Source organism: Anopheles bellator, chromosome 2 (genome assembly GCF_943735745.2).
Source record: "Anopheles bellator chromosome 2, idAnoBellAS_SP24_06.2, whole genome shotgun sequence".
NCBI lineage: Eukaryota > Metazoa > Arthropoda > Insecta > Diptera > Culicidae > Anopheles > Anopheles bellator.
In genome coordinates this window covers 18856580-18924229 of record NC_071286.1, presented here as the reverse complement: position 1 = coordinate 18924229, position 67650 = coordinate 18856580, and the positions used below count along the sequence as shown (strand labels likewise).

Here is a 67650-nt window from a genome sequence, read left to right as displayed (position 1 = left end):
TGCTGTTCCGTCTTCGACGGTGAAGGGATGTGCCACCGGATGTGGCAAAAGGGCGGCTCATAATTATCGCTATCGTTCGGCATCATTATTCATTCGCATCGGGTTCGCGGGCGCGCGCCCCAGGACGCCGGGGATTAACAGGGCCGGCATTTAATTAAGACCAAGGAACAGCTGCGCGTGTACACGATTCAGGCGGACGTTATAGAAGGCGCACAGGCACAGGTGTCTCTCCCACATCGATCAGCCGTGTGTGAGGTCGCGATTGGCAAACGACTCGCCACGACCCTTCGACTGCTTGTAATACTCTCTCTCACGCGAATCCTTTCGAAAGGCTGCTGCCCCAACCATTGAGTGGGGAGTGGACAAAAACTAAATTACAGTGCTCGGAAAAATTTCATTTTCACAATCCGAGGAAAAAGCTACCCACACACCGCGTTCGATTTTCCTCGCGGAAAATCGGGAGAAAGGTAAAAGCACCCATTAACGTGGGGGAAAGCCCCAGCCCGGAGAGTTGCGCTGGTGCTGGTCCCTTTCCTGGAGCGGAACAATAATTTCCGTGAAAATTCACACCGCGTCAGCGCAACCCCGGGCGCGGTTCAGAGGTCAGGGCGGATGGCAGACTGGCGCTGCATTGTGTCGGGACGACTTCCCGAATGGAGGAACTTTTCCCAGTGTGTACACGTGTGCAGGGAGCAGAAGTGGGAGGTTCGGGGAGAGGTATCGACCCAAAGCCACCCACCTTTCACGAACACGCGGTTCAGGCTTGCCCACCTGGCCACCACCGGAATCGAACGTCGGGCTGGCGTGGGCTCTGGACCTTTTTGCGTCAGCGAAACCATCAGAACCGAGCGCCACCAATGTGCCAACTCATTCGAATCCAGGAGCAGCCAGGTTCGAGGGTAGCAAATGGGACACGCTTATCCTGCCGACGGTCGGGCCACGGCATCGGCAGGATCGACCCGCAGGACATACCGCTAATAGGTACGGTACGTCACCGGCGCGGTCGTCAGGCAGCGCAAGGATGTGGAATGGAGAGATTGGATAGGATCGAGATACGGCCGAGGTGCAGCTCGGCCCGGGTAGGAAACGGCTTGAGAAAACAACACACACTCACCCTTAATAAATCCGCACTCGTGCCGTATCCTGACAAGTACGTCCTTCCATCTCAATGAGCTTTTGATCCAGTTCCTCGTCGTCGTAATACGATTTTTACTTTTTCGCTCGCGTGACGTCCTCACTCGAGAGCGGTGGCAGCGGTAAGATCACGATCGCGCGTCTCACATACGCTCCCCCGCCGGGTGTCAAGTGCACACCCACACATACAGTGCGCCAAGGCGCGCGCGAGAGATGTTGTTAGCCCGCCGACGAAAGGATATCGATTGTTTACGGTGTTGCCTTGTCTACGGACCAGGGGGCCGCCGCCGCAACTGGGTGATGTAGTGATTTTTGACAAAATACGACTCCTCAAGGGATAAGGAGCAGAGAGAGAGAGAAAGAGACAGGGAAAGGGATGCAGTCGGAAGGAGCAAGGTACCTCGGTGGGCCACAGAAACAGAGAGAGTCGATTGGATTGGTTTGAAAGTTCAAAAGAACCGTCGAAGTAAAAACAATAGAACACTATCGTATCGAGTGTGTATGGGTGAGTGTCGGGTGGGAAGTGGTATTAGAACAGTGGCCGCGAGGCTAGTGGGGTCAGGTTTTCCATGGTTTTTGCTGGTTGGTGGGAATCGAATAATACTGCACACATTAGAAAATCGCTGTGTTCACTGTGTTGCTGTCCTTGTCGTCGTGTTCTTTTCTTTTTTTTTGGCAAACCCGGTTTCTGTACGGTCACTTCTCGGCCCGGCGCACGTGTTGGTCCGATTATCTATTGCTTCTCGAGTGGCGTAAGTTAAAACTGCTATAACACAATAAGCACCAGTGGAAGTGGAAGGGAAAATAAAACCAAATATTATTCGCTTGTCACGGTAACTGTTCTGTGGAACCCATCCTTTTGGGCCGTTCTTCAGATTGTCTGTATTCGAATACCATCGGATGCCCGTTCAGGCGGAATGCGCTTTTCCACCGACCATATTGTTTACCGTTTGCATTTTGCGGCCTTTTGTGTTTTGTTCTAGTTGCCTCGGGGAAAGCGGGAGCGAGATGTTCACCGCAAAACACAACGGTCCGCTGAAGCTCGTTGGACGGTAAACAGCCAGATTGGGATGCTGCTTGGGCAAGACCCACGAACAATGCCTCCACGAGGCAGCGCAGCTGTTCGCGCCCCAACAATGGCTCTCAAAGCTCGCACACACGCGCGCACAGTCGAGTAATCACGAAGCTCCGATAACGAGGCGGACCTACTTTGGCCCACAGCGCGCCAGTGGCTGGCGTTCAAGTGCGTCCCTGAGAGAGCCAGCGGCCGGGACTAATCAACACTGCACCCCGATTATTATGAATCACACCCTTCAACGGGCCCGCCTGTACTCTCCATTGTGCCGTTCCCGTGTCTGTCTCCACGGCCTAAGGACCTCCGTTCCGTGGTGCCCTGCAAGCGTTCGGAGATCTCGAACGGAGCTGGTCGGCCGAGCACCGTACGACGACGACGACGACGACGAGGACGACGGGCCTCGTCGGTTACGTAACCGTATTGACAGATATGTATCTTGTGTAAGATTTCCAATACTTTTTTGTTCTCTTTATGGACCCCCTTTTTTCCTAACTCGAGACTATTCACATTCGACCACTCTTTTCTTCGGCAGCTTTGGACGCGTTTGCAGAAAGCGAGTCCTTTAATCGATCGATGGCGGTGGCTGTGCCCACACACACACACACGCGCACACACAGAGGGGCACTCGTGACGGTGAATGGCACAGATTTTTTGGGGTGTAAAATGGGGTGTTGCGAATGTTACGGGGATTATGCAAACGCTGGTCGCTGGCTGGAAAAGCGCACCACCGCTCGGTCCCGTGTTGTGTAAGTCCTGTTGTTCGCCAGTGCTCCGGACCGGACGTTGGACTGTCCCTGTTGCAACGGCACGACACCTAGGCCTAGGTCAATCGCTAAACTCAACGCCCACGGGTCATGGGTCTTAATTGTTAATGACTTTCGCTCCGGTGTACTACCACGCACACTACGCACACGGGAGCCTGCTCGGGATGAAACCCGCGAGTGGCCAGCCTATTCGCTGACGTCGTACAGCTGTTTCCGCACACCAGCTGGCGGGGATTGGTACTGGTTGCTGGGGCCGTCCTCGCTCCGGAAGCCCTGAATGGCGCGCTTGGCGCTCTTGAACCTGCGGATCGACGCGAGGACTCGCGTGCAGTTGATTCGCGTGCGCTCGATGATTACCTTTTCCTCGTGGATTAAACTTCTTTCACTTGCTTTTCACTATAATTTGACCATTTTGTTACGTTTGTATCACATGGAGGGCACTTTCAGGGGCGTTGAAGAAGAGCAGCGACGTAGTTGGCGAGGGCAGGGCTGAGAACGGGGACCGCGTGGACGCGGGGAGGACGTGGCCGTCGGGTTCGCCAAAATACCGTCTACGGAACCGAAACCACACTCATGTACACTCCGGCGCACTCCGGTTCCGGACCCCCGACACTGCCGCTGGCTTCGAGGCTGGAGGGAGCTCTCCGGGAATGTCACGTAATCACGCCGATTTTCTAATCGCTCGTCCGTGGCTCGGCGTCAGCGAAATGTCCTGTTGCGAAATGTCTGGTGTCCGGCTGGCCAATGTCCGCCGAGTTCACACTTCGTCCGCTGGCGCTCGGACGCGCGGCACGCACTGGGACCCCCCGTCCGTGGTAGACGGCGGTCCGACGGTAACCGAAAAATGAGGAAAAACTCAAGAACGGCGCTCGTGCACGGCAGGCCGTAGAATGCATAACACTTTTTCCAAACCCTCTGCACGGGGTCTCCCCCGAGAAAGCGGAGCGGATCGATGTCGCTCGAGAAGAGCGAAAAACGTGCGAGTCGCGAGTTTTCCATTATTCAGCGAGCTTTCGGGCTCGCATGCGCAACCGAGGCGCTACCGCGTTTGACACATATCGGAAGGAATACTACCAGCAGCAGCAGCAACAGCAGCCCCAACAATAGCGATACAGGAAACAACACTGTATGCACTTTCGAGCCCGCCCCGACTGTATGTGTATGTATTGCGTGGCGCTGGCGAATCGACGGTGTCCCGAGGGTGTCCTTTCATTAAAAACCCCGCTCCTGTTCCTGCAGCGCGCGCTCGGTTAACGTGGTGGCCGTTGTAACAGAGACCATCTTCTTAACCGCCATTAGTACACTTATCTCACCCGCCTCCGGCCAGAAATGTTTGTTTTACGAGATTAATTTGCTTACACCTTACGGCCACAGCAAGGATATGACAGAAATCCTGCTGAAAGAGAGTTTCATTTCTGCAGAGCCCAACTGCCATTTTGAATCTGTCCTCCCGAAATTTGAACGGAAACATTGTTTTACCGATTAAACTAGAAGCCAGTCGAAGGCACAAAAAGTACAAATTGATTTCCTCGACTGTGCCCATGATCCAAAAGGCCGAAAGTATGGTCATCGGTCAACTTCTTAACGGTCGCAAAATTAGTATACTGTGTACTATTCTTAAACTCCTATATAATAACGACTTAAAAGCTGCGGCCTGATTGGCTCAATCACAACGTCCTGAGAACATTCTGATTGGTTCTATTCCGGTTCCCGATTTGTTTATTGTAAACCGATGGATTTCAAACAAAGAACATTTCTGAAAACGGATAAACTCATCTCAGCCTGTAACAACCTTGGGTCTCTGTCAAAGGCGATGGTATAAATAAAGACGCACCGAAAGTTAATCGTTCAGTTTTAACGCTTCAACAGAAACCGATTTCAAAAGATTATTTTTGTTTTCGCCATTGAATTGATTTGACCTAATCGCAGCCCGTTTGAACGGAGCTTCGCAGCAACCTTCGGCGGGATTCGTTGACCACCTGCGCTGGCAGCACTGGCCAAGCTCTCTCCGCTATTTCACTCTAGCGTCACATGCTCTCTTTCACGAAAGAGAGAGCGAGAGCACAGAAAAACAGAGACCGAGAGCGCAGAGAAACAGAGACCGGGAACGCAGACAAGAAAAGAAAAATAGACTCAGAAAGACATAGAAGGGGTTGCATTAAAAAAAAATTCAAGCGTCGTTTCGTTCGGCGTCTTCTTGCTGGCGAAAATTTCTGGCTCTGAGGCTTTGTAAAATCCCTGAAAATACTGACACACACACTTTAACGGCTTCAATATTTTCGGTTGTGTTTTGTGTTTCCCCTGTGTGCTCGTCCGTCCGTCCATTGTTCCGAGCGTCCCAGCGCGTCGTTCTGTGTGAGAGAGTGCGTGGTTTTTTGTTCGTCCCGTACCCCTGTTCCGGCGCCCGGCCATTAACCCGCGCCGCACACGCCGCGCTTCGTCTGGTCGCTCGCTGTTGCCCCGCACCTTCCGCTTCCATCGTTAGCCAATTCCGGGGCTTTGTTTCAGCTGCTTCTGTGATTCCTTGCCGGGAGCGACTCCTTGGTGCGAAATGTCGGCGAAGCGCAAGCCAGACGGAACGAAGAAGGCGGTGAAAAAGCGGAAAAACTCGGAATCGAACTACGATTCCGATCTGAGCGATGAGTATCCGCGGGTCGGCGGCGGCGGAGGAGAACCTTCGGCCCGCGAGGTGGTGGTCGAAGAGCTGCGCCCGATGGAAAAGCTGCCCGAGGAGTTGCTCGGTGCGTACGACAAGGGTCCCGGCAAGCTGCTCATCGCCGGCATGGTGTCCTGGGAGATGACCGGCAAGCGGGACTCGAAGGGCGTCACGAAGATACGGCCCAACCTTTTCTCCTTTCATCGGTTCACCGGCGAAACGGTAAGCAATGGCGTTCGCACGCTCGCTCGGCTGCTGTTAGTGTGCGTGCGTGTTCTTTTTTGTATACGAAGCTTGTTTTTGGGCCGCAATGACCGGGTGCCGTGTGCGCGTCCCTTTCCGTTGTGTCCGTTCTTCTCCCTGCCTTCGATCACGGATTGTTTCGCGTTAATCCCTATTCATCTTTTCTGGTGTCGCCCCTCCGTAGTACCGTTCCGCTGCGAGTTTTTGCGCTGCCGCCCATTCAGTATTGATCGACTCCAATTGGAAGGCCTGGACCTTCGGTGAGCATTAGTCGGAAGCGTGTAGTTTGATGGTGGGACAAATAACATTCTTCGTTATCCCGACAGGACGTAACCAGATGAGCCAGCTGGGCCACAATGACACGACGACGTACGAAAAACCGACCCAGGTTGCGGATCTCGCCGACTTCAACGTGATTCAAGCGGCCTGCGGTCGGAACCATACGCTCTTCCTAACCGACACCGGTACCGTGTACGCGTGCGGAGACAACAAGAGTGGCCAATGCGGGGTTGGCAATAAGAACCCCACGATCCCGTCGCCGACGCGGATCAACTACAGCGGACCGCCGATCATCAAGGTGGGATGTGGTGCCGAGTTTTCCGTCATCCTCGATATCAAGGGCAGCTTGCACACGTTCGGGTTGCCGGAGTACGGCCAGCTGGGCCACAACACCGACGGCCGGTACTTTGTCAACTCGACCAAAATGTCGTTCCACTTCGAGCTTCAGCCGCGCAAGGTACTGGTGTACATGGAGAAGAACAAGGAGGGACACGTGCTGCCGATCGAGAACGTGAACATTATCGACTTTGCCTGCGGCAACAATCACACGGTAAGGCCCGGGTTGATTCTTCCACCCCCGGAATAGAAAAGGTTCATCGAAACGGTTTCGGTTCTGTTCCCTTCGAAGGTGGCGATCGATTCGAAAAATCGTGCGTACAGTTGGGGCTTCGGAGGAATCGGCCGGCTAGGGCACGCGGAACAGAAAGACGAGATGGTACCAAGGTAGGGACCGCTAAACCTGAAATCAACGGCAGACACTCATTTGCCGCTATTTTGCAGACTGATTAAATTCTTCGACACACAAAACCGCAAGGTGATGCGTGTGTTTTGCGGCTCGTCGTACAGCTTAGCCATCACCGACATCGGCTCGCTGTATCTGTTCGGGCAGAACAAGAAAACGGGCGAAGCGAACATGTACCCGAAGCCTGTGCAGGATCTGGCCGGTTGGAACATTACGAGCATAGGCACCGGGTACACTTCGATCGTTATATCGGCCGACGACTCGCTGATCGCCTGGGGCGCCTCGCCGACCTACGGTGAGCTGGTAAGTGTGACCGAAGCGCGTAATCTAACGGGCTCCAAACACTAACCCTTCGTACTACACCATCCAGGGGCTTGGTGATCTGCAGAAGTCGTCCTCGACACCGAAGGAAGTGACGCGGATGGAGGGCATGAAGATTCCGATGGTGGCGCTCGGTTACTCGCACACGCTGTTGCTGGTCAACACGGAGCACGAGAAAACGAAGGAAAAGTACGACAACTTGCCCGAGTTCGTGGTCTAACTTTGCGCGCCAGGCAGCGGGGCGCCGGCCCCGACCGCACTCCTATCTCTCCACTCAATCATTCACAACACTCCATTCTCGGATGTGCGGCACGGAACAGCCGTCGAGCGCGCGCGGGTACTCAGTGACATTATTTTATTAGATTTAATTTTCCATCAATCAATCTTAAAATATTTGTAATATGTTTAGATTAAAAATGCATTTAAGCTTCCGGTGGGCCGCATTCACCCGCCGGAGTAGCGTTTGCGGTTTTACTACAACAAAACCCCCGACTCTGCGAGTGTCTCACACAGTCCCGAAAGAACGGTCCGCAGGTCGTTGATCCTTCGAAGAGCGCGTGCACGGGTACGTGAACATTCACCACGGAAGCTCACCACGGGTCGGTAGAAAAGCTCAACCGATGGAGCCAAAAGCACGCGACTGGTTCGCCCTGGCTGGAGACGGGCGAGAAGGCGAAAGTGGGGCCGTTTGAAATGTGAATAAAAATTGCCTCCACGCCAGCGAACGGCCGCCGATACGCATGATCCGTGGATGGATTCGTTCATCAAAGATTGCGTTGCACAGAACCGTTGACAAGTGAAGAAAAGGCAGCCAAACCGAACGCACGCCGTCACGCCGCGCCGTTAGTAGTGCCACCGTCGGCCCATTTGGTGAACGCCTGACAATGAGTTCGTGCCCGTGAACGGTTAAGCGCGGGGCCACCAACGGATCGGAAAATCAGTTTTCTTTTATTTCGGTTTCTGTTTCCACCGCGCAGCCACGGGACGCGGGTCGTGTGTCGCGAGTGTTCGGTGCTTGAGCGTGTCACACTGCACGGTTCGTTATTTTTGCTCGATTTTACATTCCACATTCACCAGCTCTGGCCACAGCCCTGGTCTACGCACTGGTCACGGGTGCTAATCTGAAGTGCGGTAGAGTCACAGATTGCTAGTCTGACGGTGCAACAGTTAAACGAGCGAATTGAAGGGGCCCCCAGCAGCAGCAGCAGCAGAGAAGGTGGCCCGCCATTCGAAAGGGATTCTTCTTGCCAAACCAATCACCACCATCAGCAGTAAACGCCGAGCATCATCACCGTGTATCGACCATGCTCCTTACCAGCGGCCATTGAGCTATCTTTTCTTCACGAGCACCCCCCCGTCGGGCGGGAGAACGTGTCCAGCAATTAGTACGTGAATATCTTGTCCCGTATCGTGGGATAGAAAAACGGATTTCCCATTTCCCTGAAGCACCCTCATTTTATCGCCGAAAACGCGGCGATGCTGCCATGCTGATGCTGTAGTAGGCCTAAAGCGACCCTGTGCCCGCTGTACCATCTTCTAATCATCCCATCAGCATCGCACTTCATAAAAATCTATAGGCCCCATCCTCCCTCCCCCACGGTCTCACCAGGGGACAAGGGGGCCCTTTTTGTGGCAGGTCCGCTTTGCACAATGCCCTAGGTGCACTGTTGATACACATCTAGATGTATCTCCGAGCGTGTATGTGAGAGCAAGGACGCGCGCGCGCACCGCCAGAGCCGAACCGAAGGAAGCAATCAGCTTGCGAAAGCTTCGTCGGTCGCGCGCTCCGCCAGCGATCCATTAGCGTTTCGACGGCAGATAGAGAGGCGCCCGCAGCAGATGATGCCCCGTTTTGGCAGCGGACGACAGCAGTAGTTCACCGAGCGGTGCTCCAGAAGCGGACCACGGAATGACGGAACGGTACGTCTGTGGCCGCCTGTTGAAGTGTCCGTGTTGAGTCGATCCGTGGTTGTGCCGTGTGCCCGCGAGTGTGTCTCGTTGGACACCTGCCAACCGTCCAGAGAAAGAAAGTGTAGTAGTACTGACCAGCGAAGTGGGAAAGTTGATGCAGTCCTTGGGCTCGAGAGGTTTCGTTTTCAGTGCCCGTCGCCTTGGCGATTGCTTTTCAAGTTCAATCCAGAGATCGAACAGTGATTCCCGCTCGGTATCTTTAGGTTTTTCGTACATTTTGCCCCAAAGTGAAGTCTTCGGACCAAGTGCCCCAGTTTGCTCGATACTGCAACAATGTGCTGTATTCCTGGTTAACCCAGTTACAAAACTCAAGGACAGTGTGTGTTGTGCGCCAGGTGTCCATGTGAGTGTGCTGGTATGCGTGCGCCAATGCGTGTGTGACCAAGAAGAGTGCGAATCCTTGTGCTGTGTGTGCGTTGAAGGTGGTACAGGGGTGTTACAGCAGGACATGGCATTGGAAGCTGGCATTGCTGCTCCTGTGGTCCACGTTACCATTAGCCCACTTCGATCTCGCTGTTCGCGAAAATGGAAAATTCAAACACACTCCCTCTCACTTACTTTTCGCGCTCTCCCCCTTCCTCTTTCTCTCTCTCTCTCTCTTTCTTTCATTCTTTCTTTCATTGGTGCGTCCTGCTTCTGCGTTTTCTCTTTCCTCGGCGATCCTTGATCCTTTCTCTTGACAACTCTTTGTTCTCTCGCTCTCTCTCTCGCTCTCGGCGAACCGAAATGAGTGAAAGCTTAGGTCATGGCGCTGCGGAGTAGGGGCTTTGAGGATTGGCACAAAATCGCAAAATCGAACATAATCACTTTTCCTTCGATTGCCATCCCAGTACGGCGTGGTGGCCGTAGAAGCGTTGGTGCTGGCATCGCCAGCGCAGATGCTGGCCATCAGCAGCAGGCTGCCATGCCGCGGGCGATATCTATAGCCTTCGTCCTTGTCCGTTGCTTCTCCTCCGGCCGAGGAGCGAGTCTTTTGAACGTCGTAAACCACATACTCTCGGCCACCGTCAGCTAGCAATCACCAGCAGCAGCATCAACGCTGTCCACGACTCTCGCGCGCGCGAACCCTTCGGATCTCCCTGAGTCCCAGCGTCCGCGCCTGGATAGGTGCCCTCGGGGTTCGGTTATAGGGCATTGGCGAGTGAATGAATGAATGAATGAAATTTTCAAAACTGGGACACTGGCGCTGAGAGTTGGCAGTGCCACCACGATTCGACAATGAAGCATGCCGAGCATGGCCACTCGGTTAGGTGGGAGAAAACACGAACATGGACAACATGTGTCGCAGCCTGATGCTGGTGTCCTTCGCGAATCGAGTTTTACTGCGGAACAAGTGTCGGTCCGAAAATCAGTTTAGAGCACTGAACTCATTTCGATTTCACAACTCAAATGTAGATGGTAGAAGTTTTACTCCTCCGCGATAGATATTTTTGCAATTTTCTGTTCGTACATTTCCGAATTTTCTATCCCTCTTCGGCAACCCGCGGCACTTTGAATGTACATTTATTGTCCCACACGATAGTTAAAAGCTTGCAAATCACTTCTTTCGCTCCTCTTTGCAGTAGAAGCAATAGAAACAACACGGTAAACCGAGATATTTCAGGCTGGGCCACGCACAGCTTCAACCCGGGACCCGATGGGAAGTAAGCTGTCCCTTTCTTCAAATTAACCCGGACAATTAACGGCCCGTTCCAACACGCGCTTACCATCGGTTTCGCGCAATCCCGTTCCTCGGTTCTGCCAAAAGGTCTCATCCAGCCACGTTGCCCAGGTCCACCGCTAGGATCCCGAAACGCGGAACGCACCAACGCGGCGCCACTAGCATCGTGCTGACCGATAGCGCCGCTCGCCAACTACTGCCATGTCCGTCTCCGCCCGCGAGCTGCATGTCCCCTTTTGGCGCCGGAATTGAACTGAGCCCGAGTTCGCGCTCCACGTTGGCACGCTCCTTACGTTGAAACGAAAATATCGCGCGGTAGAGGATAGAAACCGATGAGGCGCACCGTATACCATTGAATCCTTTTTGCTGCCAACAATCCCACCTTCCGGACGTCGCACGCTCTGCTGACCAGGAGGAAAGTGAAGCACAGGAATTGGGCCACCTTTATATTGGGCCACCGTAAGCGAGGAATTGACTGAAGCTACGGCAGGAATTGCAGGTGGTCCGGGAGGCCGTTGGCGGCGCCACGGCAGGAAACCGGCGGGCAGCTTTGCCGCTTGGCATTGGTAGCAGGCATTACTGTGTGGAGTGCACCGTGGAACTGGCGGGCACCGTGAGGACCGACGGCCACGAGGACGACGACGGGGGCCGCTGGCAAACCCGCAAACCCGCAACTGCCCACACGCACCATCCTCGGCCGCCATCTTGTCCCGCTTCGCTTCCGATGAAGGTCAAGAAAAACGCGTGAAATGTGTAATCGCTTGGCGTGGCGAAAAGATTCGTGTTGCGGCGTTGCGTTCAACGATGTATTTTGTTATGGATTTGTATCTCATCGTTTTGTGTCTTTTGGTCATTTACATTAAAGGTAAGCCGCCTCGACCGACGCGCGACAAGTGTGCGGATTTTGACGAAGGTTCTTGTTCTGCCCGGTATCCATTCCGTCCGCTTACAGATAGCCTCCAGGGACCGCACGAGAAGCGGCTGCTCAACAATCTGCTGGCCACGTACAACACCCTCGAACGACCGGTCGCCAACGAGTCTGACCCGCTGGAAGTGAAGTTTGGGCTGACGCTGCAGCAAATAATCGATGTTGTGAGTATTGCGCCTTTTTACGTGGCCCCAGTTTTTGCGGCTTAAACTTCCGTTCTGGTTTTTTGGTTTTGGTTTTTGTTTCCGTTTTTGAACTTCCTTCAACGGTTGTGAAACTTCGGTTGGTTGGTTCTTTCTTTTATCGGTTTTTGGATTTTTCCTTCGTCTCCTTGTTTTGTTTTTAATTGTTCTGTGTCCAGGCGCGACGCGAAATTGAAGGTTTTTAGATTGTTGAACGGGTCCCACTTGACCGTGCTGCGTGTGACTTTAATAAACGTACCCCATTGAAACTATTTTAGGATGAAAAAAATCAGATACTCACTACCAACGCGTGGTTGAATCTGGTAAGTGGCATGTACCCGAGCGCAGCGACTTTCTTCACACAGCATATCGTCGTTACCGTACCAGGTTTTTGGGTTGAGTCTTTGCATTGGATGATGAAGCCTGCATATATTTATGAACAGTTACGTTACTCAATCCATACGACGGATGGTTGAAAGGATGATTTCTTCGGACCTCTAACAGTGACAGTATTTCCTGGCGCTATCGCTCCTTTTCACTTTCTCTGTCGCTCTATCTTTCTGCCAACTCTCTGCAGCGCCGCTGCAAGGCAGTGATTTCTTTTCTCTCTCCGCCAAATCACGTCCTGACCCTTCAGTTGGTGTTTGGTGGTTACATTTTCAAACTGTACAACTTTTCTTAATTCTATCGACACAACCTGAACTCCCTGCCAGCCAGCAGAACACCTTAAACGAAAACCAGCTTCGCCCATGCAACAGCACACACGCATAATCACAGCGCGCAGAAATCATCTTTTCAACCAGAACGGCATTAAACAGTGGTTTACTAACTCCAATGGTTTGCGCAACGCATTTTGCTATAAAATATTTGTCGTGCCTTTTCTGGAATTTCCGATCGGTGTGTGTACTTTGTAATTTGTGGACAAAAACTACCAAAACATAACCATCAAACGAGTGCTTAAACCTAAATCCGGACCGGAACAGAGTAACCGCATTGTGCTAATCGGGCCAATTCAGCAGTCTTAAAAATGGTCTATATTTAAACTAAAATCGAAACCCAAACGTAGCACTCAACTAAACCCTAAAACTTAAACCCGACCTTTAAACTGCTATGCTAAAGAAGATATAAATACTATACACAGAGTGGTAAAGCTAAGATTCGTTAGAACACGGCATCTGTTTATGTCGCTTATAAATGGGTACATGTCATAAGTATAGATTATCGTTTGTGAAACTTATCGTATTGTTTATTTTCTAGCCGTAACATTGTTTCATTTCTTTTTCAATTAAATCATATACCATTTCTAAAATGAATATCTGCATGTTTATTAAAATTGGAAAAAAATGAAACATTTTATTGTTTTATTTTTGAAACCAGCAACGGTGCGGTTTCACCGCATTTAGAGTTTTGGGCGGTCCGCTGAAATATTATCACTTTCTTTATCTTATGAATTGTTGCCATCTGCCTCATCTGCGTTCCGCATTTTCGCTAATATATCAATCGTCTCTCGAGTGGTCGCAATTTCGGTGTGTTCCTTATTTCTGTCTGCAGCGTGTTTTCTTACCATTTCGATTTTTCGTCCCTTTACTTATCACGAATTACCCACTTTTAGTTTTCGAACGCACCAGATCTATCAGTTTCTTGCGCAAATAGATTTGTTCTTTTGATTTAATCTTTCATTTCTGCAAATTGAACGTTTGATTGTAGGACGAGAAGAATCAACTTTTAATAACAAACATATGGCTGTCGTTGGTAAGTTTCACGTCTTCACGGTAAATTTGCATGCCTTAAACATGGAATAAAACTAACTAAATCACAAACTACTCTAACTGCCACGTACATTAGTTTCGGAAGTTTAGGACTGTTGGATGCGTTGAGTTTACACCATTTGTACCGATATCACTGAAACATGTTGGGGGCGCATTATTGCAAAGTATTAAACATGCTTCTTAGGTACTGCATTGCTGCAAACCTTGTATCTTTCCTACAATATCTCCTATGACTCTATCTGCCTAACATTTCAAATATCATAGTTGAAAAGTTGTACAAACTGCTTACTCACTACCTTGGATATGATGTACGTACTGCTCGACATACTTTTCTACTATCTTACATTATCACAAGTATGCATTACACTGACCCGTACTGTGAAGGGGTTATCGGATTTCCTTTAGAAGTTTTCTCTTGTGTCTAAAGATGTCTACATTCAACGAATCAAGCCAAATAGTATCCCGAAGCGGGCTAATAGTTACATGCCATTCTACTTTAGAATGAGCTAGCTTCATGTCCGGTATGAGAAAAGAAAGATCAGCTTAGTTTCAACGTAGCGTAAAATGCAGGATTTAACACATGAACTAAAACCATGATTAAAACTGAACTAACTGGTTTGTAAAAACAAAGTGCTTCATTACAAAAATCACAATAATATTCTCTATTGCATGCCTCTTGAAAACGTTTGGAACAACATTTATATCTTCTGTGTTCGTGTCCCTTAAATTTGCTCATTTTTTGTGATTATTTTAATTGGTACGTTCCGTGTTGCATTGCTTTACGCGTAGTGGTATCAATCTTTAGGAATGCTTCAGAACTATTTACATTTCTCAGATTTCAGGCTTACAAATAAACGGGGTTCCTTGGCAGCTGGTCGAATCCTGCTTGTTCTGTCTGTGACCTTCAGCATCATGTACCCATATACGCCATCTGTATCGCATGCTTGATTTGCTAAAAATACTAAAACGCTGTAGCGCTTGTCGTAAATGTTCATAAATATGATTATCGCAACGGCTTCATATCATAAGTAGTACCAACAGTCTCATATGCAATCTCACTGGTGGGGTGTATGGTTTATAGCGCGACTATAAGGCGCCGTGCGGTCCCAAAATAGCATTGATTCAATTATTGCAATGCATTATAGGAATGGAACGATTACAACTTGCGCTGGAACGATTCCGAATACGGTGGCGTGAGGGATTTGAGAATTACCCCGAACAAACTCTGGAAACCGGATGTGCTGATGTACAACAGGTGCGGATCTGTGTGCTAGAGAGGCGCAGCTCGCCCGGCGCCGCCCGTTCTGGTCAGAGGTTCCAACTATTTTCGTTTCTCTATTGATTCTCCGCACAGTGCTGATGAAGGATTCGATGGAACATATCATACGAACATAGTTGTGAAAAACAATGGAAGCTGCTTGTATGTTCCTCCCGGCATTTTCAAGAGCACTTGTAAAATCGACATCACCTGGTTCCCGTTCGACGATCAGCACTGCGAGATGAAGTTCGGCAGTTGGACATACGATGGCAATCAGGTTCGTTTTTCTCTACGTCCGGTTTCCACGCTTGGTGCCAAGTCGGCATTCATCTAAGAATATTGATTATTTTCCCTTTTTTTGTTTCAGCTGGATCTTGTACTAAATTCTGAAGATGGAGGAGATCTATCGGATTTCATTACGAACGGTGAATGGTATCTTATAGGTGCGAATCTAAAAACCTGACAGGTACTTTCAGTGCGCGTTTTGCTAATCGTCGTTCGATCCACAGGAATGCCTGGAAAGAAAAATACAATAACATATCAGTGTTGCCCTGAGCCGTACGTTGACATTACGTTCACCATACAGATACGAAGAAGAACGCTTTATTACTTCTTCAACTTGATAGTTCCATGCGTCTTGATTTCATCGATGGCCCTACTGGGATTCACGCTTCCACCGGATTCTGGCGAAAAGTTGACTCTGGGTAAGCATTGCATCTGTGTGGGAAAAGCCCTTTTCTTCGTAATTTTGCCAACAGTCTCTAGGGTGCCGATGGGGTATCGTCGAAACTAGTACCACAATACCACAAGCACATCGTCGTATGTTCATCTCATTATGCAGTTGTGAAAATAACCGTTACACCGCCATAAAATACATCAACCCATTCTTAGATAATTTTAAAGAAAACGGCTTCCACACAGTACCTCCGGAAGACGCAGCATAATTAAGCATTCCCACAAACTTGCCTGATTGTACCAAATTCATCATCAGTAAGCCCGGGTCAACGTGAGCGGCAGCGGAAAAGAAATTACTCGTTAAATGCAATTTCCTACAGATACTTCGCCGCACCACTTGCCTTTGCCAAGTTTAACTAAACATAAACTCTCATTTCAGGTGTAACTATACTGCTATCACTCACTGTATTCCTTAATTTAGTCGCGGAGACGTTACCTCAAGTATCTGATGCAATTCCGTTACTAGGTTAGACAATTGAAATGTTAGGCATTTATGCGTTTCTTTCTTTCAACCTCAATCATTTTCGGTGAATGATTAGCTGTTGTCCCGATATCTGTAACTGTGTAACTGTGTGTGAATGCTTGGCTTGCTCACTTTGGTTGATATCGGTTTTTCGATCTCCGTTTCGTTGATGTTTGGCTTAGTGAAGATCGAACGTTCACTAGAGACGCAACTAGCGCGCGTTGGGTAGCTTTGGCCCACTCAAGGCAGGCCGTACCGTAGCTGCAGCCGCAGCAACACGAGTGCAAAAGGCACCAAAAAGGAATCAATTTTCGAAGCAATTCCAGCAAGCTATCGCAAGTGGGATTGAGTAACGAAACGGTGTGGTTTCTGACAATGTGCCGAATTCATTCACGCGACCGTCTGCGCACCAACATCCTCGCATATCGTGCTAATGCATAGCGGCGTGTTAGAAGTATTGCCCTTAGCATCAACCCATTCGATAGTGTTTCGTTTTCAATTCAAAACAATCCACGCTGGACAGCTATGTTACCTTTTTCCTTAATGTCATTTGAACTTTGCGCTTAGTGTTTTCTTCTTCGCATGCGTAGATTTTCTTGCCTTTGTTAGTTTTGGTTTGCGTACATCTTCTCTATACCTTCTTTGTGATGATGTTTGTACCCGTTTAATATCAAACTTGTCAATGATTTTCTTCTTTTTTAATTTAACAACCCCTATAATTCTCCTTTCACCATCCGGAAGCTCTTTGGCCATTCAAGAGTGGTTCTTGGCTTTCATTTATATCAACTCGACGAACTCGCACACACCAAGCCCATTGTTTTTCATTATTATTATTATTATTATTGAAACATTTAAAACATCTTTCTGGCATGGCATAAATACTATTTATTCTTCAACTTTTTCTCTTTCTGACTCTTTTCGATATACTTTGCATACTGTTTTTCGCTAAATATGTGATGAATAATCTTTATAAACAAGAATTGAATGTAAAATCGCTCACACGGGTGAAAATAATAACTATTCCAAATGAGAAGCAAATTAATAATACAATTAATGAGAAGCAACCAATCTATAAATACAGAAGCAAAAGATTAAAGCAAACGGCCACGTTTGACGTCGTGGCGAACTCATTTGCCTGTTATCATTTGACTTCATGTAGTACACTGATAGTATGCTTTATCCTTTACCTTTCACATTTCAAATGACATTCAACAAAGGAGAATTCCATTCCAAATTCAACTAGTCAGGGTGTCCTAGCAGTAGTAGTACATTCTGCTGGAACAACAGTATTAGGATCGAAGAGTGTTAGATAGGAAATAGTGAGTACATCGCGAGTAAACAAGTGTGGCAAGAGCTTTCGACAAAAGCATATAGAAGGTTACCGCGCTGCTGATGTTGTTACTGATTGATTGTAACGGTTTCGGATCACCGGTGTTAGTGCAAAAACTGTTCCTTAATCCTTTCTACGATGAACGGCGCAAAGGAGTTACCGAAACCCGACCTGTCCATAGAGACAGAGGGATGTGTCAATGGTTGTTGATTATGTTTTTCTTGTTATTTTTTACAGGACTTACTATACTGGTATCACAAACTGTGTTTTCATTATTAGTGGGACATGTAATTACGAAAACGAGCGAAGCAGTCCCTTTGCTAGGTATAGCCAAGCTTGTAGTACAAAACTATAAGAACTCGATTAATGTTAACCAGCTATAAAACTATGAACTCCAAACGAAACTCACTAAACCGTCCGTTGAATGGGGCATCCTCATTCACGCTAACGATAACGCGAGCTAAAGCGGTTCGACCTAAACTGAAACTGTCGAATTATACATATGCTAAACGAAACTCTAATCTAATCTCGTAGCTTGCGGTACTAAACCAATACGCAAACAGGGCGCGGTACAGCAATCCAAAATTTTAAAACACAAGTAAACTACCAGATTCTCAACTCCTCTCCCAAAACTCCACTCCCAATCATTGCACAGCACCAACACTGTGGTGCTGTAAAAATGTCTCCAAGATTTACTACTTGCATGGTTTTACTTTTGCTTTGCTCCTCTGGTCACCGTATTTCGTTGAAGTTAGATTGTAATACCTAAAGTGTACTAGTGTTAGGAGTATGGAAACAAAACACTGCACAACACATTGTAAAGCTATCCTCCTAGGTTGTTGGCTCGAAACTTTGTCACCGACAAAAACTGTACCACTCGTTTCTCTGTGTATAACTAGTATGTTTCAAACATCGTCTTGCATACCTCTTTGCTTGTTGATTGTAAAAGTAATTGTATATTACTTATTTCATCCATTGCGCACACGCTTGCACCGAGTTTTGCTACTCCCCTGAGAGAATCATCATTGATCTCTCACTGTCGGTGAACCTTTGGATGGAACACTCTTTTGACTCTCTGTCAATGAAGATGTAGAAACCAGCGAAGCATTTTGAATTTTGAAGTAGCATGAATGGACCTTTTTTCCAATATTCTGAAGAACGGTCAGTAGAACGGTTTAGAAGTCAGTTTGTTGCGTTTCATTGATTTCGTTTGTGCAATGGAACGCGCGAAGTTGAACCAGGTTAAGTACTGGCAAGCGTATGTAACGAACTCGTAACACTTACTACTAGTGCTTTTGTGCTTTATTGTTTCTAGCTCTAGTATTACTAATGGTTTTTCTTTCCTATTTGTACAACCCGAAACATTGTATTAATCGTTTTGTATGCAACGTGAGTTAGCGTGCATGTGGCAAAGGTTTGCAACGACGTCGTTAACCGGCAGGGGAACCCTATCCTATACGTCTCCAACAATTCATAGAAACGCTTCATGTTCCGCTAATGATGAAAACACAAATTGAATTGATTTTTTTCACACCCGTACAGAGTTTTTCAAACAGTTCTTTTGATCGTTACAACACTGCAGATGACGTTACTATTTTCATGCGTTGAGAAGATTGGTCTGACCAGGGCTATGGAACAAAGTTCAGATGAAATCTGAACATCATCGCAGGTCTCTAGTTTTCTGACTTTTCACCATTTGTTTTCACATTAACGGCAAATGATGAAATTTATGACGGTTACAGCACCAAGTTACAGTAAGAACTAGCAACAAATAAAATGATCGAAACGCGGAAAAGAACCAACCAAATTTTGTTGTTTCGAAAACATCTGCTTTTACACGTTTGAAAGCTCAAATAAATTTAAGTTTCATCTAGTTTTAAACCACACACTGCATGTCGCTCGATTGTGTTATGGCATTGGCATGTTGTTGCTCTAGTCAGTTAGCTTTCTGTTTAGCATCATAGACTGTTTCCCTTCCGTTTCATTCGCTGCTTAATTTTTGTGTGTGAATAGATTTATGCTTTCTCATAAGCCAAACTGCGAGTCAAGTGCCGGCGCGTCCTGGCTAACACATATCGTCTTTCGATCTGGTCCGTTGTTACAGGAACGTACTTCAACTGCATTATGTTTATGGTTGCTTCGTCCGTGGTCCTGACGGTTGTCGTACTGAACTACCATCACCGGACGGCTGACATCCACGAGATGCCTCCATGGGTGAGTAGTCATAAGTGAAGGGATTCCATCGAGTCATCGCCCGCCTAACCATCGTTTGCGCAGATCAAATCCGTCTTTCTGCAGTGGCTACCGTGGATATTGCGAATGGGGCGGCCAGGTCGAAAAATCACCCGTAAAACCATCATCCTGAGCAACCGTATGAAGGAGCTGGAGCTGAAGGAACGGTCGTCAAAATCACTGTTGGCCAACGTGCTCGACATCGATGACGATTTCCGGCACCCGTGCTCGGGTATATCCGGTTCCACTACCGCCATCGGGGGTTCAGTGTAAGTAGCTGCGGTGCTCGGTGAGCCACCTTGTCCCGATCTCACGGTTCACTGCGTCGTTCCATACAGCTTTACGCGTCTTACAACGGTCGAAGAGCAGAACACCAGCACCGGATGTTCGCATAAGGACCTACATCACATACTGAAGGAGCTGCAGTTCATCACCAACCGTATGCGAAAGGCGGACGAGGAGGCGGAACTGATCAGTGACTGGAAGTTCGCCGCGATGGTTGTTGACAGGTAAGTGTGTGGGCACGTGGCGTGCCAGTCCGCTGCAAGTGCACCACTGAGTTGAATTGATTTTCTGGTTCCGTAATGCTGCCGCTCCGCCGGCGATGTTTTACCGTTCCTTTTTCTCCGTCCACTCCACAGATTTTGCCTTTTCGTGTTTACATTATTCACAATAATTGCGACAGTCACTGTGCTTCTATCTGCTCCTCACATAATAGTGCAATAAATTGGAGACAGCTTACACTAAACCAGCTACCTACGATCGGGCACCGTAGCGCGCTGTAGCGTTGAGTTTCGTACAGACAGGCAAAACATACCAAAAAGTATATATATATACATAGGAGCATATATATACACACACAAACACACGTATATATGTATGTATATACATACATACATGTATATACATATATACATATACAGATATATAGTATATATATATATTTTATAAATAAGTAGCATCGTAAGCAAATAGTCGCAGTGATTCTAGATAAACCAAACGATGGAAGATTTTAAACGAATCCAATTACCAAATCAAGCCGAACTGCCGATTCCATGTTCATATTCGTTCGCCGATGCGCGGAGGATCGGCGCTCCCGAGATGGTGTAGCAGGCTGAGAGAACCACCAACAACTGAGGTTGCGCCACCCAGGAGCCAAGGAATGCGGTGGCTGGCATCCGAACCACGTGCCAATCCGCGAACGTAATTCCGCGTGGAATTGAAGCCGCAGTTCCTATCGATCCGATTACCGAATTTGCCTGCGTTGTGGTTAAGTTTCGTTTTTCTCTTTGGAACTCCGTTCACCGTCGGTCGCGAACGATCGAAGCGGCGAACTTGGTGAATTTCACGGAAGTGCATGATCAATACCCGCAATAATGCGTACGTGACAGCTGGAGCAGCGTTCGGTTGCTCGTGTCGTGAATCAATCTCCGCAAACGCACACACACTGGCCAAGGGCCAGCGAAAATATCTTGCGTGTGTGGCGCGTGCCAAACACTAGAACATCGACTAACGATCGGAAGCAGCTGGTCACTGCAGAGATAAAATTAACTAAATCGAGGGCTAACAGTGGTCGCCGAGGCGCACACAACGTACACACCGACGTGTCAGGGCACGGACGCACGGGCGAAGGATGCTAACCACCATCCAGGAGCACACGGAGCTAAGAACGCTGCGCAAATAGGGGCGTTATGTGACGGAGCAACAACAGGGAAACATTAACACAGCGGAACGGAATGTAGCTATATATACTGAACGGGCGAGCATCTTGATTTGAGACGAGAACGCGGTTTGATACTGTAGTGTTGTATTTTTGGAACTAGTATACTAAGTGTACTGAAGGAAATCGAACTACTTGATTGAAGTACTTTTATATTGACGGCTCCTCATCTATATGTAGATGGTGTAAAAGTAAATTATTTTAATTGTGTTTTAAACAAAACCAATGCTACTGAATAGCACGACGCGGGACGATGCGGGTGTGTGATTGGGCGCTACGCGCACTACGCATGGTTGGAGCGTGCAGCATAGTCGCATATGCGTAACGAAATGTCTTAGCTCGAATTACTGATAAAAAGCTCTTATAGGTGCAACCAAAAAAAAGAATGAAAGAACCTAAATTACGACTATCTTATTAGAAGAAGCAAATCGAATAGGCGCAACAAAGGATTAAAATATATATTATTAAACACGACACGCTAGACACCGCGAAGCATGCGCAATGGAGGCGGCGGCCAGGGAGAAGTTGTCGCACTATAATAGCAAATCGCCACATCAACTCGCATACCCCAGCATTCCCTTCGACTAGAGCCAGTTATGCGCTGCTAGCGTTATTTAGTGGTCCCGGTAAAAGAGAGAGAGAGAGGAGTATCCAGGATGTTTCGGGAATCTCGATGCAGCTTAGTGATAGGTTTCAGATAAAGTTTGACTATTTAGACATCTGATCTGAATGCAACACTGGTTGCGGTAGGCCAACCGAGAGCTGAAAATCGACACCGGAGGAAAACCCGCGGCACACATAATACTTTTCACAGCATAGCAAAGCAAAAAGGGACACATAATGGAAGCCAACGCAAACGCAGAAGAAAACCATAATATGAAACGTTAGACAGATGCTACTCACGTTATTGAAATTACGCCAAATTGGATCGGAAGCCGATCGTTAGTTGAGTTTTTCGTCGCACGAGCGATCATCGCCATGCGTCAAGATTGTTACTGAATACTGAGAATTTGAGGGTCGCTAGTCGATGTCTGTTGAATGATAGATGATTATAGTATAGAGGTACTAGTCGGACGATGTACTGCTTACGTTCGTTGTTCTGTGGTTTTTGGGTTGTTTCGTTGGTACGCTACTGGAATTGATGCCAGGCGCTGCTGCTACTAACAGTGCTTTTAGCAACACTACTGCTACTACTACCACTACTACTACTACTGCTACACTACTAAAGCTGCTGCTAATTCTACTACTGCACCACTACTGTTACTATTGACTACAACTGTTACTTATGCTGTTTTCTTCCACCCCGGATGCTCCCGGACGTAGGGTACCGCTTAGCCGGCCGCTCTCCGATCGCACTACTCGAGGTGGACCCGCATCGAACTAAGTATACTGCGCACTATTTTACACAATAAGCGAGCGTCTCAATCAAAATGCAACATACTCGAGGAAATTGCAGCAGAAATGGAGCAAGGTTGATAGAACTTTAATATCTTTATATAATATATAGAGGTCGAGTTTATGATATGTTCCTTGCCAAATGACGTACACCATTTCGTAATGTTCAATTTTACTACTTTCGGACACGTGTATGTGTGAGTGTATGTTTGCCGAGGCAAGGTGTGCACCGTTTGCTGTCACGTTACACAAAGTATTTAAACAAAAACCCACCAATGCCGCACGGAAAGGAAGAATCATTTTGTACCTTAGCATATACTACTGGAACCACGTAGCTATTCGGTCGAGTACACTGGTCTGCCGACGAGTAGTGCATCCCGTCGGAGAGAAGCGTCCGGGGCTTTCGGGGCTCTCTGTTTTGCTTTCCAACTGTTACCCACGGCTGCGCGAGTACATATACAAATCAAAATAGTAAGGGCATGAGTCGAGCGACAGGAGCGCCAGTGTAATCAAGATATTGCCACCGTTTGTAATATGCACAAGTTTGGTCTTCTAACCTGGGGCTATAGCGGAAGACATTTCGAAGAGGATTATTGAGAAATTCTATACTTATACATGCAATACAAAAAAACCAAATATATAAATATACATATACATAGCTCTATATGTATATAGGCGAAGTTATTCATAGGTACGTACATATATATGATATATATGACTATATATATATATATATATATTCATTTACATTACTTGTGATTCTAAACGTAGGGATGAGTTTGATTCAATTGCCAAATTGCAGCACTGTTTGACACGCTTCAAAAAATGTGTACCCCAATACAATTGATACGTAGTGCGTACGAATCTCCGTAATCTGAAGGAGAGTGCCAGAAACTTAGTTACTGTTGATCTCTTACGTCTAGGTTGTATGTTATTTCATTGTCTTCCTGGACTAGGTTATTGTTTGTTATAGAAAACAAAAGAAACCATTTTAATTGCTCAAAACGAAAAACAGGAAGAAACGAAACTAAGACAAGAACTTACAACCGCGGATGCATGGCAGTTGTCGAAAAGGTGTCGCAATCGCGCCAAAACACAATACTCGATTACCAGCAACACGAAACAAGAACCATGCGAGAACGTACGAAGTATCCAGAGTGGCGCCTCCACGGTGCTAGCGAAACGACAACAGTTCACTGAGCGCCTCAGTTAGCCTCAATAATACACTACCGTGAAGGCTGATGGCAGGATTTCGTTCGTTCTTGATCGAGCTTTAAAGCCGGGGAAGCGTGCAAATTTAAATTCTTCGGTAGTCGAAGAGGGCCGTTCGGAGCGCCGTTCGAGTTCGAGCCAGTCGATCGAATCGAGCATACCGAGAGCATATTAAAAACAATCGTGAAAGAACAATACTATGCCCCATTGCGGAAGGCGACGAGAAAGCAGAACGATGTGGCATCGAATGTCCACCGTACGAAATTTTACAGTTTCCCGTTTATTTTTTTAATGGTTATTTAGCCCCAGGGGACAAATAGGGGTCGAAAACGGGGGAAACATGATTGTAGTAGAGGCCGTAACGCAGCTGTTACTGTTTGTATTGCAGATATATTTATACGATTCTACCCACTCGTCACATCTTCACTTCACGGCACCGGGACGGTGCCGCTGGATACCAGCCACCAAAAGATTTAAAGAAAAAACTGTGGAAAACCTATTACCAAAAACGTGCTATACCGGCCGGGATAGCGGAGTGCAACATATTTACGTACGATTTACATGTTCTTTCCGACGTGTTTTTCCGTTAGGAAGAGATTTCGTTGATGGATATTCCGTGCTACCGTGTGGCATAAGGCACCTGGCCCGTCTAGAGTGGCAACTGTTCGAACCGCTCATACCCCCAGCAGTCGCAATGGAAACGTAATACTTTCGGCGTCTAGTGAAACCCATACGCTCACCGGTGTTCCGCTTCGGTCACTTGTCGCGTCCGCGCAGGAAACGCTGAAGGAAATTATGGAAATGACAGGGCAATGGCTAACGACCAGATCTCCTTCGGATCAGCGTTCGAAAGCGGAACGTAGGGAACATTCATTTTCGAATGGAAACTAACCCCCCACAGTAGACCCCACCCCAGCATTAGCGCAGGATCTGGTGAGCTGCATCCGGGATCCTCCGGATGTTGTCGTACTTTCCGAGTATAGGAACCGTTGTAAGCGTGCTACGAACACGCTTCTTAATACTACTACTACTACTACTACTACTACTAACGACTAGCTGCTGCAGAAGAGCGACTTACTAATGTAAGCATTACGGCACCAATCGAACGCGGTTGCGTTCTTCGCGTTGCTCCGCCCGACTGCGGGCGGAGATCGACCCGTGGATATCTATATCAGATCAAACGAGTAACGTACATTTATCTACAGTGTGTTAAGGACGCGGGCGTATCCGTTTTAGGATATCCAGAAATGGGTGACATTATTTTAACAACTAACGAACAATTTAGCGAGCCCGCTGCCCGCATTGAGACCGCCAGCACCGCGTGGTTGGTTTGGTTCGGGGAGGCGAAGTGGACAGGGCTCTTTTATGCGACACATGCCAAATGTACCACTGACGACGGCACCACGACGGCCAGCGAGTGCAACATTTGGCATATTTGAGCACACTGCGGAACAGAAAACATTCAACAAACGTTGATGCTAGACATATGCCTAGGGGAAGACGGTGTGTCCAGTGCACGTGGTCATATCGGCCTCTGATGCAGGATTCCAAGGGAAATAGAGAGAGAGAGCTCACATAGCTCGACAAACAGTAGGAAAAACATTATAATTGGATGAAATAGTTATCGCGGAGCTTGCGAACGAAGTAGTTTCGGATTCGATTGTATCTTTTTTTAGGTATACCCAGTTTAACGGTAGTTTTGGTAGAGCAGAGAGCTTTGCTAGTGTGACATCATCTCTGCAGAACTAATTAGCCCGACTAGTACGTTACTGAAACGGAGATTACGCTTCCTTGCGACTGCTGGCCGGCAGTTCGGAAGGTGTTTCGCTCGCACTCTGCTAATAGATGGTAGCCATATTGAAAAACTAGTGAATGAATTTCATAAATTCTTGCCAATCAATCAACAGTGACATAAGAATGCTAGTACGTTCTTCTCGTTTCGATTACATATGCCCTGGATGGTACCGGGATGTCTGGCGTTTGCTACAGTCCGACAGCACACGTCCTTAATCACACACAACCGTACACTTCCCTCCACCGATCCGTTTCCCCGTTGATGTCCCGAAAAGTGGTCCGAAACCCGCTGGGTTCTACGCCGTCGTTTCGATGGTGTATGACACTTCGCTTCGCCAACTAGTTACCGCCAGGTCATAGTTATCCCTCCGCTCCCTGAGAGAGTTATGCTGTAAAACTGTTACGCAAGACGTTGACTACTAATCCCAGAGTCTCGGACGGAAGATCTATGTATGCCGAATGTTTTCAGTGAAAATTGCATGACATCACCGGGTAGCGAAAGGGGGGGAAAAGGAAAAGTAATTTTTACTAAATATAAGCCTGAAAGTTGAGGGCCTTAATAGTTCAAAATAATTACTAAAAAAATGTAAATAAGAATATTTTTAACAAACGCAAGTTTTTACGAAATAATAACTAAACGAGAGTCTGTTGTCGGCGAGTCAAATTAACAGACGGTGTTTCGTCATATTGACGACTATTTAAACAAAAACTGAAATAATTTTAAGAACACTGTGCGTAACGAAGGAAGAATAAATAGTACGGTTTAAACGTAAATTAAACAAACCACACCAGTTAAATAGAGTTGACAAAACGCAAAAATGAAACGAAACAAATTCAAACCTTAAAAATGAAAGTAGTAGAATTCAAATTTGGCCAGGGAAGAGACAGGAGGCACACGAGGCATCAACCAATAACTTGAGCAGGGACACAGAGCATTGCTGGAAGGGCGCATCCATGGTGCGGGACAGTGTTCGGAGCAGCTCGATCGTGGCATAGAAGCACCGTCAAAGGTGAATGGTTTGGATGGCCATGATGATGGAGCGAACCAACCGAGACCTAGAGAACAAAAAGAGAATACCACAGTGAATATCACAGTGAATCGATGGATATGTAATCATTTTCTTGTATCGCAATACGACAGAGCTGATGGAACTTATAGTTTTGATGTGTAAAACCGGTCATTCTGAGGAAACACGGAACTCGAAAACTGTTACACTACACGTGTACTAAAAGTGAAAGTTTGTGTCTGCATGTGTGTGTGTTTGTATATATACATGTTAACGTTTTATAATAAAATATCCAAATAATAATTGCGAAAAAAGGCTTTTGCTTGGTTTGGTTTACTTATTTGCGGCAATAAAAATTGAGAAGTTCGGCCACATTCGTGACATTTCTCATTCATTAGGATTCATTATTAGGATGGGCGCTGCGAAAGACGCGAGTAATAATAATAATAATAGTAATAATAGTAATAATACGTATTCCACAAATTTTTAGGCTTTGCAAACAATCTGTTTAGCAATCTGTTTCTTTCGCATTTGTTTTTAAACGTCGCAACGAATTTGTGCTATAATGGTCGGCGAGGCGTAACATGCTATAACACGTTTGAATATCGAAGCTTGAATCGCGGAAAGCTTACACCATGACACTGCTTGTACGAACCTTGTGCAGCTGCTGTGCAAACTATTTGGGTTTTGACGTTTTGGTAGCTGAGCCCGTCGAAAAAAAGATTTGGCATCGCAGAGTATTTAGAAAAAGGCATCCCAATAGAATAGAGTTATTGTTAACCATTGTTACGAAGTGAAGTGCAACAAACAGTATTGGTGCTAGCGACACAGGACGCCGGACCGAACGAGTGCGCGGAACGCTGATCCGAGGATATACATTGCTGCTACGTCCTGTTGTCAAAGGAGGCTGGTCGCTGGTCACGCACTGTACGAAAGAGCGGCCCTGAAAGAAACGTGCACTCAAATGGGTGCCCAGAGACGGCGATCGAAACCACACCAGCCCCTGGCGTAGGCTCCCGCACCGTTCTCCGCCGTGCCCGTCCTGGAACAGTTTCCTACTGCAAGTTGTTAAGCACGCACTCCCAACCCTTGGGGTAATTGCACCCTTCCAAAAGACGGCGGGCAAGGCCTACCAACGCAGAAGGTGGCTAAGGTAAGAGCATAAACATTCGTCAACCCCCACAGGGCAGAGCGTCACCCCGTCGTACAAAGAAACTACATTGTGTGCGAAGTGCGTAGAATGGATCAAGAGGGAAGTGCACAGTGCGGAGCCATGCAGAGTGATCGATCGACCAGACTCTCGGCTCGCTCCGTCTCTTTCTTTGGCCATGAGCATGGCATTCTGGTTAAAACTGTTTCAGCATCATTGTGAATACATTAACAACAAAAACAATAGTTTACGATCCACAGATCCGCTACAAATGCCCACAAGGTTTGGCCTACTTTATGTTTGCAAAAAATCAGCCGCAAGATCTGACGTCTAGAGCTAATCGCCGTCCGCTACTGCAAACGGTGTGGGTTGTGGCGTTCTGCAGATGTTTCCTTTCAATATCCAGGATGCCGTAAACTCCTTGACATTCTCCCGTCTCTTTCGTTCGCAAGATCGCCTTGCAGATTCTTCGTCTTTGCCCGGTGAGATGCTGCAGCCTGCTAACGAGGTCGACGAAGATGGCAACAAAAATATGGTCTCCAACATGCCGCTCCTGTTTGCGGACGGCTACCCGACATCACTGGACAAGATTACCGAAGAACAGCTGGAAAAGTTCATCCCGTTCATGGTTCAGTGCTCGCTGGCGCATGGAGACAACCACGCGCTGGCCGACTACAGGAAACCATCCTGGTGGCCAAAGGAAGTGGAATTCACGAAACCGTTCAAAAAACCCAAATCATTTACGGGGGTAAGGTGGTTGGCGCTTCTGTTCCGTTTCTGCCGGTCAAATTTTACACTTCGACTCTCACGATCGTTTACAGATCTGGCTACAGAAGATGCGCGAAATCGTAGTGTTTTGTTATTCGCATCATGCTTGCGTTTACCTGCTTCGATACTGCAATGATTTAGCTTCCTATCAGCACACGTCGCTGCGGTTTATCAATAACTACAACTCGACCACCTCGCTGTACGAGCGTTCCACGAACAAGCTGCTCGTGACATTCCGGAATGAGAATATGGTACGTGGCCTATCAGGCGGGAAAATTATCTACGCTGCGCTCACTTCCACTAACTTTTCTTTCTTGTCTTGCAGCTCTACGATCAGGAGCAGATCACCAGTCGGAAGTGCCTTCTACCGAAGCAATCGAGCTCACTATCATCGCAGGCTTCTCAGGAGGAGATGGTCATATCAGCCACGTTTGATATCTATCTTTGCGACAATTGCGATGCGGAGCTGTATTCGTACGGAGCATTGGTGGTGAGTCCCGAAATCGTCTTTGAACAACCGTTGCCGCGATGGGTGCTGTTCCGCAGGGCAAATCGCACTCAAAAGAAGTGACCGATAAGCACGATACGGTTAGAGTATTGATTTGCGAATCATAAAGTGAAAATCTTTGAAGTGGGAGAAAAAAACTACGCGCAACGGCCTCGCGCTACTTGAGGTCCGCATCAACTTTGTTTATGCACGCAATGTACCAGTTCTTATAAGAACGCGTGTGTCGAATCAAGCGGGAACAGTTATTCCCCTTTGATCAATTTATGACCTAATTCCAATTCTCCACCCTTCTGTCGTACTAAGCTGTTTGCAGTGCAGCAAAAAAAATCCGAGATCGAAGTGGTATTTACTTCTTCTTCTTCTTCTTCTTTGGTACTACAACGCTGTGCGGTCTTGGCCTGCACCAGAGAGACAATTGTTAATGTCAATTATCCCTGGTGCTATCTGTAACAGTTCGTTTTTACGGGCGGGGTTGTTGGTCCCGCGCCAACCCCCCCCTGTCAGCGCCGGTATCGGGAATCGAAACCATAGCCGGTTGAGTGACAACCGATCCCGGGATTCGAACCCTGGTCAGCTGCGCTGACAGCAAAAAGCGTTACCGACTACTCTATCAGCAGGGATTAAGTTGTATTTAACATCCAACTTATTACAGCATCTCACTGCAGTAGGCAGTTTTCTGTATTTGCTACCAAGCGCGGAAATCGGCCAATAGAGAATTGAAAGTATTTGAGAAACCCATTGAGATTTTGGCACAGCTACAACTGTCTATCATTCTGTCATTGGGGATTGTCATTAATCGTTCTATGGTCATAACATTGAAAGTGCTACATAAGAACAATCCCACAAGTGACAATGCAGTGCTTCTAAAAGACACTGACTGACCACTGACCAATCTACGTTAACGCGAAATTCTACCAAGTAGACCTCTTACAACGTGCTTGATGAGTAGGTTGTGCATTCCGTTGATCTGCTAGAGCATTCCTGGGATAGGAAAATGGAAGAATGGCTCATCCGCCCCCGGAATAGAAGGAGTAAATTTTCTGACGTCATGTTATTTGTTCAATATTGTTTTACAGGAACACGAGAAAAGCTGCCTGAACGAGCAGATCGATGACGAGCAGAGTGACGACGACGACGTAATCTTCTGTGGCGAATTTATCGACGAAATAAATCCGCTCGGTCCAACTGCCAGGGAGCGGGCCGAACTGCAAAAGAAGACTGCCTTTCTGTCGCAGAACTTTGCACTGTGCAGTAAAAAAATCTGTGAGCCAACGGCCATGAAGGCTCTCCCGGCAACGGATGAATGTGGTGGAGTTCCTACTGACAAGAGCCCAACGAAACGTTCTCGCATGGCCAGACGCACGCGTGGTGTAATGACACTGGCCAAGTGTGCGCAAATTCCTTTGTCTTCACCCGTTGGTCAGTATCTCCTGCGGACGACCAAGACCATTACAACAACGGCGTATTTGGCCGAGCGACACGAGCGCCTTGAGCGCTTCTGCCATGCGCCAGCGCTTCCGCCCGGTATGGGCCAATTGATTCGACAGCACCGCGGTAGTGCGATCAATGAACACGACGGACCGACGGTGTTCGACCGAAGACTCCCGAAGTGGTTGCTGAGCAAGCCACGGGCAAACGGATCGATGCCTGGCGGCAGTTATGTGCCAGTATCGTTCAAGCGTCCAGCGGACGATACAACCGAACCCTACCGGGTGTACAAGTTTCCGCGCCGCCAGTTATCGGAGCGCTGCCGTTGGGAAAACTATTTGTTCTACAACAAACCGCTCCTGGCGCGGTGTCAAACGTGTGCGGTACAACTGAAAAGACTGAATGCGGACGAGCTGAAAGTGCTGTCCGAATGGCCCGGTATCGCCCGGGTAAAGCACGAAAAGGAGCAGGCAGCACTGGAGCGGCAGCGACGGAATGAGTTCGTCGGGAATGCGACGATCATCGACAGTATCGATCTCTGCTCGTCGGAAGACGAACAGGTCTACAGTGACAACGACGAATGCGATGGTACTGTTGATGGCGGATTTCACGAGGCCAGTGATCCCGAGGTAGATGTAAGCAATGTTGAGCAAAGTAGAAACGAACCACACAACGATGATGACGAGGACTTTGAAACGATCGTCATCGAGGAGGAGGAAGAGGAGAGTGCGCAGGAAGACGAGGGAACCGTGCCTCTGCCGCCGCCGTCGCTCGCTAATCACCGGCGGAGTAGTGTACATTCCATCATCCAGCTGCAAACGAACTCCGTCGTTCCTGGTACCCTGCTTAGCGGAAGTACGATACGGTTGAACCACGCTCTATTCACCGGTCTCACTAATGGCGAGCTGCTGAGCGACGGTCGGTTCGGACATAAATACACGAACTGCAGCACAACCGCAATCACGCTGACTAACTCAACTTCGAGCATCGCCAATGGCGAGCTGAAGGAGAACCGTGTCAACGGATGGTTACAGAAGGGCCTGGCCGTCCAACCATCGTCGACCGAAGGATTCTGTAGTATAGTGGCGCCTGCTCCTCGAACAAGCATCGCCGGACCCACACAAACACACACCGCTTCGCACATTCTGCTGACGTCTCCGCTCGCGCCCAACACGGTACTCGGTACGATACCGATGCCGTTCACATCCCGTCCGGTCAGTTTACAGCCGAACGGATCGGCCACCGTCGTCCAAACGCTCACGTCGGCGGCGATCGTTAACCAGGCGGTACGCAAGCGAATGTCGGTTCCACGTGCCGGTGGTTCGACACCGGGCACGGCCGTTACCGGAACCACAGCAAATCTCCAGTAGAACTTTCGTCTGTTTCGTCTAAAATATCTCCTCGCTAATGCGCTAAAACAGGTACCTCACCACTCCACAAAGACTCAAACAAAATTGCCGAGGTGTAGAGCACGAGTTTCGTGGAGACTGACTGAACGGTGTCCATGGCTTTTTTTTCTGTGATGTCCAAGGAATAGAGAGCCGCTTGAAAGGAGAAATAGAATCATGAAGCGTTCACAACAACACCCGATGTGTTTGTGTTTTTATATTCGGCACTCTATTTTTGAGCGTGGCTCATGAGGCATTTTGTGTTATCAGTGCCACTTTTTTCCTGTGGATCTCCTGAATATCAATCTCACGTAGACGGGAAGGCGCGAGTTGTTTGGAGCAGATTAGGACTTTTGTCATTTGGTTCATCACGGCCACTCACTTCCTTGCATCACAACGGTTACCTCATGATACTCGTTGTGCGGATTGAACTGTTTTTGTTCTCCAATTACATTTTTGTACTATTAGTACCAATATATCATCTTGTACAGATGACGCCAAACGCACTCAACGCAAGGTATATTAAGGCCCAATGTTATAAATTGTAAAATAATAGAAATCATTCAACTAGCGAAGTAACTTATTTATGTACTAATTATTCTTTTAAGACGCACAACGTCATGGTATTGTACATATCTGATCGATGAAGCATAATAAACGACATATAAGATTAACAAAAAAATAAAACGTTCCAATCTCTGCCCGTCTGCTAAAGTTGAGAACTCCTTCACTTCGTGTCCGCGAAAGGAACGGCGTCGATTCCTGAGTTCAAAAATGCCAAAGCTGATTCAAAACTAGACTCCCCACTCGTGACTTCACTTAAAGATTTTATTCGGATACGGTTGCATATGGCTTTAGTGGGAAGTTTCAATATTAACAAACGAACGCATTACGTATAACATCAGAAGCTGCAATTTGGCATCAGAAACAAGTAACAATCAATTGCCGTAACGTTCCGTGTAACGTCCACGCTCCACTGCCCCACGATCGCTGCCGAAGTCCTGTGGAAAAACAAATCAGTCGAAAGAGAAAATCATGGTGCAACTGTTTGGCCGTCAAAGTTTCCTCAAACTCACAGTCGGAGCTGTTGGTTTCCCGCGGCACAACCGAGACACGCCGCGAAGCAGATAAGTTAGCCATCCTACCGAGGGCCCGTATGGCATTTCCAGTTTTCTGAAACGTCAGTTTAACCGGTTGAGCAACGGTACCGAGGTGCAAACGGTCGGGAGCTTACCTGCCACTTTCTACGGATGATAAACTTCTTCAACTTATCGGTCCGGATCTGGTTGACACCAACGCTGTCGCCATCCTTGAGCGAAAGCCACCCGGACTGCAGGCACTGCTGGGCGCTGAGCCGGTCCTCCTGCCGGCCCCGCAACAGCCCGGCAATGAATTCCTTCGCCTCGTCCGACACGAGATCGAAAGCTTCGTCATCAAAGTCGTACTCGGCGCGTGTAATGTTACTGAACGTGTCCACATCGTTGTCCCCCATGAACGGCGACAGACCGGACAGCAGCACGTAACAGATGACACCGATGCTCCACATATCCGATAGCACACTGATCGGTTCGTAGTTGATGATTTCCGGCGCAATAAACTCGGGCGTCCCGAACAGGACGCGCGTCGGGTTCGACGCACACAGCTGCTGTGCCAGACCGAAGTCAATGATTTTGATCTAACGCCAAAGGAAAAAGGAGGGTGGCACCGAAGTTAGACGAATACACTCGATCACGGACCGGCTTTGCCCGCGTCCCGCCCGTACCTCGTGGCTCGTTTTCGTGGCGCACATAATGTTCTCCGGCTTCAGGTCCAGGTGCACGATCTGTCGGCTGTGCATGTGCTCGACCCCGTGGCAGATTTGGCGCACGAAAATGATACAGTCCTTCTCGGTGAGGGTGAAATCGTCGGCTACCACCCGCTCGAAGAGCTCGCCGCCCGAAATGTACTCCACGACCATCACGATCTCCTTCGGCAGCTCGTACGTCGCGAACAGTCGCAACAGCTTCGGGTGCTCCAGTTTCTCCATGATGGCCGTCTCCTCCCAGACGCGTTCCTTGTCCTTTTTCAGAATACACTTGACCTTCTTCGCCGCCAGCACGGCACCATCGCGCCGAGCCTTCACCTTGTAAACGACTCCGAACCGGCCCTTCCCGACCTCCTTCACCATCTCGAACTGCTCCGCAAACGCACCGTCGGCCGTGAACGACATCTGCGGGGCTGTCGTCGACGCGGGCGATGGGTGGTCATCGGCCAGACCGCCGATGGCCGTCCCGCACAGTTCACCACTGTCGTTGCTACCGTCGGCGGCACTGCTACAGACGCTGGCTCCACTCGATGCAGGACTTCTGATCGATCGCTCCCCACTCCGACCGCCATTGGTACATTGGCCATTCGCCGGGGGCTCGGTCCACGCGAGTAGGATGGGCTCACTGGCGGGTGTCGGAGCACTCGAACCATGCACGTTCTCGGCCCGTATTCGAAACCGATACTGAAGCTCCGGGACAAGCGGTTCCACTAAGCAGGAATACGAATTCGGTACACGCTTGGCACAGATCCAATGCCCCTGGTCGTTCCGGTCGATTTCGATCCTGCAGATTGGCGGAAAGAGGGGGAAACGTAATGGAATGGAATGGCACGATTACGCAGCCAGCTCACGGGGGGGTCCCTTACACAAATCCCGTTATGGCACTGCCTCCGTCGTACGGTGTGGCATTCCACGACACGGACAGTGCCGTCCGGTTCGCCACGGTCACCGTGGGTCGTCCTGCCGGTGGTTCCGGTGGTGACTCGACCCGCAGGCACATCGACAGTTCCGTTTCCGGGCAGGCCGGATCGAGTTGAACGCTGTACTTGCCGCCCTGTGATGGTTCGATTTTTGTCAGCAAAAGCCGTGTCCGTCCCGGTAGATTGCTGGTCGTGGCGTTACTATCCGCGATGTACCGGCCCTGGAAGAGTCGCGACCATGCGATCACGTCAATTACTCGGTGCACTTAATTCGCTGGACGATGGAAATTCGAATTGACCACAGCATCCGCATTGACGATCTAATCAACCATCGACTAATTGATAGCCACCAAGTTCCCGGAAGTTCCCGAACACTGGACGAACCAACCCGCAGGCCCGTACTCACCGAGTGTTTCCAGCGCAACTCCGACAGCGGAGTTCCCTGGTAGCAGGCCTCGATAACGACATCATCCCCCTGGAGAACCACCTCGTCCTGTAGGCCATGCAGAAACCGCAGCTTCTGGCCGGTGCTGGTACTGTACCGGGCGATCTCCCTGTGCTCCGTCGATCCGACGAACGCCTTCGGCAGCACGCACAGGTCGGCGTATGCGTACACCCCCCGCAGGCTGCAATCACTGGCCGGGGTGCGGGGGACGAAGCACTTTACCTCACCACTCTGCTTGTAGCCGCTGTTGAATATCCGTAGAATGTGTTCGCCATCGTCGCGAGATTCGATCTGCGGAAGGAAGATCGTACCACTCGGTGTTAGCCACGCTTTGGTGATCCTCGTGGTGAGCCTCGAAAGTTTAACTCACCGAGAACCCTTTGGTGCCGCTGGTCACTTCCGCTCCACGGACGTACCATCGGAGTGGTGCGTCGGGCGGGTGGACACATGCACAGTACTCCACGTTGTCACCCTCGACGGCAATCTGCGAGAGTGGATAGCGCACGAAATCGGCAGCGGCGGCGGCGGTGTCCGGCAGGTCAATGCTTCCATTTTCGGTCGCCGATTCGGAGGACGGTTGTTCCTGCTCGAGCACGTCCAGGTAGCAGGTTGCGGTAAGCTGCTGGGTTGCCGTCTCGATGGTGCACTCGTACAGGCCGGCGTCATCGAGGAATGGGTCCTTCAGCCGTAAACCCAGCATACCGTTTCCGTGGTCGATGTAGCTGCAGAGAGAGAGAGAGAACACGGTTACATCCGCGGGAAACGATCTATCTAAGGCCACCGACACTTACGCGAAATCGATCGAATCCTTGATCGGGCGGCCATTTTTCTTCCACAAACACTTGAACAGCTCGGAGCAGTGCAGCTCCAGCGTGAGCTCGACCTCGGTCCCCTCGATCACGGTGATCACCTTCGGCAGGTCGCGCACCAACCGGGGCATCTTGTCGATCGGGACGGACCACTTCGGGTCCTGGACGTCGATTTCGGCCGACATCATCTTGATGCACCCGTCGATCGTTTCCAGCACGCACGTGTACGTGCCCGAGTCGGACGGTTTCGCCTTCTCCAGAATCAGCGACACGTTGCGCTGGCTGACGCTACGATGAAATATCCGGCCGTCGTCCAGCTCGCGCCCATTGTGGAAGCAGCGCACGCTCGGGATGGACGGCGCGTAGTACTCGGCGTTCAGAATGATGTACTCACCGACCTGGGGCGAGTAGTCGTTGATGTGGCGGTAGATGCGGATACTGCTCGTCGCTGGCACACTGGTGCGCTTGATGCGGTTAATCGTTCGGATCTTCTCCAGCACGACCAGCTCGATCGTCCGCTCCACCCGACCGCTCCCATTCTCGATCACCAGCTGGTACTGGCCGGCATCCCTTGGCGCCACGTTCTGGAGCTTCATCGTGCACAGCGAACCCTTGCTCTGGATCGTCACGTTGCGCGAGGCCGCCGTCAGCGGGCGCCCGTTTCGCTGCCAGGACATGTGGGGCGTGGGGCTACCTTCGACGATGCACTGAAAAACGGCCGTCTCATGCTCGTACGCTTCGATCTTTTGCGGGACGTAGATAAACTTCAACGGTACCACTGTGGCCGCCATACTGCCCTGTTCGGCAGGAGCTTTTGTGTTTTGTGTGCTGGTCGGTTGATTCATCGCGGCCCGGCCAACGTCCCGGCCGTTCGCGTCTCTTGGTTCTGTGAAATTGACGAAGAAGACGAGGGAAACACCCAGGTCCAGGTCGAACCGAGCTAAACAGATTAATAAATACGTATCATAATCGTATGATGTGATCGACGGCTGATTCACGACGGCGAGAGCTTTCCGCTGACTGCCGCAGACCCGGATGATGAGTCATACTCGGAGACGTGTCACAGTCGCCAAGTGTCAACGGAAATGCGGCATTGCCATTTAATCGCAAATAGCTGGCAACTCCACGTGCCACCACGACAAATGGCCACCAAGGAAACCCGGAGCGCCGGACCCCGATTTGGTGTGGCCGATGGAAATGAAATTGTATTCCATTTAACAATACCCCCTCCGAAAACGCGCGAACGGCCACGGGATTGCGATGCTGCCGCGGTGGCCCATATGCGCGCCATTCCTCTTAAGGCAGAGTCTTTGACGGGGCGCGCAGAAGGTCGTACTTTATGGGTTGCCATTGTGCCATTGAGTGGCATTGGTGTGTACGGTCGAGGTACGAGAAGCGAGGTACGGTTCAGGGACGGCTGGGACGCGCGAAACGCCGTGCGGTGGTAAAGAGGAGGCTCAAGAAACAATGTCATTCGCTCCTTTTGGAGAGTGGAGCATCTGACATTATGTTGAGAAATGTGCAAGAAGTTATCTCCCGGACGTGTCACCATTCGCGTGGCACGTTCACTTCTTTCTTTCTTGTTCCCTCTCTCATCCGCGCAGCCCAAAGCCCCATGCGGTCCGCAATGGCGCAATGGTTTGGCTAAGTTTTGGGATGCTTTTGGGCTGCGCAATCTTTCCTTTCAACCGTGGCGCCGAACTTTATCGTGTATGACGCAATCACAACATCTGGGATCCTTGCGAAACCGTGTAGATTGTAAAAATTTATATGTTTGCCATTTTCGCCAAACAAGTCTGTTGTCAGGGTTGATCATATCACTCGCAACGAGCATGTCAAATGCGGCTCGATCAGCGGCTGTATTCTTGGGGTATTCCATCGTAGGCGTGATGCAGTAGAGTATGGAACGACAGATTTTCCATTGTGAAACCCTTCCAGCTGTATAAATAGAGTCTTTGCGCGACATTTTCCTTACGTGCCTTCCAATGCATGGTCGACACTCGGCCCGTATGAAATGATGCTTCAAATCAAGTGTTACAAATGGAAAGTATCACGGTCAGTTTATACAAACTGGCCCAAAATCGTAAGCTAGATTTTTCACACGTTTCAGGGTCCATCAAAAGATTCCTAACACGCAATTAACATTGAAATACTCTGGAGCTAGAGAGCAATGTATTCGAAAGTGGAGTTAGAACAAAGACTCACTTTCCAAACCCACATAAATTGCGTTGCAACAAAAAGGTGAAAATACATTGGAGGGCACCAAACCGCTGGGAAAATCGAAAATCAAAATTGAACCTGAAGAAGAACTCATTTACTAGGCAACAAGGCAAGGTTCAAAGCCTTCGCATGCTAATAGCGCTACGATGTTTTGTAACTCACTTCTCGGTACCAGCTAAAGGCCATTGGGTAGGGTTAATTGTTGGCTTGAAGCGTTACTTGCTGCTCTGATGTTAATCTGTGCAGATCAACATCTTTTTCGTCCTTTACTGTGAAAGGCGATTCTGTTCGGCACTATGTTGTCAAGGACAACCCGGCAACGGCTTGCACAGCATGCTGGCCCCAGGACTGACTCCAGTTGGTGACGATCAGCTGGAAGTTATCTGTAACATGCCGTGCGATTGATACGCGCCATCCGTCTAAACACTTAATTATACGCCTGGTGGCGCAAATGACGCATTAGCAGCGGTGCGAACTGAACGGCCTTTGCCACATCCGAAAATGTAAGCTTCTGACCGGTTTTCACCGGCGGTGCTTCCCTTATCAGCTGCCTCGTCACGTCACTCGTCGCGGAGCCGTTAATTAGCGAATCGCCTCGCTTCGATCGGAATTCCTTTTTGAAAAATCTGCATCTTTGCTGCGCGCTTGCGTTAAGAATGTCACACGTGCTCTACTCACCGGTGACGAATACATGCACCGTAGCGGCGGCCGTGCCGTGCCCGTTCTCGGCCACGCACCGGTACGAGCCCGTCTGCTCCCTGCGCACGTTGACGGCCTTGAGCGTGGCGACGCCGCCACCGAAGACACTCCGGTAGCAGCAGCCGGGCCCGGAGTCCGTTACGCGCACGCCGTCCTTCTCCCAGCTGATGCGCGGCGTGGGCGACCCGCGGACCTCGCATTCCAGCCGGAATTCCTCGCCCACGGCGCAGCGCACCGTCCGGTGCAGTTTGGTGACCTGCGGAGGCCCTGCGCCGCCTGCTCCCAGCGGCGCACTCATGCCGTCAGCGGCGGCAGCGACGGACGGTGGCGGCGTAAAGCTTCGCGTGCTTTGCGTGCGTGGCCCGGTCCCCGTATGCCCTGGAAAGGGAATGAACGAAGGCACGGCGGTGAAAGCGCGCCGATTCGCTGCTCCGTTTCGCGTTTTTGCTTCCTTCTTTAGTTTCCAGCGCGAGCGCGAAAAGTGGGGCAGACACCGCGACGGAGGGCTCCACTTCTCACAGCCGCACCCCCCCTTAAGGGTGTCGGGTGCGGGTTTCGGGTTGCGTGCACTTCACCGGGGGCCGGCGCGCGCGTGCAAGAGAGCGGGTGGCAAGATAGAGAGACAAGTAACCTTGCGCGCGCGTAAGCGTGTTGCGCGTCCCTGCGCCACAGCCACCGCCAAATCCAAAGGTCAGGCGAACGACGCAGCTGGGAGATGCGCGCCTTTATCGGCCCATCACGGGTGGCTCGTTTCCGGGCCGCGACCCGAACCGATCGCAAACCGTTCTTTACGCCACCCGCAACCGAACGATCGCTTCCGGTGGCGCACTTTGCCCGCCCAACCGTCCCCAAACGCACGTTTTCGGAACAGATTGAGGCGCCTCGCGTTGGCCTCTGCTTCTTCTGCTTCTTCCGCCGCGCCGAACCGGACCTCCGTGGAAGACCTTCGAAGTGGCGCCGATCCGAGCCACGGCACAGCGGCCACGTTTTTCCATCGCGGACCTAACTGAATGGCCATTTTTTGTTTACTTTTTCACTCACGGCGCCCCCCGACAGCCCGACGTGATGTTGCGGTGGCCGGCGAATCCGCCGGCCGTCGGATGGTCGCCCGTGGTCGGTAATTAATTGCAACGCACCTAACACACCCCGAAAGGGTCCTCGGTTCTGGTGAGCGGGGTGAACCGTTGCCACCGAACCTCGTCCTCGACTCGTGCTGCCCTGCTTGGCGCAAAGCCGATAGCAACATGCCCAGACGACCGATCGATCTAATCGATCGAAATTAAAGTAATGAGCCCGAACGGGTACGATGGGGAAGAAAGAGAGCGAGAAGCCGAGAGCGAGAAAGCAGAACTTGAGGGAAACGGAGCTCCGCCGCGTGTGGCGCTGGCTCAGGTCGTGCAAGCGAAACCGGGTTTTCCTTTCGATTTCGGAGCGGCCCAAAATGCTTTCTGCTGACCCAAAATGCTGACATTTTTGACAAAACTCCAAAACGAAAACCCAGAATGACAGGCAGTCAGACGATCGTGAGACGATCGTCCCGACTCCCCACTAACTAGGGCTTCCTTTGGCCTCAGAGAGAGGGAGAGAGAAGAGTGAAGCATCGACGGAGACGGAGTATGCGCGTGTCACTTGATATCCCGCAATCAATTGAGGCTATCGATCCAATTCGCAGCATCCGCCTATCGGCCACGACCGGTTGTCGGTGAGGTTGGGTCTCTGGCAAGCGCAAGCCGGTTCTAATCGGCGCTAATCAGCCCGCACAGCACCGAGGCCGCCAAGGGCAGGTGAGACCAGAGGCTCCGCACTGCACTGGGCCCGCCAGCGGCCTGGGAGCCCCCCAAAGGCAGGGCTCGAAAGACCGCTCGATGAGCATTACACCGAGAGAGAAAGAGAGGCAGATCGGGTGACGCATACGTTTCGCAACACTGCACAACAACACTGCGGCCAGGGCAGCCCCGCAACACCTGCCCGCCCCCCCCCAATGGGTACGCCAAAAAGGCTCGCCTAGCCGAACCGTCCCGCGGATCCATTCCACGCCGACACCTACCAATCAGCCAGCGGCGGGCGAATAATTTACACGCATTCAAACAGCTTGCGGGCAGGAGGAGCCTGCTACTGCACTCTGGGCCCCGGCCGCGGCGGGCAAGGTAACGACTGTTTTCGGCAACCTAAAACACACACTCGCACACGCAATGAGACGGGCAACGCGCGACCGGCTGTAGAAAAACGATAAATAACGCACCGCAAAAGGCGCTACAACTTCGCGGTGACCTTCAGCGTCTGACTCTGGCGCGCGACACACTGTCCCTTTCGCACTGCACCTCCGGAGGCCCTTATGGAGGGCAGAAGCGGGCCGGAACGCGTCCACCGAGCGCGAACTGCAAGCTGATCGCGCGGAGACTGCGCGGAGATACGACCGATCCGAGTCGCAGGCGAGCGACGAATGACGACGGATCTGGCGCCACCACCCGCGGCTCGCTAGCCGATCGACCGGGCTGGGACGGGTTGTCGGCCGGGGACGTTCCAAGCATGGTGTGGGTGCCTCGCCCGGGGAGAAGGTGGAAGTTGTGGTTTTCAGCGTGACTGTTACGAAAGACTGTGCGATGGCCGCCCTCGACAGTGAGGAAGAAGTGGCGCCAACCGGGGAAGGCCACGACAGAGAACGGTTTCTCTCAAATATGGAACACACGCGCGGGCAAAACATTCGTTGGGATAGGTTCGTCTCGCTCGTCGCGACACTGGCCCCTTATCCGGCTCAGATGGTCCACCTTTGCCAACCGTGCGCGGTCGGAATCGGAAGCTTTCCGGCCATCTGCCTGAACTCCTGGAAGCTATCCTGGAAGTACCTTCAATGAGAGGAAGAGGGAGTGTGTTCAGTTATTAGTTTTCTGGACCGAACGGAACCTGTTCCCCTGTGCTCCTTTCTGGGAATCCTACCGAGATTGCAGGCTGTTGATTGACACACACGCTATCGTGTTTCATCCATATCGACTTTTATCGAACCCATTTCCGCTGGGAGCGTTTGTTTTGAATGCTTACTTTCAGATCGGAAGCTTCGTGGAGGTTAACTTACGATGCAGGATGGACGGCCGGTTTTTTTAACGACATCCCGCACGCGAAAGAAAAAACACGCTCCAAGAGCGTGAGAATCTACGGACGACTCAATGCACAACAATCCGAGTGCTTGAAGAAGGACACGGCTGTATTAAGTCGAAAAATATGGCTAGACCTCAAAAACATCTCCATCTCCATTCAATCCAAAACAAACCCTTCGTTCTGTCAACCGCTGCGCGTTATTCAAACCACCGCCTAACCTATAGAAACCTTGGGCAGGCTAAGCTCGAGCGCGGCCCGAAACTCACCACACCGCATACAGCAACCGTGGGCCCGATGTACGCACGCGTGGTGAAAATGTCAAATTAAGTCAATTGGAATTGTGTGGTGCATCTCCGAGGCGATTTGTGATGTCGGTTGTTTTATGTAATTTTTTGTAAATAGTCGCCGTGCGCCGACGGTTTCGTGGTCGTGCTTGGTGCGGGGGTGGCTTCTAGCTGGAAGGTAATTGTGGGGCACATCAAAAGCAAGCGTTGTCGGTGTCCGGAGCTGCCCAAAGGGCACGGTGCAGCAGCTAGCATCCGTGCGGTTGTGATTGTATTGTCGTTGCGTCACACGCTCGGCGGCGGTCCTGCGCCGTCGGAATCGACACACAACACCGTGAGCCAGGGTGACGACGGTAGTCGCCTTCGTATCTTCTTGTGACAAGGGTAGGGATTGATAACAGAGTTGCTCGTCTCCTCGCTCGCAAGAGCGTATCAGCGGCCTGCCAGAACCAACACATCCGACGACCCGATCCGATGCGGGATTGTGACGAGCTAGCTTAAAGCTTCGTAAGGAGGTGCTCCTCGATCGTTCGTACGCGATCGAGTGGTGGAACTGACCGATGGAACTGATGGGTAAGGCGTGCGTGCGTGCGTGTGGCGTGCTACGGTTTGCGGCTGCGGCACTTTCCAACCCGATTTCTGTTGCCACCAACCAACAAACAAGAATTGCATAGAAAGCGGACCACTACGGTGCGCCCACTGGTGATGCGGCTCCGACGGAAGATCGACTGACCGAGTGATCTTGTTCGATGGCGGTTGCATCGCAACCACCGTCCCCGGAAGCTTGTAAACAATCGTGCAGAGGATCCCCTGAAAAGAGGACAACTCCCCCAGCCGTGCGCGCGCGCGCGAATCCGGTGCTATGCAGCGGCGTAATCTGCTGTGCTGGCGGGCGGTCATCGTCAATATTATGCCTTTTAGTTTATTTGTTGTTTTTGTACAACGAAATCGATTCCTTTAATCGAAACCGTACACGGAGGCTGCGTGCCGAGCGGATCGCGAACGTCGGTTTGCTTGCCGCGGACGCGGATCAGGGCGGCCATAATCTGCCGCTGGGCGAGTGGGAGTGATAAGACCCAAATCAAAACAGCGATCAAGACGGTGGCGGATTTTGCCTCGCCAGGCTCCTGCTGTGAGGTGAGCCGTAATTATTCGCTCTCCCGGATCCACTCCACGCGGACAGCTCTTTGTCAACAATAAGCGGCAGGGGCCACTCAACAGCATTGCTAGTCAAACATTGACGATGATGTTAACGACGAACGATGATGATGATGATGATGTATGAAATTACAGTCTACGTTGAAGAGTTTAGCGGTGGACCTGTTTGAATAGCAGCATTTTTTGTGAGTAATCCACGGTCTCCGATGGGTCGCTGTGTGCAGTACGCGCGAGCCGCGGACCCATCAGGCCCGCGTAGCGTAGCAGCTGCGTGACTCGCGTTGTTTTTCCACGCAAACAATTACGCCAACTCAGCGGGTGAAGAATAAAGAACGAGTACCAAGAAACAGAACTTAACGGCGCTCGGTTGCTTGCCCGTCGTCCTGTCGCTACGTACCGTGGCCCATCTTGGGCCCCCGGTACATACCATAATGATCGTGTCATTCTTCACTCGTGGCACATTATTGGTCAGATAAGTGGGTGCTGGTTGATACGGGTGCAGGATGCCGTCGGGCGGTGGACGTTGGTTTGTTTGGTCGTTGATAATTATCGATAGCCAAAGCCAGGCGACGCGGTCAATGCTTGCGCCGAGAGCCTCTGCCCAAGACGTCCGGAGCCATGCAGGAGACCCCGATACGATACTGCAACCCTACTGCTTTGCTCAGCACAAAATCGCGCGTCCGAACGAACCACCGAAGTTGAAATTCGCGTTCGGCGAGAACAAGACTTCGTCCGCCTGGCCGCTTTCGACAATCGTAGCCAATTTTTCAATGAAACAAACAGTCTAGCTCGCCGCGTGAATGAGGCACTAATCTAGATGGCTTTGCCTTTGGCTCTGCCGGACAGGCTGCCAGATCGCAACGACGGCAGCAATGATGCGACCGGTTCAACGATCGTACCACGCGCTGAAGACGATCAACGCTGATCAATGGTGGAGCGCGTGATTTTCTTCTCACTTTCATCAGGAAACGGTCATCGCGCAGCGGAGCCAAACGAAATGGGATGGAAAATTTCGCCCAATTTTCAACTCGTGTCCAACTGGTTCCGAAAGGGTTCAAAAATTGTTTGAAAATTGCTCGAAGGATCCGAAACGCTCTCGCGGGTGAGTGTGGATCTAATCGGACAGCGAGCGCGCAAGGGGAATCAACACCGGTGAGGTGAATGCAAAAAAAAGAAACCCTTTTTCATCTCGCCCCAAAAAGAATGTGATAAGCGAGATAAGAAAAAGAAGTGTGGCACCTCGTCTCGCGACGTTGTAATGAAGCAAAAAAGAGTTTCCTGATTGTGTAGTTCGCTCACGAAGCTTCACAACAGAGGCGCACACTCACTAATCGTGCCTCGGCAAGTGTAGTTCGCTACTGATTACGGTCGCGCCAGAGACGAGGGAGGTGCCGCGGGTTTTCGATCGCCAGCCATCACACACTCGCCGCTGATCGGGTGCCAGGCCAGGAGGGTAATCTGTCGGCCGTTCGGATTCGGAGCGGCACAGGCCAGGAGCGCGAGTTCCGCGATCGAGGAACACACATACGTTTAGGGCGCCAGGGAGCTGCCACGACGCAGGCGAAGCGATTACGCTTTAGGATTTGACACGCGGAGCCTCCAAGCGGCAGCATGATGATGCAGTTTTTGCCTCTTACAGAATGTGTCCCACTGCTCGCGAGCCAATATGCTGTTACCAAAATGTCTAACACCGGAATAGACTACAACGAGCTGAACGATCGCACCAAAGGTAAGCAAGTGTGCAGGGGTCAGTGTGTTTGTGCGGGTGTCGTGTGAAATAGTGAACTCTGTTCGACCAGGACCTCCGTAGAGCGGCCGTAGGCTGCGTCATGCTTTCTGGCTCCGATAAGCAAGCTTGGAGTGTGATTGTGTTATGCTTGTGTGTGATGGGCACGACACTCCGCCATAGATGATCTAACAAGCGAACCCGAATTCGATTAGTGTGGCTAATTATGTATGTATCTTTCCATGCACTCCCCAGGAAGCCAAGATAGCCCGAGTCACACGTCCGACACGGCGTATGACTCATGCCTCAGCCCGCTCCAGCCGAGCGATGGCTGTAACTTCAATACCACCATCAACGTGTGCGCCATTTGCTGTGATCGTGCAACGGGCAAGCACTATGGCGCCGCATCTTGCGACGGTTGCAAAGGGTTCTTCCGGAGGAGCGTACGGAAGAACCACACCTATTCCTGCAGGTACGGACGCCGCCACCGCGGAGGATCTTTGTATGCTTGTACCACATCATTCCTTGTTTTACAGATTCTCAAGAAATTGCGTGGTGGACAAAGACAAGCGCAACCAGTGCCGCTACTGTAGGCTAAAAAAGTGCTTTAAAGCCGGCATGAAGAAGGAAGGTACGCGGAATCGATTGAGGCGCAACTGTTCCCGTCACAGTTAATTTGTCCGTAATACTTTCCCTTTTCTTTCCTTTGCTATTGTCGCTCCTTTGCAGCGGTTCAGAATGAGCGCGATCGCATCAGCTGTCGCAAGCCAAGCACGGACGATAAGAACACCATCGACGGGTTGTCGGTGAAATTTTTGCTGCGCGCGGAAAACTTTAGCCGCCATTTCGGGGCGGCCCTGGACGACACGAACGATGCGGACGAAGCGGATCTGTCGTCGAAGCGGTTCGCCAGCATCAACGACGTGTGCGACTCGATGAAGCAACAGCTGCTGATACTGGTTGAGTGGGCCAAATCGATACCGGCGTTCGCGCAGTTGCAGATCGACGATCAGGTCGCCCTGTTGCGGGCCCACGCCGGTGAGCATCTGCTGCTGGGATTGTCACGCCGGTCGATGCACCTGCAGGACATGCTGCTGCTTGGGAACAATTGCATCATCACGAAGCAGTGCCCGGACGCCAACATGTCGCCCAACCTGGACATCTCGCGCATCGGGGCGCGCATCATCGACGAGCTAGTGAGTGCCATGAAGGAGATTCAGATCGACGACTCGGAGCTGGCGTGCATCAAGGCGCTAGTGTTTTTCGATCCAAGTACGTTCCCGTTCCGTCGCAAACCATACACACGGACGATCACTTATCAAGATCCCGGTCCCGGTTCGACCGCTGAATCATTAGTTCGGCTGTGTGGTGGTTGCGTGACCGACATTGTATTCGTTGCTGGTCAACATCATGTTTGTGTTTCGTACGACCTAACCTTATTACCGACCCATTGCATCATTGTAGGTGCTAAAGGACTGAACGAACCCGCCAAGATTAAATCGTTGAGACATCAGGTACTAAACAACCTAGAAGACTACATTTCGGATAAGCTGTACGATTCACGGTAAGGACGCAAACTCGCTCGTGCATGCCGGGGAACGCCTCCGCTACTACGCTCTGGTCTCTCCCATCTTCAGGGGTCGGTTCGGAGAGATTTTGCTTTTGCTACCCGTACTCCAATCCATAACGTGGCAGATGATCCAGCAAATTGAGCTTGCCAAAATGTTTGGTGTCGCACACATCGACAGCCTGCTGCAGGAAATGCTGCTCGGAGGTACTGAGCCTTGCAATCGGCATGAAGGCTGTTTTTTTTCAATTTGCCATTCGGTTTGTCTTGCAGGCGATACGATTGATACGTCGTCGGCAATCACCTCACCGATGAACGCGATGAACACCAACAACAGTCCATCGGACTCGTGCGATGGCCCGCAGCTTGGCAACTCGATGGGCACGAGCGTTGACGGGTCACACGACCAGCAGCAACAACAGCAACAACAACAGGATTCCTTAGTACAAATGTCGTCGCTGAGCGGTTCCAGCTACGGCACCGATGCCGACAGCTTGCTGATTTCATCAATGGACACCATCGCCGGGCCGCCGGCTGGTCCGAGCGGTGCTGGTGCCACTAGCAACTACTGTAACCGTGCCAAGCTGGCCGGATCGCCCGGTGCGGACCCGTTGAGTGCCCTGGGTGTTGGACGGACGACGAGCGGTGCTTACATGCCTCAGTCTGGTGGACAGCGGCACGGTATCGGTTCACCGGATGCAACAGTCGTTGCCGACATCTACTTCCACGCCCCGACGAGTGTCGGTGGCGCATCGCTTCAGCTCGACACCGACGTCGCCATGTACAACAACAACCATCTGAGCTGCTGCCAAAGCGAGCTCGGGCCGAAGGGCTGCGAGATGGTGAAGATCGAAACGAAACGTGAGCCGGAGAATGCCTAACTCTAATATTCCACAAATCTCCCGCACAGCGCGTTAGGCAGAGACCGAAGGAGCGCGAGACACAACGGACATTTTCATGTGCGCGAGGATTCCGGGGTCAAGACACGCCTGTGAATCCCGCTGCTTCCCATTTCTTTTGTTTGTTTTGTTGTTTGATTTGATTTGGTTGTATTTTTGTTGTTTTTTTCCTATCGATGTTCCTAGCGGTGGTTTTGTGTTTCACTTCCGAATCGGTTTCTCTTTATTTCACTTCATTACTGTAGGCTGTTCGGTTGTGGGCAAATAATCGCGATACGTTTTTTGTTTTATTGGTCAGTTGATAAGTGCGGAAGATAAGCGCAGAGTAGGTGGCAGATTAGATTGGGTGGAATGGATGACCGTTTGTTGGAAGAAAAAAACCCTTTCCTTGACCGGCTGCGGCGGTGTGCCTTGTTGCGTTTTGTGGCTGATGGTGTTGATATTTGTTAGAAACTTGCCAGGCAAGTTAGGAAATGTTTAGTTTAGTTTATGAAACAAATGTTTGACTCACTGCGTGAGGGTTTACTTTTTGTACATATATTCCGGGTGCGGTGATTCGGGGGCGGTGATTTGTTATACTCTTTTCCGTAGGCTAGGCGTTCCCTTCACTCCCGCGTAAAGGAAGCTATTCAGAGACTTGTTTTTACTTTCCTTTTCTGTTTTCTGGGACGAAAAGTGCAAATAAACAAACGAAAAAGTTGACTGTTATTTACTGCTGTTCTGTTTGTCGGCCTTATGATGAATGCCAATAACCCCAATCGGTGCCAATTGCTTCTTTCTTTTGCGTCCGAAACGGAGTTATGTTATATAGTTATATTTAAATCTCTATTCTAGATACTAGAAAGTATACTTAAGGAAAATGAAGCGGTTAGCCACCGTTCATGGCCTTTACCTTACGCTTGACACTGTAGGTCGCCCAGTTCGCTCGGCGATCGCTGCCACGGTCGGTGCAAGTGAAGGAAAAATTGATAACCGTTGGCACGACCTGGCGTGTGACACAAGGCAAGATCGCCAGTCGGTCCGTAAGCCTTCGAGGTGCCTATCGACCAGGCACGCGATCGTTGTCGTCGTCGTCGTGGCTAAACCGACATTGGTGTACTGCGGTGCAACACCGGCACCTTATGCAGCACCCGAATGCGTAGAAAAGTGTCCTTTCATCCGCCTAATCGTCGGTAGTGATCAGTGTGCATCGAAGCCACGTGTATGTGTGCCGTGCTTTCATCTCACAACAAAACTACAAAGTTCCTACAACGGCGCAGCAGCTGAACGATTACGAGCGAGGGCAGCTGCTGAACCCTTGATCGCGGATGCTCGTTTCAGTTATCAGCCGCGATCGAGTTCATTCGTTCTAGTGTGTCCGCGTGCTGTGCCCCTGTCCCGAGACTCCAGTCGTACGTTCCGTACTATCGTACGTATCCTTTGCTATCCGGTGTGTAGTGTAAAGACCAACTGAGGACCATAGAAGGAACCAGGCTGTTGGCGCTTCCGATTGCTTCCGATCGTAACGGCCCACGATCGGACGGCCGCGTGTGGACTCTGAGTTGTACGGCACGCGCTGAGTGAGTGTTCATTCGTTCGGCAAACAACGGCACGCGGGAAGAGAGCCGATTCCGCGGACCGGGGTCGGGTTTCGCGGTGTCCATCCGGGACTGAGTGTTGGTGGTGGAGCGAACCGAGAGCCACCATCCGGTGAGCCAGTATGGGTGCGCGATGAGATATGATTGTGGCTGGAGAGTACCCTTAGTTTGATTCCCGGTGGCCGCGCGAGGAATGTGGCGGCCGGAAGCGTGGTGCGTCCCGCTCAAATTGTTTTGATTCGGAACGAGGAATGCTGGTGTTGTTTGGTTGGCTGGTGGATGTGATGAGTCCGCTTTGTGCCCGCATGACACACACGGAGCATAATTTTTATGGTTGTTTTTGCGCCCGTCTCCCTATGCTTTGAACGCAACCTTGGAACCTCGCCTCGAACAGATCGTTTGAATAGGAGAACGAACTAATCGACGGTAGCAATCGCTTCGGAAACATTGAACACGTTTTACTTCAACCTCCAGTTCGGTCCGCGGGTTCCAGTTGTTTGTGTCGGAGTGTTTTGTTTGGAGTTTTTGTTGGAGTTACGAAACGACTGGCTAGCGGGCCACAATGGCAGGACTTTCCGTGGCAAAATGTTGACAGAAGCACAGGTTGGGCAGCAGCACAAGAAAGAAACGTGTAACTTCGATCACCCTAAATGCATACCGTTCCAAGTGTTCTGGGCGGAATGGGGAACGCCAGTTTCACGCATCAGCAGCACCGTGCCAATCGGATGCTGGAAATGATGACACATATCAAGCAGAACCACCGCATCGAGGACCACCGTAACCTGGACGAGTGGTCCTACTATGCGAACGGGTCGACACTGGAGTACTACGAGATGCCGATCGACATGCGCTTCAACTCCGGCCATCTACTCTCGATCATGGTGTATAGGTAAGGGTCCAAGATCGGTCTCTTGAGCTGCTGACCAGCGTGGCCTTTCCTTTCGCAGTACGCTGATGGTGTTTTCGGCCATGGGAAACATCACCGTGTTGAGCAGTCTCGCCCAGCGGAAGGGGCGAGCCTCATCGCGGATCAACATTATGCTCGCCCATCTGGCCATTGCCGATCTTTTGGTACGACTGTGAACTTTGCGTCGTCACTTTCGCTAAGGTTTGCTGATGCCCGTTTCGTGCTTTGTAGGTTACATTTCTAATGATGCCACTAGAGATTGGGTGGGCCTACACGGTCAGATGGTCGGCAGGCGATCTGATGTGCCGGGTGATGGCCTTCTTCCGTACCTTCGGCCTCTACCTTTCCAGTTTCATTTTGATCTGCATCTCGATCGACAGGTGAACCGCGCGTGGTGCAGTATTGTAGGGCAGTGTCCACTAACCTCCTGACTGATCGCTTTCAGATACTATGCCGTTTTGAAACCGTTGAAAGTACACGATCACCACCGAGCCAGGCTAATGATTTCGACGGCATGGATCATGTCCGGTTTGTGCAGCTTACCACAAGTAATTGGAATGGAGCAAAGGTGCAGCAGTGGACGGCGGAGCACTAATATGCCTTCTGTTCTCTCCTCTACCGGTAGTCCTTTATTTTCCATCTCGAACGCCACCCAAACATTACTGTGTACGAGCAGTGCGTCACGTACCACTTCTTCGAGGAAGAAGTTTATGAAATCATCTACAACGTGCTGGGCATGTGCTTCATGTACGCACTGCCCTTGGTGGTTATCCTGTACTGCTACGGATCCATCTACTACGAAATCTTTAGCCGTACGAACCCACGGAACTTAGGTAACTTGGGGCTGGATGAGAGATCACTCTTGATTGCTGCTGTCTTGATTGGTGTGTTTGTGTCTTGCAGAAAGCTTCCGACGCTCCAGCATAGACGTGCTGGGAAGGGCGAAAAGAAAGACGCTACGGATGACCATTACGATCGTCATAGTTTTCGTGGTCTGCTGGACTCCCTACTACGTGATGTCCCTCTGGTAAGGAGATCGTGAGCAAAAGAGCAACAGAGCGCAGCTAACACGCCCCTTTGGCTAGGTACTGGCTGGACAAGGAGTCGGCGAAGAACGTGGACCAACGGATACAGAAGGGACTGTTCCTGTTCGCCAGCACCAACAGCTGCATGAACCCGGTCGTGTACGGTATCTACAACGTGCGAAAGGAGCGTCCCAAAAACAAACTGAAGCAACCGGAGAAAAGCGGCAGTAACGCGATCATGAAAGCGTGACAGTGTGGAGAACCACTTTGGTGTGGCTTGTGTTGATGTTCCAAGGTGCTAAGCTTCGCAGCGATCGAACTGGAAACCAATAAAACTATTTCTAAAATGCCGACACCGACTGTGAGAGCAACTTTTATATATATTTGAATCTTTGTAGGCTACATTTAGTCGTACATGCTATGATTAGATTTGTTGAGGTTGTTGAACTGAACTGAGGTGTTTAGCTTCGGTGATCCACCTGAACTTCGCGCTGCAAGCGCGGTGGCAGCTCGCGATAGATCGCTTCCGGTACGTTGTCTGCAATGCGTCAACGTCATAGACAATCAGGATATCGTAATAGAGTGGCCGCGGGAGCCAGTTCACTTACCATTGCATCGATAAACCAGATCGGACCAGATGATCATCTCCTGCGAGAAGCAGAACACCCCCAGCCGGCCACCCTTGAGGGTGGAGTCGAAGATGTTACCGGAATCGGCCACCATCTGATCGCCGTCAAAAATGCGCAAGCGGATCAGCCCGATCTTGGGCCGATGCAGCAACAGCCACCGGTAGGCGGTTCGCTCCGACCAACCCACGTTGCGGGGATCCTTCCACAGCAGCTTCACCTGATCCTTGGTGTCGCCCGTGTGCCACAGGCTGTTGCGCAGCATCTCGCCCGGGCCGGTGTTACTGTTGATCAGCTTCAGCTGGATGCCCGGTTCGGCCGACGCGCGGAACGGTGTCGCCTGCCAGTACGTCTGAATGTTCTTCTTCCACATCACCGCGTAGAACTTGTGGTTGTCCTGGTAGCTGAAGATGAACCCAACGTAGTCATCGTCTATCTCCGTGTCGACGAAGAAAGTGCCCTCAAAGTCCACACCACCGAATGCGTCGTAGCTGGGGCGAAAGAGACGACAGATCGGTCAGACTATCGGAGTGTGCCACCCCCCTCATTCCCCCGGTTAACCTACCCAACGGCCAGGCCAGGATCACTGTTTTGCGTTTGCACAATCTCGGCACCCTTGTTGTAGATCACCCAGTTCGGATCGATCTGCGAGTCACCCTCCGGGTCGAGCACCACCGTCTGGTACGTGCGGAAGTCCGTCGAGAAGATCTTGGAATTGTTCGGGCAGTTGTCGATGTAGTTCGGTATGAGATCCAAATCGAAATCGTCTTCGCAGATGTCACCGATTCCGTCGTCTGTAAGGTAAGAAAGTAAGCCGTCGGCATCAGGCACCGAGTACTTCGCATCCGATCGCTGGGCGCATCCTCACTGTTGGCATCCGTTTGATCCGGATTGAACACAATCGGGCAGTTATCCTCGTGGTTCAGAATTCCATCGTTGTCGGCGTCCGTGTCGCACAAGTCACCCCGTCCGTCACCGTCCGAATCGAGCTGGTCGGAGTTGGCCAGCTTCGGGCAGTTGTCCCGACTGTCCTGTATTCCATCGCGATCCCGATCCAAATCGCTGTCGCACGCATCACCGATCAGATCATTGTCCGAGTCCAGCTGCACGGCACAACGGGGTTGCACGGTTAGTTTAGATCGTTTCGGAATTCCGGAGTCAACACGCGCGAAACTACCTGATTCGGGTTCGGTATCTGCGGACAGTTGTCACAAACGTCCCCGATACGGTCCCCGTCCGTGTCGAGCTGGTTGAAGTTGCTCACTTTCGGGCAGTTGTCGTCCTCGTTGCGAATGCCATCGTTGTCGATGTCCGGATCACAAGCGTCCCCGAGTCCATCCTTGTCGACGTCGTTCTGATCGACGTTCGACACCGTCGGACAGTTGTCGCACGCATCACCCTGTTTGTCGCCCCCGTCCGCATCGCTGTCGTTCTGGTCCGGATTGTGCACCAACGGGCAATTGTCCTAGAAGCCACAGAGCTACGATCAGTCCGGTCCAGTGGTTCAGCGCGAGCCACGCGAAGACTTACTGGATTGTTCAGGACTCCGTCGTTGTCGGCGTCCGGATCGCACGCATCGCCGATCCCGTCGTGATCCGCATCCTCCTGGCCCGAGTTCGGAATGTTGACGCAGTTATCGGCGCGACACTTCTCGTCACTGCACAGCAGGTTCGTGTCTGGCCACCCGTCCAGATCCTTGTCCGAACCACAGAGGAACCCGTCGCCCGCCCAGCCTACTTTACACTTACACCTGGACCGCCGCGGGAAGCAAACCGATTAAAAGATCGCCCGGACGTAAGGTTGCCGGACCGGCCGTTACCTACCGGTACTTGTTGTTTCCGGCGTGCTTGCAGACGGCGTTCGTATCACAGATCGTCCCGTCCGCGCACATCCGATCGGACGCCAGACACTCGTGTTGCGCCGAGCTCCGAACGAAGCCTGCCCTGCACCGGCATTCGTACGATCCTTCCGTGTTGTGGCAGGCCGCGTTCGTCCCGCACCGGGCCGAGCCATCGGCACACTCGTTCCGGTCGGTGCAGCGCTGTCGTTGCATCGAGCCGTCGAACGTGGCTGCCGCAAAGCCTTCGTAGTGGATGCCGACATACCCGGAAGGGCAAGGATCGCAGCGAAACCCGGGCGCCACGTTAGTGCACCGGACTCGCACATCGCACGGTTCCACCAGGTCACACTTGGGTTTTGTGGGGAGAACAATTTAAGGTAGGCACATTAGTGGTCAGCGAAGTAGTACACCGAAGGCGATGGCCACCACACAGTGGCCCAGAAGCGTGAAGCAACATCCCGGCCACCCGAGGGGCAAGCACACATACCTCGTCCAGATCGTGACAGGCGGTACCGTTGCCGGTGAACCCGGCTGGGCAGGCACCGCAGCGGAAGAACGGATGCTGCTCTAATCTACTGCAATGGACACCTTCGGACGCGACGTGGAAGCACATTCCAGCCGGGGTGAGGATACAAAATGAGGTGTGCGGTAAAACGTTGTGGTTGCATTGAGAATTGAGTTATGGTTTTTGGTGATTCACCCTTGCGTACCGCACCGATGGTTCGTTTATTTTGCTTAGCAACTAAAAAGACCTTCTCCGATCCGAAATCCGAGTTTTATACCCGATAACCCCCGAGCGAGTTAAATGGAGCACTTAAGGTGAAGTCACCTCGACTGGGGAACATTGGAGCAATCGATCGTAGTAAGCCACAAACACGGGCTGATCAAACTGCCGGTTTGTTAACTTTTGAAACGTCAAACTTCATTCTGGAAATCTCGAAACATTTAGTAAACAGTTTAACATTTATGGTGCTTATGTTAATAAACAAAATTGTCGCAGTCGGGGCTCGGAAAACCCGCACGTCGTGCAAGAGAAGCCAATCCACCCGAAACGAGTGACTGGTGCGTATTTTGGACTGGCGGCCCATCATCGACATATTTTCTTCGAAAATGAAGAAGGAGCCGCCGTAACCGTCGATGGCCTACTGAGAAATGTTGACTCTTCGGCGGACGGCACTACGTGTCGTACACACTCGATATTTTGCGCCCCATCTTCCTGTACTCCAACACTAGATGGGACCGGCCAGTGGCAACTAAAATAAGTAACTCGTGAACTCGTGCCGGTGAAGCGCCGTATCGCGGAACGTCATCGTTCGTTTAATCGTGTGTGAAAATAGGCATTAACTTCGCCAAGAAGTCACTCTAATCGCAGTAAGTCGCGATCGGCGCCACAACGCCCGGTGGAAGCCGGTGCTCCACAAAGTTGTTCCCCAGCTGCACCGCCAATCTGCCGGCGGTGATTGTTTACTGATTAAATTCATATTCATTCTTCTTTTCGGAAAGACGCCACCAAAACCTGATGCAATCACTCGGGACGATTACTACATACAGCTGAAGCGTACCGCGGCCGTGATTCTTCAGCAGCACATAAACCCAGACCAGAAGTAGTAGACTAACGATCGGATCGCGTTTATTGGTCGTTGTTTTCGCAGATGTATTGCCGATGGGAGGTAAGCTTACGGTTAAGTACACACTTCATGCGGTTGATATACGGTCGAAAGTAGTACAGTTTAGCGAAGAAAGTAAAATAACTCATTATCATAGCAGTGTCAGCTGCGCGTCACCCAAACCGGGCAAGAATGGTCGGACCCGATGGAATATTATTGGCCATACACATACACAGAGCGAGACGACCCGTCGTGGGGGTCGCGGTTTACATTCACAACGCGTGTCGCGTAACGAGCTCCGTGGAGTAGGTTTGTGGGTGGAAGTGGATGGATGGTGGTGAAATTGGTACGCCCCCGGTACCCGGAGGTACCTCCGCTACGACAGTCCCGTAGGTCAGCGCAGGTTAGAAGGGGGTTCGTTTGAATGCAATGACTTGGATTTTGGGGAGTTACTGCAATTACTGCCTACCTGCCGCGCACGGTTTGTCTTCGCAGGCGTCCCGAAACCGGCACTGCTTGCCGTCCCCCTCGTACCCGCCCGGACACGGTCCACACTGGGCTCCCTCGACCGTGTCGTAGCACTGGACGCCACTGCGGAGTGAGAGAAAACCGGCCAATTGAATCGTGCACCAGAGTGACTTACTTCCTAACGTCGGCGGCTACTTACTTGAAGCATGGCTGGTCCGCGCAGGTCTGACCAGGGCGACAGGTTCGGCCATCGCCAACGTACCCCCGGGGACAGTGGCCACAGCGCATGCCGGTCGACGTGTCGTAGCACTGTACACCTGCGAGACATGGATCGATAAGCACGTGCATCCTCGTCGTGCGTCCGGACGTGGGGAACTCACCCGGGAAGCAAGGATTGCTGTACTGGCAGTTTTCACGCAGAGGCTGCGCCTGCTGACAGCCGGCACAGTTCTCGATCAGTCCGCGCAGATAGTTGACCTCGTGCCGCTGGCCCTTCACCTCTTCCTTGAGCTCCTTCACCAGCTTGAGCAGCTCACCCAGCAGCTTCAGAATGTTCTCTGGCGGGATAACCGTGCAGTGGCGGTGTTAAGAAATGGCCGACCAAAGGAAAGTCCCCCCCCGCGGTCAACACGTACCGTCACAGTCTCCGTGGATGATGGGAATGTCGCCCCGGTTCGCGGAGAAATCGGTGTGGAACTCTTGCTTGTACTTCTCCGCCGTGTGGTGCCAGTTGCGGATGTCGCGTTTCTTATTGCGCTCGGGCAACACTTCGCCTGCGTTGCGTCGGGAAAAAGAAGGCTGATTTTACTGTCCTCGCGCCAAGCTACCAAATTTGGGTGGCCACCTTTAAATGGCCGCCCGGTTTAGCCTACCCTGACTGTTCTTGTTCTTCAGCATCTTCTCCACCGTCTGCTTCTGGCGCGAATGATGCACGGAATTGCCGCCGCGGCGCAGCATCTTCTGGCAGCTGGCACGGCTCAGCGCTTTATCGAGCTCGGAGTCCAAAAACAGCGGATACTTTCGCTCCCGGAACTGCCGGGTGGGGAAGACAGCGAGAGCAATGGTTTTGGGGCATGAGTGATTGGATCGAGCACACGGTCGGTGATAGAGGGCGGCCAAATTACCAGCTTGACGGTCGGCTCATCGCCACTGGCGAACAGTTTGGCCAGGCTGACGTCCAGCTCCTCGGCGGACGATTGTTTACAGTTCATGTAGACGGTGACGGTGCTCTGGTGGAACGCGAACGCCAACGATTTGATCGTGGTCGATTCGTTCAGATCGTTCAGGATCAGATTCTTCGAGTACACCTTCGCGTGGCTGTTGATGTCGATGGTCACTATACGGGGTATCGGCGGTGCGCATTAGTGGGAAGCGTTTCAAGAAGGCGCGAGCGCCCTAATGGAAATGATTTGTCATTTCTGGCCCCGGGCCGTCCGCCAGCTTACCTCGCTTGTTTTTGCGATCGAGATAGAAGGAAAACTTATGCTTCGATTCGGGGAAATCGATCATGAACAGGGCTTCGATGGTGATTCTAAACTTCCGACGGGGTCTGCAAAAAGATGCGGGCGCTCATCAAACGGGGTATTCTACGGTACTTTGTACACGGTGGATTCCTACCTTATGTGTCTCAGCGATATCAAAAAATCATCTTTAATGTATTCCTCCAATTCGGTTGACGCAACTACGGTTGTTTGGAATCAAAACAGAAGCAAACCAAACAGCATAAAATTTGAGGCAAATTCGAAAGTCTTCAACAAGTAATGGGGCGGAAGGATTGGGATACTCAGGGTCTCAGGCGTACTTTACTAAGTTACGTTTATATCTTAATTCATTGTTTTTTCACCATTCACCACTGGATTGCAGCAGAGACTCATAGCATGATTGGGGAACTATGGGGAATGTACTAGAAGCCATTGCCATTGTAAAAGTCACGTTCACATGCCTTCGTGGAAGGTGATTTCATTCTTCATTCGCAAACAAGGAACCCTCTTGAAGGTCAACTGGGGGTTATTACAGAGCACTGGAATACACTCGGGTAATTTATGCCAAAATAAACCCTTCTTTGAATCATTAGAAAGATACATCAAACCTAACTGGGGTACGAATGTTTGGAAATTTTCGTACCCCAAAAACGTAAGCCTCTCGGTTGCGTTCGGCCTCAACGCGTTTCACTCACCAGACGCCGAATTTGCTCAACAATTGCACCGTTTTCGTTGGAATCGAAGAAGGCGCCGCTTAAATCCCGTTCTCCTTTTACGGGCACAGCACCTCCAGCAACCGCCGGCAAAGCAAGCGCTGGCGCCCCAAACAAGAAATTAATTTCCATAAATCAATCAATAGCGCCACCAACGCGCCAACGGCCACGACGTTATTGTTTCGTCCGTGGGCGCAGCTTCCAGGCGTACCGAGAGACTTGAACGAAACATTATTCACCACCCCATTAAGTGCCCCGGGAGGTGTCAGCTGCGATCGGAACTTTGGCGATCGAACCGCTCGATGTTTGCGCCCGAAACGGGTGGGCTGATCGGGCCCACTTCCGCCCTCGGGAACGACGGCGGTTCTACGGTTGCGCAACATTGGCGCACTTACTGGCGACATTCGGGTCGGTCGGTCGTCCACAGAAACAGATCACTTACCGGGGTCAAGGGAGAGTGGTTGCACTTGCTGGATAAACACGAACACCGACAGCAGCAGCAGTAGCCCGGCCAGCGGCAAAGAAGACGCCATGTTGCCCACGTGCTGAAAGAGAACGGAAACCGCTGCAGGTTAGTGGTCACACTCGGTCCGAGACGATCGACTTGGACCTAGCCGAAGATCCTGTCTCCGGCCCTGGAACACCTCAGGCCTAATGAGTTGTTTTATGGCACGAAAATTGATACCCCGAAATGAAGGCGATCGCCTCTTATCCGGGAGCTCCTGGCAAACCAATTAACACTCCACGGAGCCCCAGTCTCTGGCAGCCAGCAGATCCGAGCCCGCGTGCAGGTGCATGCGCTAATGAGTTCGCGTAGCGGGGATAACAATTTTTGGGCGTTTTTCTTAGTCGGAATCGTAAATCAAGCCTGTCTGCCGTTCCCACGGGGGATTGTGTAGCCATTCGCAAACCTCAGGTCCAGCAGTCTCCGGTTGCCCAATCGATTGCCACTTTGCATTGCATACGGCACACTTTTATTAATTGATATTCTGGTTCCTCCCGACATCTGGCAACAATCCCCCGCGGGATCGTCCATCGTACCAGGTACCAGGGTCGGGTGCGGTACTGATGGGTCGAGCTGATCTTCTGTTTCTCTTCACAACCCAAAAAACAGCATAAGAAACACTGGAGAAAAAAACTACAAATCTCTGAACCAGAAAAGCTCCCCGACGGGCGCACGACGAAATAGGTGACTTGAGCGACATCGTAATGTCGACCTGCCTTCCTGTCCTCTTCCGCCCCGCACACAGACACGCACACACGGTGCGTGTGCCTGCGGGGTATCGCGCGGGCTCTTGCGGGCCCTCAGGAAGGTGCGAGGATCGTCGAGTAGAAACAGGAATTCCCATCCCCCAAGAGAACTGAACTGATCGACGACGAAAGGCGGTCCGGAGCAGTGTGTCGGTGGCAGACGACGGCGGCAATCAAAACCGAAGGCGCACCGCGGCCAGGACGGACGGGCGGGCGGGCCGGGCGGTGGAAGCAGCGCGAGGTTATGTGTTCGCCCCGCGGAGCTTCGGAATGGTGGCGCGCGTAGGCGTCGGTTAACACGGCGACGGCCGAAGCATAAGGAGAGACACGCGAGAGAGAAGAAAAAAAGGCGTGTGGGCAGAGACCACCGCCGCCGCCGCCGCCACCAGCCGTGGAGGCTGCACCCCGCACCCGGGGTGGAAATCGCGCTTTGATTCGACCCAAACACTCTTCTCCAAGACCGCTCCAAGACCTGCTGCTGCTGCTGCTGCTGGGCTGCGCCTCCTGCGCCCCCTTTCTGTACCGAGCGGAGCGGTGTTCCTTTGCCCCCACGTCCGCGGGCATCGAAGTCTGGACGAAGCGCTCGTGGACGAAGGAGATCGGAGTCGAAGCATATGGGATTTCGGGTGACAATTTGCGCGTTTCGGAGGTGGTCTGCCCCAAAATAGACCTGCGGTCCGGCTGGACCGTGACGGAAATAAGCGACCGTCTCGAAAACCCGACCCCGAACCGTTGCCGGGCGGGTCCGATTGGACGATGTTTGGGGAATTGCCCAAAAACCCTGCCCAACAAGTTGAAGGACCAACTTCGTTCCGACTTCTCCAACGACAACTCCCGTCTGCGTCTGGATCCAGAGCTGGCGGCCCAGAATTAATTCCCCAAAACGTTCGCCATCATCACTCACTGGTCGGCGAAACGGAAGTCACTACGCGATCGATGAGGATCCCGGACCCAGAAGATGCACCGAGCACAACACAACACACCAACCACTCGCGAACGACTGGCGAGCTTTGGGCTCCTACGCGTCCCGTGAACCGCCACCAACGACGACGACGCCGGGCGATCTTCTAGAGTCCTGGATCTTCACAGCACAGAACGCACCCACCACTTCAGTCGCGATCCCCGATCCAGATCCCAATATCCTACGAGACGCACACACACCGACTCACCATCCGAGACCCTGTCTCGTTCGAGGCCCGAGAAAGATCAACCAAACGCTGCGCGATCTCACAGCAGACTAAGCGCGCGATCGCGGACCACGCGTCTAGACGTGATCGCGATCGCGGGCGCTCGCGTCTCCGTGCTGTCCCCCCGTTCCCCCCGGGACTCCTTCCCGCCCCGCTTCTGGTAAGGTGGGCAGCAGTGTGGTCTGACCGGGCGGGGTGGGCAGGTTTAGAAGACGTTACTTAGAGTGGCGCGCGTTTGTGAAACAGATTACGATTATGATGGTCACCGGGAGGTTTCTTTTCTTTGGGTCTCTTTGGGTTGGACCCGAAAAGCGGGGGCAGGCCGGATTGGAATTTTTGGATCCACGAGGCCGCGGAAGTCCGGCCACGCCATGACGATAAACCTGTCACATCACGCGCAGCATACCGGGGGTCTATAGCGAAATCAGCTGGATCCGGCCTGCTCCAGGGCAGTCCGCGCGCTGGTCATTACTGTCTAATGGGTTGGCTAATAAAACCGAAAAACTGGACGGAGGAGTGGACGTCACGGCATGGACCGACAATCCCATTGAGCGTAATGGATGGTAATGGGGAGAGGAGCGGATGGAAGGCTAGCATCTAAACCTGTCCAGCGCCAGAGTTGGGCCAGTGTCAACCAACCAGCCGGGGTCTATGATGTGGCTGAGCGTCGCGCGGCCTATCATCATTGAGATTTGTACTTTATGGAGCGCACATAAGGCCGGGGACGGGCGACAGGCGGGGCATTGCAATGTTTTTCACATCACTACACCCAATCCGTGGAATCTGTGGTTGCGATTCGGAATTTTGCCATTTTTTAGAGAAGCCCAGTGGCAGCTCTCCAGCTTGGGCGCTGATCTCAAACGCAAACCGTCGCAAGCTGGGTGGACGGTTATGTGAACTTTATTTATGATGCCCTTCACATCAAAATGGCGGCACGTCAACATCTTCATTTTTCAGCATGTTGTTTTAGCAAGACGTAGCCTGTGGCCTGTGTGGATGGCGTATATCCGGTGCGGCGACATGCAAATCGCGCGCACCCATCAGTGGCGTCTTCAGCGTGGACCTCATTAAAGCCGTCCGCTGCCCGTCGCGTCCTGGTCCCGACCCGGCGGCGTAATCGAATGCAGCGGCTACTGCCATAACCTCCAAAAACCTGTAGTCAGGCGTGGTGCGGTGGCCTTGTAGCCCACGGTCAATCGGATTGGATCGCACCGATAGCATCGACGGGCCGTCACACGAAGCGCCGGTCCACATCGGGTCACCACCATCCGGTTAATTGCATCCAGCCGTCAGCCCTATCCATCCATCCATTGTCCCTCCCGTCAGTGGACGGCTTGGTCCCTTTCGGTCGGGTTGGCATACCTTGGGTGTCCTTGGGCCAACGGAACGGTACCAATTTTATGTCAATATCGATTCGCCTCCCGGTCGGTCGGTCGGTAGAAGCCGGTGGATTGGAGTGACAATGAATTAAAGAAAGTACCCACCTGACTCGCGCCTGACATTTAAACGGTGGCCGGTTTATGTGTCTGCCTGTGGTAAGCCGGTAATTTTTGTAACTCTCACGCACGTTTCACTAATCGAGCGTATCGGTCAGGGCTAGCCGGTACCTTTCGGTGGTCGGTAATTAATTGTCGGTTGTTTGCTTTACGCAATCAATCTTACGATACGATAATTCTTTCGGAGTAAGAAGAGCTGGTAGACTAACAGGAGAAGCAGGAGTCCCAAATTGTCATTAATTGTATGCTTTCAGGCGATTATGTTAGGTGAAATGCCCAAACGTTCTGCTTGGAATGCGCCTGCATGTATGCAAACGGTTGCACTTTATTTGCAATCAAAACCAAATATTACGCCTAAAGTTATGCAATTGAGCAAAAACTTCTGCTACGGATTAAAAGGAAGAAGTGTTGGTTTTGTAGCAGCGGCTCCCATTTTGTTCGCCACTGTCCGCGGCTAGGACAGCGAAGAAGAAATGCACGCTCTCGTATGTTGCAACCAGAGTGCGTTCCCTCGTATATGCGTCGGAGCACTCTCACCGTGCAGAGTCCCCACCTGTTTCGCAACACATCGTGCAGCGCCATTCGGCCATTCGGGGTGCTACTCGGGAATTAACATAATGGGGTACGGCACCACCGGACGACCAGAGAAATGGACGAGCTGGAACTCGCGTGTTTGACACTTGTCATACGCATGTGGCGCGTGGTAAACAAAGCGTTATTCACAGCCGCACTCGTGACGTTTCACTGCCAGGTGGACTGGGCTGCACTGGGCACTTTGGAACTCCCAAACGGCACGGATCGTGAGAAAGAGGGTACGAATGTAAACAGCTGGGGCGCTGGGGAGCTCCCGGACGCACCGACACTCAACTTCCATTTGCGATCGGCTGTCACGAGCGAGGAATGTCACCGCGCTTGTCACGGTTTACAACACGGCCTCTTCGGAGCCGGCGCCGGCCTTGATCCGACAGATCGCCCCCATGCATTTTGGGCACACGGATGCCCCCCCCCCCCCTTGTCGGTGGGCTTCGGACACTGACACTGTTTTGCGTCGGATCGCCCGACGCGCCACGAAATGCCATGCCGTGCCGGCCGAAACAAATAAACGGCTCATTCTCAAGGAAGTTGGTCTAAATTTACTCACTCACGATCGCCACCACCGCCGCTGCCGATTCCTCAACCCCATGCGTCCCCGAGCAGTGAAGAAGGCGAAGAAGCTCGTGGACGGGCTGTGCTGTGCTGTATCCGATTCCTAACCATCGCGCATATTAGTGCGATCAAATGGTGGTCTTTTGCCAGCGAAAGATCATAGCATTTCGGACCAAGGTACGCTGCCCTGCCCGGATTCGGGGGTTCTGTTGTCAGTTTGGTGGTGCCGGTGTTTTGGGCGAAAGGCAAAGATTTCGCTCCAAACGCATTGCCGTTACTCACGGCCGATGACCAATGCCGCCAATGTCATTTTTATGCGCTCGTCGGTACGATACGTCACCAACAGTTACCGTGGGGGCGGTTCCGTGGTCGGCACCCCCTCTTTAAAGTCAGCTGGCACGTCAGCGCCATCCGTGAGTCACGCCAGTTCCAAGCAAGCGGTATGATCGTTCATGTACGGTAATGATCGTTCTCTGGTTCGAAGTTATTTGCATCTGCGCTCCTTTTAAGGTTTTGCTGCTGGGAAGGCTTATAAGGTTAGGTTAGTCGTCAGTAAGAACATAGAACCATCGTGACAGGTAGCGATTAGAGGTACCTTTAACGTACCTTTAACGAGAATTGTGGGATTATGTAGAGCTACTAGTCGAATTCGGTCTTACTTTGCCCAGTTTCCAAGAATGAAATCTCCTTGCCTTGTAGTCCCAGATGTTCACAATTACTGGGGTGTTCAATCAGTTTTTTGCCTCGATAACACAGGGAGCTACTAGGAGTCCAACTTTTCTTTGTTACGTTAATACATTATTTATATGCATGTGCCGTGTTATTTCGATCGTTTGCTTAATTTTTTTTTACAAGCCATTTAGTATCCACGCGTCACAATATTTTTACAATGGAAAAAATCAAGTGATGTGGAATGATTTAATTTTTGTTTGAAAGGTTCAAAAGCAAAGGAAAATTGTGAACGAATGTTGAAAGTGTATAAGGACTCTTCAACTTTAATTACGGGGTTAAAAGGGCCTTAGCATCTAGGGCCTTGAGCAATGTAGCCACTATTTTGACTGAAGTATTGGGTTTCAGAAAGCTGTTTGGAAAATGGATGCCGCATTCGCTAAAAATGGAGCAATGCGTCCGGTCACAAAAACATTTTGAAAATAACAAAAATCCATGAATTAAACTTCGAATTGTTAGAGTATCCACCGTATTTCGCAGATTTGGCCCTTAGCGATTTTCATCTGTGTTCAGACCCAAAAGATCATGCGTGAAAAGCGTTTTTCATCAAACGATGACGTCATAACAGCTGAGGAAGCGTATTTTGAAGGCGATCCAGTTTTTCGCTTCAGGGATGGAATTCTTAAATTGGAGTCTCATACAATCAAGTATAACTATATAACTAAGTGAATTTCAAACCATAAAAATGTAATTTTCTTATCGAGGCAAAGAACTTATTAAACATCCTAGTAAGATAATCAGTAAACGCTTCTGACACACAGGACGAGATGTTCAATTCTCCAGATACGCGAGACATTCGCGACGATACCTGCCACAAACGGTCATTGCCGTTCATCTGACCGTTCCTTGTTTTGTATGCCACTTAGAAGAAAGATCACCACAATGGCGCGTCGGGAAGGAAGCCGCCGGTGAAGAAGCCGAGTATTTACCATAGGTGGTGACTTCATTAGCACGCTCGCACTCAATCGGGCGGCCTGGCACTGGCACGCGCAGCATGCTAATGCGAATGTGGTGAACATCTGCCGACTAACCCGCCCGGTTCGAATGGCGTGCCCGACTCCTCCTTGGACCGATCCAGATGTGCAGCCAACTCGCTGGTGGTTCAAATTTCATCGCAAAACAAAACGGCTTATTAATTCATCATTGCCCATCCGTCAGCCGGCGGATCCTCGCCCGGTACCTCGCCGATGTAGGTCGCAGTAGCAGCTCGCAGAGTCCACCTTCGTCGAGCTGCCATATGGTGAAATATGGTTTCCCTTCTTGGCGTGCGCTTTTCACAACACGCAAACCACGCGCCCTCTCTCTCTCTCTCTCTCTCTCTCTCTGCCTGTCTCTCTGGTTCGGCGCGGCTCTCGCTCTGCCGTTCGCGTTCTAATTGACGCACCAATTAGTAAGCCGCTCCGAGGAGACGAGGCTCGGTTTGCTTCCGGTTCGCAGGCGGCGGCGGCGGTGGTCCTGCGGATATTTATCGCGAAACACGAACCCCTACGCGAGAGCGGAGGAAAACTTTCTTGCGTCGCGATTTTCCCTTGTTTCGGTCTCTCTTTCTCTGTGAGTGTTTCAATTTCTTTTCGGAGTTTCTCGGAGAAAGATTTTCTCATTTCCCTCTCTCTCTCTCGCTCCGTCTCAGGTACAGCACTTGAAAGTCTCACGCAGTTTTCCGAATTTCCCAATCGGCACTCGCAGCGTGGCACTCAGGCGCGCACCTTCGAATCCCCAGTGAACATTTTCGCTCTTCTCACCAAAAAATCCACTCCTCATCCGGTCCTCATTCGGTTCCGAACGGCTGTCTCGAATACCTTCCCCCATATAGCGTTATATGAAAGAATCGCTGTGAGGAGCCGAAAGGTCCATGGAGTGAGGAGCCGTTTGAATTCTCTCACCGAGTTGCCCCCTGTCTCTCACCTGTGTGTTCTCTCGCTTTTTTCGTTTTCTTTCTCCCATATTCCCCCTAACCAAAATGAAACAGTTCGTATTTGGGCGGTACATTTCGATATATTTTCTCTCTCTTTTTTCGTACACTCTTCACTCTGCACTAGCGGTTCACAATTTGGTGCGTAGCTGCCTTCGTTGTAAAATGCATTGCATCGAATCCTTTGCATCCCATCTGGACATCTGATTGGACATCTGAAACGAGCAAAGCGAAAACATTTCAACATTATTTGGGTGTCACTGAATACTGTCCACTAAACTTACCTGGATAATTTCTATCAGGATCACCCGTGATCGACAGAGAAGCACAAGCACTTGGTACTTTACACTTGGCACTTAGAAAAAACAGAGGCAGAGTCCACACCAAAAGTTAAAGAGAGACTGTCGGACCCTCGGTACTTCGGGAGTTTGCCACGATCTCGCTGTCTCTGTTATTTCTATTCCTTTTTCTTTCTCTCCAACGTTCGTCTTCGACCTGCAAACTCACGGGGATTTGAAAACTCACGGGGATTCCTTCCGTTCTTTCCCCGGCAACCAACGAACGCGTCTCATGCTCACTTCGTACGCTGCGAGATCGCTCTTCCTCGGCCTCGTCGCAGGCAGAGGGGCGTTCGATCTCACTCGTCTCAGCCTTCCTCCGCCGCGTCGCAGGCAGAGGGGCAGCTTCGGGCTCTCAAAATTGTTCACTGGGTCGGGGGGTGCTCATTCGTTCCACTCATTTTCCTCGCGAAACACGGAGAGAAAGCGTGAAACAGAGAGACGAAGAGCGAGAGAGAGAGAGAGGAAGCGAGTGTGCCGAATTTTCTCCGTCGGCACAACGGAAGGTGGTTCTTTCCTTTTCGAGCGGCCAGCCCAGCAGCAGACCGCGACCTATTGTCTCCGTGTACGTGTGCGCGCGCGGACAGAGGACACCACAGCCGCCAGACACTACAGTGGGTTGGATTTTAATAATAAATAGACCCGTCCGCCCGTTCGCCCGTGTGCCGCGTGCGTGCGTGCGTGCGGACGAGCGTGTAGAAGCCCAAGTCCGAAGGCGGACGGTGAAGAATCCGGTCCCGAAGAATCCGAGCAGCGCCCGTGGCTGTTGCTCCTGCTGCTGCTGCTCCTTGAGCACGGTCGGTACGGACGGCACGCGGCTGTGTGTAGCTTGGCGCTCGTGCGCCCGTGTATGTGTGCGAGCGAGCGCGCGCCAGTGAACGGCCGAGTGAGTGATGTTTGTGAATGAGTGAGGCCGCAGCGCAGCGCAGTGAATCTCGCATCCCGTGCGCCCGTGTCACCAGTCACGGGAAAATTTCGACCGAGCCAAAAGTGCTCGACTCCGACGACGACGACGTCCAGCGGCGACGACGACGATTGAAATTCGCGAAACGAAACAAGCAAACGGAAGCGGAAAAGCCCACCGACGGAGGACGAAGTGACGAAATAGTGGTTGGTGTCGGTTTGCCTCCGCTTCGGCCACGGTTACCTTTCCCTTTTTTTGCCCCCCAAAAAGCCCCACGCCATCATCCGTCCGTGGCCGCCGAGTGAGTGGGAAAACAGAGTGGCGCAGAAAAGCGAAGTGAAAACCCGCAAACTCGGTGCCGTCGGGGTGCCCGGGTGACATCACGGGGTGCTCGGTGTCTGTGTACCCGCGGTGACCAATAGAAGTGGAGTGGAACGGACGGGGTCGCCCCCTGGCCGCAGTTGCCAGTAATATACACGCACACACGCGGGCACAAGGGAGGTCCTACACACGCGCACGTGTGCATGTGCGGTTAGATAGAACGGTAGATATAGATAGAACCGTGTGATACCGTGCCCGTTCCGTCACGTCCTGGTCGCAGGATCTCCCCATTCGCTTGCTACGCCAACCACACAACAATCACATTCGCCTGCCGTGGTCATCCGTCCCCCTTTCCCATGCCGTGTGCGGTGGCCACTGAACCC

At 51.2% G+C, this 67650-nt stretch overlaps 8 protein-coding genes across 12 annotated transcripts in view; 6 read left to right on the top strand and 2 right to left on the bottom strand.

Moving 5' to 3' along the window:
- The first annotated feature begins 5244 nt into the window (after window positions 1-5244).
- LOC131209910 (protein RCC2) lies at window positions 5245-7643 on the top strand. Its single transcript, XM_058203067.1, has 6 exons — window positions 5245-5851; window positions 6057-6132; window positions 6199-6701; window positions 6780-6874; window positions 6932-7196; window positions 7264-7643. Exons 1-6 carry the CDS (start codon window positions 5525-5527, stop codon window positions 7432-7434), a joined length of 1437 nt encoding a protein of 478 aa, XP_058059050.1. The 5' UTR covers window positions 5245-5524; the 3' UTR covers window positions 7435-7643.
- A 4006-nt stretch (window positions 7644-11649) lies between these two features.
- Window positions 11650-20468, top strand: LOC131211445 (neuronal acetylcholine receptor subunit alpha-7). Of its 3 annotated transcripts, XM_058204907.1 has the most exons (13): window positions 11662-11710; window positions 11798-11937; window positions 12234-12278; window positions 13663-13707; window positions 14870-14979; window positions 15079-15259; window positions 15350-15425; window positions 15492-15686; window positions 16097-16183; window positions 19615-19724; window positions 19788-20011; window positions 20081-20251; window positions 20384-20468. In XM_058204907.1, the coding sequence occupies exons 1-13, from the start codon at window positions 11662-11664 to the stop codon at window positions 20466-20468; spliced, it is 1518 nt and encodes a 505-aa protein (XP_058060890.1). The 3 variants fall into 3 exon arrangements, with proteins under 3 accessions (XP_058060891.1, XP_058060890.1, XP_058060893.1); XM_058204908.1 differs by lacking the exon at window positions 12234-12278 and having other exon boundaries at window positions 11650-11710; XM_058204910.1 differs by lacking the exon at window positions 13663-13707.
- A 7202-nt stretch (window positions 20469-27670) lies between these two features.
- Window positions 27671-32682, top strand: LOC131209303 (uncharacterized). Its single transcript, XM_058202340.1, has 5 exons — window positions 27671-28023; window positions 28473-28768; window positions 28842-29039; window positions 29114-29278; window positions 30373-32682. Exons 2-5 carry the CDS (start codon window positions 28508-28510, stop codon window positions 32092-32094), a joined length of 2346 nt encoding a protein of 781 aa, XP_058058323.1. The 5' UTR covers window positions 27671-28023; window positions 28473-28507; the 3' UTR covers window positions 32095-32682.
- Window positions 32683-32919: 237 nt separating this feature from the next.
- LOC131208873 (myosin light chain kinase, smooth muscle-like) lies at window positions 32920-41405 on the bottom strand. The gene is made up of 9 exons (XM_058201788.1): window positions 41057-41405; window positions 36073-36976; window positions 35652-36003; window positions 35243-35572; window positions 34783-35057; window positions 33875-34700; window positions 33347-33787; window positions 33189-33285; window positions 32920-33113 (listed from the first exon to the last, which is right to left on the bottom strand). Coding segments are annotated over exons 2-9 (3186 nt in total). The 5' UTR covers window positions 36936-36976; window positions 41057-41405; the 3' UTR covers window positions 32920-33111.
- A 3536-nt stretch (window positions 41406-44941) lies between these two features.
- Window positions 44942-48447, top strand: LOC131208874 (hepatocyte nuclear factor 4-gamma). The gene is made up of 7 exons (XM_058201789.1): window positions 44942-45276; window positions 45529-45745; window positions 45810-45904; window positions 46003-46545; window positions 46738-46837; window positions 46911-47047; window positions 47114-48447. Exons 1-7 carry the CDS (start codon window positions 45159-45161, stop codon window positions 47719-47721), a joined length of 1818 nt encoding a protein of 605 aa, XP_058057772.1. The 5' UTR covers window positions 44942-45158; the 3' UTR covers window positions 47722-48447.
- Window positions 48448-48767: 320 nt separating this feature from the next.
- Window positions 48768-51601, top strand: LOC131208875 (adipokinetic hormone/corazonin-related peptide receptor variant I). The gene is made up of 7 exons (XM_058201790.1): window positions 48768-50205; window positions 50264-50387; window positions 50455-50603; window positions 50669-50771; window positions 50849-51056; window positions 51127-51250; window positions 51309-51601. The coding sequence occupies exons 1-7, from the start codon at window positions 49967-49969 to the stop codon at window positions 51496-51498; spliced, it is 1137 nt and encodes a 378-aa protein (XP_058057773.1). The 5' UTR covers window positions 48768-49966; the 3' UTR covers window positions 51499-51601.
- A 2-nt stretch (window positions 51602-51603) lies between these two features.
- On the bottom strand, window positions 51604-60456 carry LOC131208872 (cartilage oligomeric matrix protein). 2 transcript variants are annotated; one of them, XM_058201786.1, is made up of 18 exons: window positions 60404-60456; window positions 58426-58528; window positions 57407-57470; window positions 57235-57338; window positions 56914-57125; window positions 56662-56821; window positions 56425-56562; window positions 56170-56346; window positions 55989-56106; window positions 55791-55912; window positions 54202-54302; window positions 53698-54062; window positions 53405-53624; window positions 53052-53339; window positions 52743-52977; window positions 52440-52668; window positions 51857-52365; window positions 51604-51786 (listed from the first exon to the last, which is right to left on the bottom strand). In XM_058201786.1, the coding sequence occupies exons 1-18, from the start codon at window positions 60404-60406 to the stop codon at window positions 51710-51712; spliced, it is 3225 nt and encodes a 1074-aa protein (XP_058057769.1). In that variant the 5' UTR covers window positions 60407-60456; the 3' UTR covers window positions 51604-51709. The 2 variants fall into 2 exon arrangements, with proteins under 2 accessions (XP_058057769.1, XP_058057770.1); XM_058201787.1 differs by lacking the exon at window positions 60404-60456 and adding an exon at window positions 60139-60253.
- Window positions 60457-67037: 6581 nt separating this feature from the next.
- The window catches only part of LOC131212980 (junctophilin-1), a 12738-nt gene continuing 12125 nt past the window's right edge, over window positions 67038-67650 (top strand). Inside the window, exon 1 of one of the 2 annotated variants that reach the window (XM_058207087.1) lies at window positions 67038-67152. The gene's annotated coding sequence lies outside the window, so the exon portion shown is untranslated. Of the gene's footprint in view, window positions 67491-67650 lie in introns of both variants that reach the window. The other variant, XM_058207086.1, reaches the window with a different exon arrangement.

Bases quoted from the DNA above. Each gene is read 5' to 3' on its own strand.
- LOC131209910 (XM_058203067.1), top strand. From the start codon at position 5,525: ATGTCGGCGAAGCGCAAGCCAGACGGAACGAAGAAGGCGGTGAAAAAG. The intron at 5,852-6,056 runs GTAAGCAATGGC...GCCCCTCCGTAG, and splicing joins ATCGGTTCACCGGCGAAACG to TACCGTTCCGCTGCGAGTTT. The intron at 7,197-7,263 runs GTAAGTGTGACC...TACACCATCCAG, and splicing joins CGCCGACCTACGGTGAGCTG to GGGCTTGGTGATCTGCAGAA.
- LOC131211445 (XM_058204907.1), top strand. From the start codon at position 11,662: ATGGATTTGTATCTCATCGTTTTGTGTCTTTTGGTCATTTACATTAAA. The intron at 15,426-15,491 runs GTGCGAATCTAA...TTCGATCCACAG, and splicing joins CGGTGAATGGTATCTTATAG to GAATGCCTGGAAAGAAAAAT. The intron at 15,687-16,096 runs GTAAGCATTGCA...CTCTCATTTCAG, and splicing joins TGGCGAAAAGTTGACTCTGG to GTGTAACTATACTGCTATCA.
- LOC131209303 (XM_058202340.1), top strand. From the start codon at position 28,508: ATGCTGCAGCCTGCTAACGAGGTCGACGAAGATGGCAACAAAAATATG. The intron at 29,040-29,113 runs GTACGTGGCCTA...CTTGTCTTGCAG, and splicing joins CATTCCGGAATGAGAATATG to CTCTACGATCAGGAGCAGAT. The intron at 29,279-30,372 runs GTGAGTCCCGAA...ATTGTTTTACAG, and splicing joins ATTCGTACGGAGCATTGGTG to GAACACGAGAAAAGCTGCCT.
- LOC131208873 (XM_058201788.1), bottom strand. From the start codon at position 36,935: ATGAATCAACCGACCAGCACACAAAACACAAAAGCTCCTGCCGAACAG. The intron at 36,004-36,072 runs GTAAGTGTCGGT...CTCTCTCTGCAG, and splicing joins AAGGATTCGATCGATTTCGC to CTACATCGACCACGGAAACG. The intron at 35,573-35,651 runs GTGAGTTAAACT...TTCCTTCCGCAG, and splicing joins GCGGCACCAAAGGGTTCTCG to ATCGAATCTCGCGACGATGG.
- LOC131208874 (XM_058201789.1), top strand. From the start codon at position 45,159: ATGATGATGCAGTTTTTGCCTCTTACAGAATGTGTCCCACTGCTCGCG. The intron at 45,277-45,528 runs GTAAGCAAGTGT...TGCACTCCCCAG, and splicing joins GCTGAACGATCGCACCAAAG to GAAGCCAAGATAGCCCGAGT. The intron at 46,546-46,737 runs GTACGTTCCCGT...GCATCATTGTAG, and splicing joins GCTAGTGTTTTTCGATCCAA to GTGCTAAAGGACTGAACGAA.
- LOC131208875 (XM_058201790.1), top strand. From the start codon at position 49,967: ATGCATACCGTTCCAAGTGTTCTGGGCGGAATGGGGAACGCCAGTTTC. The intron at 50,206-50,263 runs GTAAGGGTCCAA...TTCCTTTCGCAG, and splicing joins CTCTCGATCATGGTGTATAG to TACGCTGATGGTGTTTTCGG. The intron at 50,604-50,668 runs GTGAACCGCGCG...GATCGCTTTCAG, and splicing joins ATCTGCATCTCGATCGACAG to ATACTATGCCGTTTTGAAAC.
- LOC131208872 (XM_058201786.1), bottom strand. The intron at 57,339-57,406 runs GTAGGAATCCAC...ATCTTTTTGCAG, and splicing joins ATATCGCTGAGACACATAAG to ACCCCGTCGGAAGTTTAGAA. The intron at 56,107-56,169 runs GTGAGTTCCCCA...CATGTCTCGCAG, and splicing joins CAGCAATCCTTGCTTCCCGG to GTGTACAGTGCTACGACACG.